The 72,089-nt window shown below is 35.9% G+C and overlaps 1 pseudogene; it reads right to left on the bottom strand.

Moving 5' to 3' along the window:
• Positions 1 to 22,384: 22,384 nt before the first annotated feature.
• Positions 22,385 to 23,400, bottom strand: LOC112268217 (histone H1, gonadal-like; annotated as a pseudogene).
• Between the last annotated feature and the right edge of the window lie 48,689 nt (positions 23,401 to 72,089).

The following is a 72,089-nucleotide window of genomic DNA, read 5'->3' as shown; positions in this document are numbered from 1 at the left end:
AACACTATGTGGAATAGGAGTGGTGAGAGAGGGCATCCCTGTCTTGTGCCAGTTTTCAAAGGGAATGCTTCCAGTTTTTGCCCATTCAGTATGATATTGGCTGTGGGTTTGTCATAGATAGCTCTTATTATTTTGAAATACATCCCATCAATACCTAATTTATTGAGAGTTTTTAGCATGAAGGGTTGTTGAATTTTGTCAAAGGCTTTTTCTGCATCTATTGAGATAATCATGTGGTTTTTGTCTTTGGCTCTGTTTATATGCTGGATTACATTTATTGATTTGCGTATATTGAACCAGCCTTGCATCCCAGGGATGAAGCCCACTTGATCATAGTGGATAAGCTTTTTGATGTGCTGCTGGATTTGATTTGCCAGTATTTTATTGAGGATTTTTGCATCAATGTTCATCAAGGGTATTGGTCTAAAATTCTCTTTTTTGGTTGTGTCTCTGCTTGGCTTTGGTATCAGAATGATGCTGGCCTTGTAAAAAGAGTTAGGGAGGATTCCCTCTTTTTCTATTGATTGGAATAGTTTCAGAAGGAATGGTACCAGTTCCTCCTTGTACCTCTGGTGGAATTCGGCTGTGAATCCATTTGGTCCTGCACTCTTTTTGGTTGGTAAGCTATTGATTATTCCCACAATTTCAGATCCTGTTATTCGTCTATTCAGAGATTCAACTTCTTCCTGGTTTAGTCTTGGGAGAGTGTATGTGTCGAGGGATTTATCCATTTCTTCTAGATTTTCTAGTTTATTGGCGTAGAGGTGTTTGTAGTATTCTCTGATGGTAGTTTGTATTTCTGAGGGATGGGTGGTGATAACCCCTTTATCATTTTTTATTGCGTCTATTTGATTCTTCTCTCTTTTTTTCTTTATTAGTCTTGCTAGCGGTCTATCAATTTTGTTGATCCTTTCAAAAAATCAGCTCCTGGATTCATTAATTTTTTGAAGGGTTTTTTGTGTCTCTATTTCCTTCAGTTCTGCTCTGATTTTAGTTATTTCTTGCCCTCTGCTAGCTTTTGAATGTGTTTGTTCTTGCTTTTCTAGTTCTTTTAATTGTGATGTTAGGGTGTCAATTTTGGATCTTTCCTGCTTTCTCTTGTGGGCATTTAGTGCTATAAATTTCCCTCTACACACTGCTTTGAATGCATCCCAGAGATTCTGGTATGTTGTGTCTTTGTTCTCATTGGTTTCAAAGAACATCTTTATTTCTGCCTTCATTTCGTTATGTACCCAGTAGTCATTCAGGAGCAGGTTGTTCAGTTTCCATGTAGTTGAGCAGTTTTGAGTGAGATTCTTAATCCTGAATTCCAGTTTGATTGCACTGTGGTCTGAGAGATAGTTTGTTATAATTTCTTTTCTTTTACATTTGCTGAGGAGAGCTTTACTTCCAACTATGTGGTCAATTTTGGAATAGGTGTGGTGTGGTGCTGAAAAAAATGTATAAACTCTTGATTCGGGGTGGAGAGTTCTGTAGATGTCTATTAGGTCCCCTTGGTGCAGAGCTGAGTTCAATTCCTGGGTATCCTTGTTGACTTTCTGTCTCGTTGATCTCTCTAACATTGACAGTGGGGTGTTAAAGTCTCCCATTATTAATGTGTGGGAGTCTAAGTCTCTTTGTAGGTCACTCAGGACTTGCTTTATGAATCTTGGTGCTCCTGTATTGGGTGCATATATATTTAGGATAAGTCAAATTGTCCCTGTTTGCAGACGACATGATTGTATATCTAGAAAACCCCATTGTCTCAGCCCAAAATCTCCTTAAGCTGATAAGCAACTTCAGCAAAGTCTCAGGATACAAAATCAATGTCCAAAAATCACAAGCATTCTTATACACCAACAACAGACAAACAGAGAGCCAAATCATGAGTGAACTCTCATTCACAATTGCTTCAAAGAGAATAAAATACCTAGGAATCCAACTTACAAGGGATGTGAAGGACCTCTTCAAGGAGAATTACAAACCACTGCTCAAGGAAATAAAAGAGGATACAAACAAATGGAAGAACATTCCATGCTCATGGGTAGGAAGAATCAATATCGTGAAAATGGCCACAATGCCCAAGGTAATTTATAGATTCAATGCCATCCCCATCAAGCTACCAGTGACTTTCCTCACAGAATTGGAAAAAACTACTTTAAAGTTCATATGGAACCAAAAAAGAGCCCCCATTGCCAAGTCAATCCTAAGCCAAAAGAACAATGCTGGAGGCATCACACTACCTGACTTCAAACTATACTACAAGGCTACAGTAATCAAAACAGCATGGTACTGCTACCAAAACAGAGATATAGATCAATGGAACAGAACAGAGGCCTCAGAAATAATGCCGCATATCTACAACTATCTGATCTTTGACAAACCTGAGAAAAACAAGCAATGGGGAAAGGATGCCCTATTTAATAAATGGTGCTGGGAAAACTGGCTAGCCATATGTAGAAAGCTGAAACTGGATCCCTTCCTTACACCTTATACAAAAATCAATTCAAGATCAATTAAAGACTTAAACGTTAGACCTAAAACCATAAAAACCCTAGAAGAAAACCAAGGCATTACCATTCAGGACATAGGCATGGGCAAGGACTTCATGTCTAAAACACCAAAAGCAATGGCAACAAAAGACAAAATTGACAAATAGGATCTAATTAAACTAAAAAGCTTCCGCACAGCAAAAGAAACTACCATCAGAGTGAACAAGCAACCTACAAAATGGGAGAAAATTTTCGCAACCTACTCATCTGACAAAGGGCTGATATCCAGAATCCACAATGAACTCAAACAAATTTACAAGAAAAAAACAAACAACCCCATCAGAAAGTGGGCAAAGGACATGGACAGACACTTCTCAAAAGAAGACATTTATGCAGCCAAAAAACACATGATAAAATGCTCATCATCACTGGCCATCAGAGAAATGCAAATCAAAACCACAATGAGATACCATCTCACACCAGTTAGAATGGCAATCATTAAAAAGTCAGGAAACAACAGGTGCTGGAGAGGATGTGGAGAAATAGGAACACTTTGACACTGTTGGTGGGACTGTAAACTAGTTCAACCATTGTGGAAGTCAGTGTGGTGATTCCTCAGGGATCTAGAACTGGAAATACCATTTGACCCAGCCATCCCATTACTGGGTATATACCCAAAGGACTATAAATCATGCTGCTATAAAGACACATGTGCATGTATGTTTATTGTGGCATTATTCACAATAGCAAAGACTTGGAACCAACCCAAATGTCCAACAATGATAGACTGGATTAAGAAAATGTGACACATATACACCATGGAATACTATGCAGCCATAAAAAATGATGAGTTCATGTCCTTTGTAGGGACATGGATGAAATTGGAAATCATCATTCTCAGTAAACTATCACAAGAACAAAAAACCAAACACCGCATATTCTCACTCATAGGTGGGAATTGAACAATGAGATCACATGGACACAGGAAGGGGAATATCACACTCTGGGGACTGTATTGGGGTGGGGGTATGGGGGAAGGATAGCATTGGGAGATATACCTAATGCTAGATGACAAGTCAGTGGGTGCAGCACACCAGCATGGCACATGTATACATATGTAACTAACCTGCACAATGTGCACATGTACCCTAAAACTTCAAGTATAATAAAAAAATTAAAAATAAAAAAATAAAAATAAAAATAAAGAATCAAAATAAGATGTTACAGAATGTTTAGTGACTAGAAATACAATGATAATGTCCAATAAATAAATATATTTTACAAAAAGTAAAATAAAATAAAATACATTTTTAAACTTAGTAACTAAAACTGAGCAGTACTGATTTGGAGTAATGGAATTTAGGTATATGGGATCTCAAAAGCATAGAGCTCAAAGGAGACCCCTGTATGCATGAGAGCTTAGGATGTGCTTTAGAAGGCATTACCAAACCACGGGCAAAGTTACTTTGGTTTCTTAGTCTTACTAGGTTTGAAAAGCCAGAGAAAAGACTCAAGGCCACCATATAAGAGCAAAACAAAAGGACAGGGAGAGAATGTGAAGATACTGAAACATTTTACATAAAGTTGTATAAAACATACTTTAAAGAAAATGTAAAGTTTAGGATATACATCAAAATCAGCAGAACCACTAAATAAATAAATAGGAATTGTAAAAAAGCAAGAGAAAATTTAAATGGATTTCTAAAAAATATTGACACCTATGATTTTTAAAATATATTTAAGATATCCCATATTTCACAGGGCAGCCTTTCACAACATAGATATATTAGGACATAAAGGTCCTTCTGTTTTTAATTTACTAGTGTTTATAGGGTTACAAATGTCTTCTACCTTTGTCTTTTGTTTGATGGTGCAAAAAATTTTCATAAGCATGTACTTTTGAATGCCTGATGGATTGACATATATAATATGCTGCTAGTATTAAAATATATGACGGAAAACGCATCCAATCTTCTCACTGTTTACATAAATTCTAGGTTTCTCCTATTTACCTCAAGCACGTATGGAGTGAATTCTTACCTTTTAATATTGCCATGGTATTCACATTGAACGTAAGTTGAACTCTCTCATATGGTAGCTGGGTTCAGATTCCCTTGACAATTTCCAGTTCTTTTTTTTTTTTTTCAATTTCTTGCCACTTTATTTATATGCTAATACACATATGCACATTCTCATTTGCAGTCAGTGATAGATGGTATTTTGAGTTCAATTTTTTCTTTTATCTTGATACATTGAAATGTGCATAAAATACAATCTTCATACTTGTCATTTTGAATCACAGCTTTGTTATACATTGCCAGATTGTTTGCTAGAATTGAGTCAATTTTCAGTGCTGCCAAAAGAATGAATATATTGGATTCCCAATAATGTTGTAAACATTTAGCTGTTGTTATTTATTTTTGCTACTTTAACGGGCATTTCACCACTCTTCTAAAGCATATTAATTACTTATATTAAGTATACATATATTTGTCTGCTAGCAAAATTAATTTTAGGAAAAAGGCAGTTTGGCCACTGAGGAGTGGAACTATGGAGAACAAAAAGCAGAAGGAATTCATCCACATCTTTGAAATACAATCGTATTTGAACTAAAATTACAGCTTCTTTTAGGTTTCACTGCTTTATCAGTGACACACAGCACACCTATTTTATTTTATTTTTTTTATTATTATTTTTTTTATTTTTTATTTTGTATTTTTTATTATACTTTAAGTTTTAGGGTACATGTGCACATTGTGCAGGTTAGTTACATATGTATACATGTGCCATGCTGGTGTGCTGCACCCACTAACGTGTCATCTATCATTAGGTATATCTCCCAATGCTATCCCTCCCCCCTCCCCCGACCCCACAACAGTCCCCAGAGTGTGATATTCCCCTTCCTGTGTCCATGTGATCTCATTGTTCAATTCCCACCTATGAGTGAGAATATGCGGTGTTTGGTTTTTTGTTCTTGCGATAGTTTACTGAGAATGATGGTTTCCAATTTCATCCATGTCCCTACAAAGGACATGAACTCATCATTTTTTATGGCTGCATAGTATTCCATGGTGTATATGTGCCACATTTTCTTAATCCAGACTATCATTGTTGGACATTTGGGTTGGTTCCAAGTCTTTGCTATTGTGAATAATGCCGCAATAAACATACGTGTTCATGTGTCTTTATAGCAGCATGATTTACAGTCATTTGGGTATATACCCAGTAATGGGATGGCTGGGTCAAATGGTATTTCTAGTACTAGATCCCTGAGGAATCGCCACAATGACTTCCACGATGGTTGAACTAGTTTACAGTCCCACCAACAGTGTAAAAGTGTTCCTATTTCTCCACAACCTCTCCAGCACCTGTTGTTTCCTGACTTTTTAATGATTGCCATTCTAACTGGTGTGAGATGATATCTCATAGTGGTTTTGATTTGCATTTCTCTGATGGCCAAAATACTGGCAAACCGAATCCAGCAGCACATCAAAAAGCTTATCCACCATGATCAAGTGGGCTTCATCCCTGGGATGCAAGACTGGTTCAATATACGCAAATCAATAAATGTAATCCAGCATATAAACAGAGCCAAAGACAAAAACCACATGATTATCTCAATAGATGCAGAAAAGGCCTTTGACAAAATTCAACAACCCTTCATGCTAAAAACTCTCAATAAATTAGGTATTGATGGGATGTATTTCAAAATAATAAGAGCTATCTATGACAAACCCACAGCCAATATCATACTGAATGGGCAAAAACTGGAAGCATTCCCTTTGAAAACTGGCACAAGACAGGGATGCCCTCTCTCACCGCTCCTATTCAACATAGTGTTGGAAGTTCTGGCCAGGGCAATAAGGCAGGAGAAGGAAATAAAGGGTATTCAATTAGGAAAAGAGGAAGTCAAATTGTCCCTGTTTGCAGATGACATGATTGTTTATCTAGAAAACCCCATCATCTCAGCCCAAAATCTCCTTAAGCTGATAAGCAACTTTAGCAAAGTCTCAGGATACAAAATCAATGTACAAAAATCACAAGCATTCTTATACACCAACAACAGACAAACAGAGAGGCAAATCATGAGTGAACTCCCATTCACAATTGCTTCAAAGAGAATAAAATACCTAGGAATCCAACTTACAAGGGATGTGAAGGACCTCTTCAAGGAGAACTACAAACCACTGCTCAAGGAAATAAAAGAGGACACAAACAAATGGAAGAACATTCCATGCTCATGGGTAGGAAGAATCAATATCGTGAAAATGGCCATACTGCCCAAGGTAATTTACAGATTCAATGCCATCCCCATCAAGCTACCAATGACTTTCTTCACAGAATTGGAAAAAACTACTTTAAAGTTCATATGGAACCAAAAAAGAGCCCGCATCGCCAAGTCAATCCTAAGCCAAAAGAACAAAGCTGGAGGCATCACACTACCTGACTTCAAACTATACTACAAGGCTACAGTAACCAAAACAGCATGGTACTGGTACCAAAACAGAGATATAGATCAATGGAACAGAACAGAACCCTCAGAAATAATGCCGCATATCTACAACTATCTGATCTTTGACAAACCTGAGAAAAACAAGCAATGGGGAAAGGATTCCCTATTTAATAAATGGTGCTGGGAAAACTGGCTAGCCATATGTAGAAAGCTGAAACTGGATCCCTTCCTTACACCTTATACAAAAATCAATTCAAGATGGATTAAAGATTTAAACGTTAGACCTAAAACCATAAAAACCCTAGAAGAAAACCTAGGCATTACCATTCAGGACATAGGCATGGGCAAGGACTTCATGTCCAAAACACCAAAAGCAATGGCAACAAAAGCCAAAATTGACAAATGGGATCTAATTAAACTAAAGAGCTTCTGCACAGCAAAAGAAACTACCATCAGAGTGAACAGGCAACCTACAACATGGGAGAAAATTTTCGCAACCTACTCATCTGACAAAGGGCTAATATCCAGAATCTACAATGAACTCAAACAAATTTACAAGAAAAAAACAAACAACCCCATCAAAAAGTGGGCGAAGGACATGAACAGACACTTCTCAAAAGAAGACATTTATGCAGCCAAAAAACACATGAAAAAATGCTCATCATCACTGGCCATCAGACAATTTCCAGTTCTAACCCTCACAGTTCCTCAGTGTGGCTGGCCCAGATATTGACTCTACACAGCTGCCTCCTCCTGGTGACTAGCCGCTGTGGAACCATTGGATACAACCTACCTGACTCACCCCACAGACCTCACAGCCCACATGGACAGCCCCCACACGCCAGAGTGACCTGCTCAGTTGCAGCTGCAGCCAAGAAATGTGCCTGCTGGCACTCACCCCACTGACCAGAGCCCCATGGAAAACTTATTTGGGTAATGTTCTGGGCCCAATAAAGGCTGGAGTCTCACAGACCCCTTTTCTCTTTCTTGCTCCCCACTCATCTTCCACATTTTGTTCAGCCCTATGAGGAGTGCTACTGTATTAGTCCATTTTCACACTGCCGGTAAAGACAAGCCCAAGACTGGGTAATTTCCAGAACAAAGAGGTTTAATAGACGCACAGTTCTACATGGCTGGGTAGGCCTCACAATCATGGTGGAAGGTGAAAGGCACGTTTCACGTGGCAGCAGACAAGACAAGAGAGCTTGTGCAGGGAAACTCCCCTTTATAAAACCATCAGATCTTGTGAGACTTATTCACTATCAAAAGAACAGCATGGGAAAGACCTGCCCCCATGATTCAATTTCCTCCCACCTGTTCCCTCCCACAACATGTGGGAATTCAAGATGAGATTTTGCTGGGGACACAGCTAAACCCTCTTCTCAGCTACTCTCTTCTCTCTGGATCTGTGAGTAATAAAACTAATTCTGTGATTTCCCATGTTTGGTCCTGTGGCCTCCATGTGTCTGATCTGACCTACACTGGAACCTAACTCTCCTCCTGGCCAGGGTCTCTAAGAGTGGCTCTTGTCAGAAATACACAGGACACAGGTCAGGCAACAGCCACCAGGCATCTCCTAGTCTCAACAGATGTTCTGTGAGAGGGAGGCCTGGTCGTGGGATGCACACCTGGCCACTGCTGGGGTAAGGAAGTGCCTTGTGAAAGGCACATGTTAAGCATCCACAATCCCCTGCTCAGAACCCGAGAAAGGCAGGGCTCCAATTGACAGTCACTCTCCAGAGACAAACCTCAAGCCCTAACTGGAGGAAAATAAAACAATGTAAAAATTTGAATTTATCTTACTATTTCAATGATCCAGTAAGGACATTCTATGCCTGTACACCACATATTTTCTTTGATTGTGGATATATTTTAGGTAGAATTTTATGTCTGGCTTTCACTTTAGCCTGGTCCCTACCTCAAGCATAAGGTAAAGATTTTCCATGGTTTCTTTTCTGGTACTACTGCCTGCCAGTGTGGGGTCATGTCCTAGTCTATCTTGAGGGAACCCCCCTATTCATTATTGTCAGAGTGAGACTGTTAAGTCTTGATTTCCCTGGACAACTTCATTGCATGACTTTTAATATGATTTTTAAATATACCCTTTACTGGGCAATAAATTATATAGTTATCTGAGTAAGAGATATGATCAGGAAGAGGCATTGCCTCATTCAGCTTTTCTGTTTGGTGAACTCACATATGTTCTCCTCACCCACCAGTCACCTCTAAACCATATTGTTCCAAGACAACAAACAGAACTCCAGTGTGTATCTTTCACCACTGGATTTGTCTTTGCTCCATAAAGCTTAATGCTTAATAGGGTTTCTGTTAGCATTTTCTCTATTTATTTTCCCATAAAACATCACAGGCCTTCTTCATATGGAATTATGGGTGATTTCCTTCAATCTGCATCATATCAAGTTGAGGTTCATGTTGATGGAAAGTAAAACATACGTTTAAAATATCAGTAATGATGTTTTCCCCTCCTTTTTGGCACATGTGCTTGTGAGAGTCATTGTAATACAATTCTAGTCTCATGCTTTGATCAATCCTAAGATGAAAATAATATTTTTAGATAAAATATCTGAGTTTTATGAGGCCTTTAGTATATGATGTAATAGAATATCAGAAGACCATACTTTTTTCTAGTTTTCCATGTAATTCTTTCATTGTTTCACCTTTACTCCTACGACAGTAATTTTCCAAAACAGATATCTTGTCATTCCTCCTGTTGTTATCAGTAAATAAGTGAAACGAAAAGCTAGATTATGTAATTTATCTAGAACAAGAAAGTAGAATTGAATCTATATTCATTAATGAGACTAACCAGTCAATTACACAGATAAGCATTTTACATTTTGAAGATCATATGGACCCATTGTCAGATATATTATTATTTATGTCTATATGGACATCACCTGTGCCTATTTATGTAGAACTCAATGACAGCTGATTTTTATTTTTATTATATATATTTTTTGAGATAGGGTCTTGCTTTGTTGCCCAGGCTGGAGTGCAGTGGTGCAATCACTGCTCACTGCAGCCTCAACCTCCCAAGCTCAAGCAATCCTTCCACCTTGGCCTCCCAAATAGCTAGGACAACAGGTGCACATCACCATGCCCACCTTTTTTTTTTTTTAACTTTTGATAGAGGCTGGGTCTTGCTATGTTGCCCAGGTTGCTCTTGAACTACTGGGCTCAAAGAATCCTCTCATTTCAGCCTCTTCAATGGCTGGTATTACAAGCATGAGCCACCATATGGGCTGGAAGCTGATTTTTAAAATACTGAGATCATATAGATAACAGCACCTGAAAAATAGACAACACCAAGCTTTATGTTAAAAAGTGTGAGGGTATCAATATTGTTGTGGCTATTGGGGAGGAAAACATTCGTAAAACCAGTGAGTTAAAGCTGTTGCTTTAAACTTTGGCTTTAGTTTAACAAATGTTCTCTGGGGTGACAGTATGTATGTAACCATGCTATGCCCATTCACAGATGCAGTAGAGGGAAGAATTTCTCAAAGACAACTGTTCTAAGATTGAAATTAAACCGCATTGGGTATGAAAAGAGAAAGTCCAGGAATTAGCAAATATTTTAGATATCAGATAAAAGAGAATGCCAGGTATGCGATGATAATCAGCAATGGTTGTTCACAGAATACATCAAATCAGTATTTGAATTAGCTTTTGAATTATAAGGACAAATGGATCAAGTGTTGACTCTTTAGTAGATAAATGTTATTAGGCTGAGATGTGTTTTCCCCTGTTTTTCCACAAGGAGATTACAAATTTGCAAACCTCAGCTGCTCTCATTTTATGCTCTCACCAAGCCGAAAGCTGAAGTTCATCAATCAGTGTGTCTAAGTGTTCACTAGTTATATACCATTTTGTAGTTTAAGCTATCTTTCCAACTTCGTAAATCATCACCTTTATTTGACCTTGTTTTTTTCCACTATCACTTCTTTATTGACCACATAAAGAATATAAGTAAGTTCTTATTTTGTTATTGTTCATTTTAGTCTAATTTCATCAAAATATCATAATCCTTTAATTTCCTTTTAATTTCAAAGATTAAGTGAAACCTACATAGAAATGAGTGTAAGATTTGCATTTGCGTTATTTTGGTATTAATTTGCTATCCTCCCTCATACACAGTGATCATTTCCATGTACGTGATTTCAAACATCCAAGTGCAGTATTAAAAGCAGTTGTAAATTATGGTTCTGATTTTCATGATACAATTACTATATAAACTTCCTCTTGCTGCTGTAACCAATTACCACAAACTTCATATCTTACAATAAAGTGACTGGTAATCCTACAGTACTGGAGCTCAGAAGCCTTAAATGAGACTCACAGGGCTAACATCAAGTTTTGGGCAGGGCTGCAGTCTTTCTGAGGGCTCTGTGGCAGAATCTATGTACTTGATTTTTTTCAGCATCCAGAGGCCACCTTTATTCCTTGGAACATGACCTCATTCTTATATCTTTTTTTTTTTTTTTTTTTTTTGAGATGGAGTCTCCTTCTGTCGCCCAGGCTGGAGTGCAGTGGCATGATCTCAGCTCACTGCAACCTCTGCCTCCCGGGTTCAAGCGATTCTCCTGCCTCAGCTTCCTGAGTAGCTTGGACTACAGGCATGTGCCACCATGCCCAGTTAATTTTTTGTATTTTTAGTAGGGATGGGGTTTCACCATGTTAGCCAGGGTGGTCTCGATCTCCTGACCTCGTGATCCACCCACCCCGGCCTCCCAAAGTGCTGGGATTAGGCGTGAGCCACCGTGCTGGGTCCTCATTCTTGTATCTTAAAAGTCAGTGATGTTGAGTAATTTCTCATGCCACCACCTCCATGGTTGCCTTTCTTCTGCCTTCTTCTTTCACTTATAAGGAAGCTTGTGATTTCATTGATCCCACCCAATTAAGATAATCTCTCCATCATTTTATTGCAAACTTAATTTCACTTGAAATCTAATTTCCCACTGCCATGCAACCTAACATATTTGTATGTTAGACTCTGGGAATTAGGACATGAACATTTTTGGGAGGCCATTCTTTTGTCTACACCAGACATAATCTATTTACCTGCAGATTAAAGTGTTCTTTATTTTTCTGCCTCCCTCTCTTAATTTTTTAAAATAATATGAATTGTAAAGAGAAAGAAAGAAAAGAAAAGAAAGAAAAAAGAAGCAAGGAAAGAAGGAAGGAAGGAAAGAAAGAAAGAAGAAAGAAAAGAAGGAGGAAATGAGAGAAGGAAGGGAGGGAGGGAGGAAGGGAGAAAGGCAGGAAGGGAGAAAAAAGAAAGCAAGAACACAAGAAAGAAAGAAAGAAAGAAAGAAAGAGAGAAAAAGAAAGGAGGAAGGGAGGAAGGAAAGGAGGAAGAAAGAATGGTAAAAGGGAGGAAGGCAAAGAAACAAAGAAAATAAAGAGGAAAAGGAAGGAAGTAAGGAAGAAAGGAAAAAGGAGGAAAGGAAGGGAGGGAGGAAGGAAGAAAAGGAGGGAGGAAGGGAGAAAAAAAGAAAGAAAGCAAGAAAGTGAGAAAGAAAGAATAAGAGAAAAGAAGGAAGAAAAGAAGGGAGGGAGAAAGGAAGGGAGGGAGGAGGGAAGGAAGACTAAGAGGAAAGAAAGAAGGAAGGAAAGAAGAAAGGAAGGAGAAAAAAGAAAGAAAAGAAAGGAAAAGAGAAAAGAAAAGAGGAAAAGAAGAAAGGAAGGAAGAAGGCAAGGGAAGGGAAGAGAAGAGAAAGGAAGATGGAAAGAAGGAAGGAAGACGGCAAATATTAGAAATTCTGGGTTTGTTAGAGAATTTGCCATACTGTTTTTTTTTTCACTTGAAAGGAAAGAGTATCTGCCATTGAAGATTGGATGTCTTGTTGGTGATATTTTTGTTCTTATCTTCCATATGATTATTGAGTTTGTGCCTAGTCTGTCCATTACTAAGACAAAAGTGTTGAAGTCTGCAAATATAATTTTGGATTTTTCTAGTTCACCTTCGATTTCTTTCCTGTTTTACCTCATGTATTTGGAGGATCTATTGTTAGCTGCATACCCTAATTAGTAGGATGTTTACATCTTCTTGAGAATTGATTATTATATTATCTATTATCTCTCATTTCTGATACTATTTCTTGTTCTGAACTCTGTTGTGTCTAATATCAATGTAGTCCTTCCACAGCTTTATTTTAGTGTTTCCATGATATGGCTTTCTCCATATCTTGATGATAACCTATTTATATCTCTATATATTTGGAGCAAGATATAAAATTTAGAGTTGATTTTTTAAAGATTTTTCAAGATTTAATTCTTATTTATTTTTGTTCTATTTGACATTCTCTGAGTTTCCTATATCTGAAGTTTGATTTTCTGTCACTTCTTTTAGAATATTTTTGGCAGTTATTTCGAAAAATATTTCTTTTGCTCCATTATTTTTTCCTCTTTTCTTTTTGGGATTTCAGTTATAACTAGCGTAGGTAATTTCATCTCAATCTTATGCAGGTACTTTTTCTCAGGGTCTCAGGAATGTAGCCTTCTCACACTTCTGTTCTTTTCCTGGCTGTGTTGGTGAGCTCAGTGATATTCCTCCTTCACCTTCAAGAGCAGTTTTGTTTTGTTTTTCCTGTTTTCATACTTCCAGCATCAGGAGTATTCTAAGTGTGGCAGTTTTGGTTGCCTTCCCCTACATATTAAGTGGAATATCTTGGTCTATTTGGACTCTTATAACAAAATAACATAAACCGGGTGACTAAAAAACAACACATATTTCTTTTTTCACACTTCTTGAGGCTGTAAGATCTCAGGTCAAGTTGCTCACAAATTCAGTGTTGATGAGAGCCCATTTCATGGTTCATAGATGGTGCCTTCTTTCTATGTCCTCACATAGTGGAAGGCACACAAGAACTCCATTGAGCTTCTTTTATAAAGGCACTAATCCCATTCATAAGGGCTCGGCCCCCAAGACCTGGTCACCTCCCAAGTGTTCTGCTCTCCCTGATCTGTATCATATACAGACTCTCTTGGATTCCTTACCAATTGCTTGAGAGATCACAGTGGATTTGTGGGGAAAAAGTTTTCAAGATGATGGATCTTTCCCAACTTCTGCAGCTGTCAGCCATCTCCCAATGCCACCAGCCCCACTTTGTCTTTAGGAATTTATTGATCATTCCAGTTTTACTTGTCATAGTGGTGTCTATTTGCATCTGTCCTATGTAAGTGCATCTGTCCTCTTTCTCCTTGCAGGTGCTTGCTTTCCCTCACATTTTGATTCAGTTCTTGGCAACCTGGTTGCTATAAAAATAAAGTCATGACTTTGAAGTTAGTTTGGTTCTTTCATTGTTGTAAGGTTAGGAGCCCTATTCCATCCCAGCTCTCCAAAACCCAGAATTTTTTGGGGGTTGAAATTTTAGGCTTTCTCTTTGAATTGTAGTTTTACCTTATTTTAATTACAATTTGCATTTTCATAGTGATTAATGAGACTAAGCTTTTTTTGTGTAGTTGACTGTACCTTTGGATTTTTTTCCCCAAATTCCTTTTCATGTCTTATTTTCTTTATGGTTTTAGAAAATGTAGTTTACATAATTGCAGCTTGATTTTTTAATCAGTTAATGGTATGCTTAATGGAGAGAAAAAATATTAAGTATATTTCCCTTTTTAATTACCGTGCTTTTTTCTTTTTTAAGAAAATATTTCATTATGTTAAATTTTAGTGTTATTCTACTTAGCTATTCCTTAAATATAGTATTTTGGATTTCACATATAAATTTGTGACACATCTTGAGTTTATTATGTATAGAGTAAGGCTATTTTCTCTTTTTTGTTTTTTAAGGTAAAAATCACATAATATAAAATTAATAACAACCATTTTAAAGCAAAGAATGCAGTTGTTTTTAGTATATTCACGATGTTCCAGGACAATTTCATCATGTCCCTTCTAAAAACCCATTATGCATAAAGTCGTTACACCCTATTCTGCTTCCCTGATCCCTAATGACCACTAATCTGAATTATATCCCAATTGATTTGCCAATTCCTGATGTTTCATGCGAATAAAATCAAGTAATATTTGTCCTTTTGTGCATTTAACATAATGCTTTCAAATTTCACCCATATTATACTATGTATAAGTACTTCATTCTTTGTTATAGCTGAATATTGGGTGTTCATTTATGAGTCAACAAGCATATGGATTGTTTCCACTTTTTGACTGTATGAATATTACTGCTGTAAATATTCATGCACATGTTTATTTTTTGAGCACCTATGTTTTGTAAGATTAACAGCTGACTTAACAGAAACAATGGAAGGCAAGAGACAGTAGAATAATATATTCAAAAGATGCAAGGAAAAAAAGCTGTCAGCCACCAATTCCTTAATGAGCAATTATTTTTCAAAAATGAAGATAACACAAAGACTTACCCAGATAAACAGAAATATTAACTGAAGTTGTTGCTGGCAGACCTACCATACAAAAAAAAAAAAAACACTAAAATAAATTCCTAAGGCTAAAAGCAAGTTACCCAAGTCAGTCATTTGAATCCACATTTTTAAAAAAGCACTGGTATAGGTAACATTAACATTATAAAACACAGTAGAAATGTGTGTTTTCTCTTTATCATAAATTGTTTTTAAAATATGTGTATAATGGCCGGGTATGATGGCTCACGCCTGAAATCTCAGCATTCTGGGAGGCTGAGGCGGGTGTATTATGAGGCCAGAAGATCGAGACCATCCTGACTAACACAATGAAACCCGTCTCTACTAAAAATACAAAAAATTAGCTGGACGTGATGGCGGGCGCCTGTAGTCCCAGCTACTCGGGAGGCTGAAGCAGAAGAATGGCATGAAGCCGGGAGATGGAGCTTGCAGTGAGTGGAGATTGTGCCACTGCACTCCAGCCTGGGCGACAGAGGGAGACTCCGTCTCAATGATAATAATAATATGTGCATAATGTATTGCTGAGTATTTGACATGTAGAAATGTAATACGTCTATAACATATTTTCCAGTAACATCAAAAAGGAGGTAGTTGGAAGAAAAATATATTGTGATAAGGTAATCATTCTAGATGGTAAAGTAATAATTACTAAAATGTATTGTTGGCTTTGTAACTTTAATAGATGTAATGTGTAAAGGGATAATACTTTAAAATGGAGGAAATAAAAAAGATTTGTATAAGAATGATATTTCTATGTATTACTAAAAGTTTACTAGTATAAATTGGAAGACAATTGGAATAATTAATTTTCCATATACCTATATGGTAAACTTACAAAAACAACAAAAATTCTCAAAAATATATAGTAAAATAATTCATTAGTAATCTAAAGTTCCCTATTTTAGAAAATATTCATTCATTGCCAAATAAAGCAATAAAGAAAAATATTTGAGAAATATACAAAACAAACGGCAAAATGGTAGACATAAATAGAATTATACCAATTATAATATTAAATGTGAGCAGATTAAAATCTAATCAAGAGGCAGAGATTGTCAGACTGGATTAAAACAAGTGATCCCAATATACGCTGAGATGCAAGGATACTAATGGATTGAAAGTAAAAAGATGACAAAAAATATCATGCAAAAGCAATCATAAGAACACTGAACCCATTATACTCATAAAACACGATAGAGACTATTAAAAATGTGAATAGGATTTTAAAAATTTATACAGTAGTAACAAGGGGGTCAACGCTTTTGGAAGACATAGCTATTACAATCATGTATGCACAGATATGAGCTAAATTGTTTCCTCTATATAGATGCTGAAATCTTAACCACTGAATATGATCTCATTAGGAAAAAGGTTCTTTGCAGGTGATCAAGTTAAGATAAAATCAGATGAGCCTGAATTCAATATGACTGATGTCCTTATAAAAAAAAGAAATTTGAGTAGAGGGAGACATACACACAGGGAGAGTACCATGTGATTATGAGGGAAGAGAGTAGCCAAGGAATGCCAAAGACTGCCACTAAACCACCAGAAGCTAGAAACAAGGCACAGAACAGACTTTCTCTCATAGCCCTTGAAGGGACCATCCCTGCTGACACCTCAATCTCAGACTTTGAGCTTCCAGGACTATAAGACTATAAATGTATGTTGTTCAAGGCACCCAGTTTGTGTTACTTTGTTATGGCAGCCCTAGAAAACTAATACATGAACTAATAACAAAGCATAATAACATGAAGCAAAAATTGACAAAAGAGGAGCATCAGCAAAATGGCAGTGGAGACAGCTGCAATCTTTCATTTCCCCACAGAAACATCACACAACAAAGAGAAACTGTCCGAATAAACTTTGCTAAAACTCTGGAAAATGGTCAAAAGATTACAACAACCAAGTGAAAGCAGATTCAAGAAAAAGACAACTTGAAAACTTTATGACATTTTTAACTTGCCTTTGCCCCAGCAAATTGGCAGTTTTGAAGTGTCAGAAGCCCACGTTCCCAGTGAGGAACCCTGGTCCATGGTCCAAAGGAAAAAGAGAAGATCTTACCCGCAAATTATTATGTGTCTGTTCTGACTGGTCTGGGGCATACCTAAAGGACTAATGAAAGGCTTTTCTTTTTCTGTGTTGCTAGAATACAGAACAGATAAGGAATGGATATTATCAAGAAACTCTGCAAGGAGACCTAACAAACCACAGATGCTTAGGGCAAAAATTAGAGTTTACACATATAATAGATCACCTTCAGCACAGGAAGAAAAGTTGGAGAAGAGTATTTGGAAAACTAAGACATTCAAAGTCATTCACGTACATGGGAGAGTCTAGAATGTCACATGTATGCATAGGTTAAGCCACATGCTGACAAATGTCATAAGAAGACCCTGCACTTTTACCTTGGCTGATCCCTCCCCTCAGTGCAAGGTCTGTGCAAGAGTGAACTTGAACTTCACTCAGTGCAAGAGTGAACACACACTTTGTGCCGGCTTTAAGGAACCCAGCACAAAGCCAGTCTGCATGGCCTAGAGACATATTTTGCTGGATAATGATTACTTGTTTTTCTTTTTCTTTTTGTTGTATTTTTCTGTTTGCTTAGTTCCTGATATACAAGAAAATCACTGTCAAAACATTAGCTTAACATCTGTTAAGGAAATAAAAAGACTTCAGACCACACCTTATAAAGCAAACAGTTTTGTAAATCACTTTGGAAAAATTCACTAAAAATAAAAACCTTAACAATATAATAAGTAAAGCAAATTTAAAGCCACAAAACATTAGTGTGTTTGAAGGGGAGAGGGTCTGATTTACAGAGTAACCACATAGTAATTATAATTACTATAATGTCCAGTTTTCAAAAAATGTTACAAGGCATACAAAGAACGGGAAAGTATGGCTCATTGAAAGGAACAAAATAAATTGACAGAAAATATCTCTAAGGAAACCCAGACATCAAACTTACTAGGCAAAGACTTTAAAACAACTCTCTTAATTATACTCAAATGTCAAAAGGAAAACATAAACAAAGAAATAAAGGAATCAGAAAAAATATTAAAAAGTAGGAATATCAACAAAGAGATAACAGAAATTCTGGAGTGGAAAACTACAATGATAAAAATTAAAAAATCACTGGAGGGATTTAAGAGTATATTTGCACACACAGAAGTCATGAGCTTGAAGATAAGATAATGGAAAATATTGACTCTGAGAAACAGATAAAAAATGAACAGCGACTAAGGAATCTGTGGGACATCATCAAGTAGACCAACATTCATATTCTATAAGGATAAATTATGTTGTTAAAAACTTTACCATTCTTTCTTTTCACCTTTCTTTCTTCCTCCCTCCCCCTCCTCTTTACTTTTCTTCCTCTTCCTTTCTCTTCTTCTTTCTCTCCTTCATTATCCCTTTCGCTCTGTTTCTCTTTCTCCCTTTCTCTTTTTTCTTTTCTTTCAATTTTCTCAATTACTAAGAGATGTTTAAATACCCTTACCATGTGAGTAGATATGGTTATTTCTCCCTTTAGTTCTCTTTTGAGATTTATAGTCACTCTAAGTAAAGAGATAACCCAAACATAAGCCTCACAAACAGGCTTCCATACCATTCTTAACTTGGTCCTGTAATTCTTCATTGCTTTATTAACTTTCTGATGCTTTTAAGGATGTTTTATAACAAATTGTTTAGTTTTTTCCAATGGAATATTTATTCTGAATTATCTAATTCATATTGTAAGTATATAGGGAGTTTAATATAAAATTATTAAACTAATATTTGTGAAAGAATGCATTTGTGCATTTAACAAATATGTTAATCCTCAAACTGCTATTGGGCAGCTGAGCATACAGCAATAAAAATAACATAATTTTTATGTGTACAATATTTATGGAATACGTTACTGGAACAGATAAATAATTTAGTTAATAACATGACAAAGAACAGAAATTGTATACACTATACAGCATAGTAATAGAATAATGAATGATTAAAGTTATTAATATTAGGTAGAAAATGAAGGGTATCTTTGAGAGCAGAACTCAAGGAAGCAAGCAATTTGCCTTATGAGGAAAGAGTTACCTGTGGATAAAGGAGAAACTGAAAAATTTACAAGTCAAGACTTTTTGAGCAAAAACAAAAATATGACTATGAGTCACCAATTCAGTACAGTGAAAAAAAAGTTGAAGAGATATCTTGGAAGTAAACCATGTTGTGGAAGAGCAGGGTTTTGATAATCATGGGATTATTCTGAATGAATTTTAAATGCGATAGGAATATATGAGATAATTTCACCAGAGAATAATATGATCATGTTTGCATTTCAAAGGGGTGTATCTGGTGCACTGTGTAGAATAAATAGGTTATGTGAGCAAGTAAATTGGGAGGCTATTGTAATCCAGAGAAAAAAGGTAGTGACTTAGGTGAGAATGCTGTTAGTATGAGTGGTATTAGTGGTGAGAAGTCATTAGGCCATGGATGTATTTCATAGGATTGGCCAAGAGAACTGCAGCTAAATTGGAGTGTAGGGAGTGAAATGGAGAACTCAAAGATGACTCTCAGCACTGGGAGGTGACAGCTGTCACTGAAGCATGCTGATGCCTCTTATTAAGAGAGTTACTTGGGAATGGCAAGATCAAAACTTCTCACTTTCAAATTTATGAAAAATATTGTTTTCAGAACGAATGACTTTGGGATCAGAAAGCCATCATTCTAATTGATGGTTCCATGACTACACAGGCTCACACTCCCAAGAGCAAAAGTAAATCATCACAAAGGTGCTTCCTGATAATTCTAGAGAATGGAGAATTACTGTAACATCTTTCTGATTTTAGGAGAGGTAGCAGTTCCCTTTTTAGCCTAAACGCTATTTTTTTTTTAAAGCTCAGCCAAGAGACTCCATTATAATTTTCAAATGTGTAACTTAAATTCTCATATTAAATACCACTATGCTTAAATTAGTCAAAACATTTTCCCCATCTACAACTCTATCTTTTCATTGCAATCATTTTCACAAAAGTGACCGCAGCTAACAGACTCTAAAAGGGGAAAATCTAGGGTAGGTTATCTGATCTAGTTAGTTTTGAAGACAGGATCTAGAGATTATTTAATATGAAATAGGTCACCTGAAATGAAGTGTTTAGTGAAAATATCTTGGATCAGCCCAGTTTTCTACCACTGAACCATGCATTTTGTTTAAAAAACACAACAACTCTGGGGAATATTGGCTGCTTCCAACTGTGTTGAAGATGTTAAAGAAAAGAGCATAAAATTATAAATGATCATCTGAGGCCTTTATAGTCTCTGCTCAAGAGACTAGAGTCTTCCATTCTTAATGAAACACCCAAATATCTTAATAATTGGGCAAAATCTAAATATCAGAGAGATAATTTTATCTTGAAGATTGTTAAATTATAATGGTGATTCACTACCTTGCCACGTCTCTGAGTCAAAAATTAGATCTTTGTTTAGGAATCAATGGTACTCTGCAACTTGGAAATGGGAAGATTTTAGAAGACTCAAACTTTGACTTTCTTGTGTGCAAAAAAAAAAAGACGTGTTGACATACGACAAGTCTTTCCTTGCAAGGATATCTCTAATGCTCATACACCACCTCTCCTAACGTTAATATAGCTTCCAGGTCACTAACCAGTGTCAGAGAGCAGCCTATGCAACTACAAATTCAAAAGATGTCGAACACAGGGTCAAGCCTAGAATAAGAAGTCTTAGCTAATTAAGTATGCTTTTTTCCCCAAATTCATATTAACAAAAACTTGGATATGTCAGAGAATGCATTCTAAGTTCACTCAATCTAGGAGGGAGAAACATAATTTTAAATTAAGAGCTGAAGCATTCTTGTCCTAACAAAAAGCAAGGAAAACAAAATATCACACCACAGGAGGGATTTCACAAATTAGTGTCAACATCAAAATCTTAAAATAGCAAGGAAAATGCAGATTCACAATTAACTCTTCTACTTGTTTTGTTCAGAGAAGAGATGGTTCTGAGAGAATGACAGTGAATTAACCCCAGCTGGTTTAGTTGGTGCTTTCAATTGCTGCTTCTGATAAACTCCTTTAGCTAGAATAAATTGATGAGGATTTTGGCATGTGGTATTAGAGATGGTTAATTTTTTCCTCTTATTTGCATTGTTCAATGTAGTAAATACTAGCTGTATATGGCTACTTTAATTCAAATTAATTACAATGAAATATACTTAAATATTGAATTTTTTAGTCACTGTTGGTTCATTATTGAATATCTTCAGCTAAGATTTCCCATCTAAATACATTAAGAGGTGGCTTAATTAACTGGTCATTCACAAATATTGACGCTGATGTTAACTCCTGATATATTCTCTGCAAATAGAATATTCATGAGCCTCCTCCTGAAACCAGCAGCCTAGAGATAATTTTATAAATTGGATACAAGTTGGAAATCTATAAGTTTTTGAAATATTAGCTTCCCAGGGAAGAAAATCAAATTCATAACATGTTAGCACAATTTAACTCAAGATGTTCAAAACTGAAATGACATATTCTACAATATGTGATAAAACCACCCGCTAACAACTTAAAGCAAAACACGGATTGACCTTAAAGACCTGCCTTTTCCTCATCCCCCAGCCAATCAGTTTTCAAACCTTGCATTTTATTTTGAAAGGTCCTTATACCCCTAGTCTCTTGTTTCTAGACTTGGCACATATTTAACTTTGTTACCTCTATCTACTGACTTTCCTCTCTTCAAACAGTATCTATGCCTGCCAAATGTGAACATACAAAAAACAAATCAGAATGTGCCATTCTGATTTAAACTGCTTATTAGTTAATACCCTCAAGATAACATCTGGGTTCTTAGCTGCACTGAGTCAAGCCTACTTACATCTTTTTTTTTTTTGTCTTCAGCTTCACTGTTCCTATCACATCACACCCCAGCAATGCCAAGCTGTGCGGGCCTTCTACCCCATTTCCACTATTTTGCCCCCGCCGCCGCGGCTTTTTGCTCCCCGCCGCCGCGGCTTTTTGCTCCACGCCGCCGCGGCTTATCGCCCGCGCCTCCGCGGCTTTTTGCAGCTTTTTACCCCCGCTGCCGCTGCTTTTTGCGGCTTTTTGTCAGCGCCACCGCTGCTTTTTGCCCCCGCCGCCCCGGCTTTTTGCCCCCGCCGCCGCGGCTTTTTGCTCCCAGCCGTCACGGCTTTTTGCCGCCGCGGCTTTTTGCGTCTTTTCGCCCCCTACTCTGCGGCTTTTTGCCGCCGCGACTTTTTCCACGGCCGCCGCGGCTTCTTCCCCCGCCGCCGCTCCTTTTTGCCCCCGCCGCCGCACCTTTTTCCCGCCGCGGCTTTTTGCCCCCGCCGCCCAGGATTTTTGTCCCCGCCGCCGCGGCTCTGAGGGCGGGAGCGGCAGACTCGGCTGCCAGCTCTACTGGCGTCCTGGCAAGGGCCCCTGGTCCAGCTCTCCTGGCTCAGGGGTTCCTTGCCTAGGCGCCTGCGCCCCGGGCTCCCTGCCTAGGCCGCTGTGGCCTGCATAGAGTGGCGCTGCGCGCGGAGGCGATGGGAGAGAAGAAGGAGGGCGGTGGTGGGGGTGATGCGGGAGCTGCGGAGGGTGGCTCAGGGGTCGCTCCCAGCCGGGTGCTGCAGCAGTGCGGGCAGCTCCAGAAGCTCATTGTCATCTTCATTGGCAGCCTGTGCGGGCTGTGCACCAAGTGCGCTGTGTCCAATGACCTCACCCAGCAGGAGATACGGACCCTGGAGGTAAGGGGTTCGGGGACCCAGGCTGGGCTCCAGGAGTGGCCTGGACACCTCCCTCAGGGCCCCAGTTCACTCCTGGCTGAGTTGCATCCTTGAGCCCGCGTCACCCCCTTGGAGGCTTCCCCTCCCTCCTGCACTCGCTGATGCAGCAGCCAGAGGACCCAGGACCAGCCCTCACCTTGGGCAGGATTTGTGGGGCGGGTGCGTGGTGGGAACTGGGATGGAGGCTCCAGGGTCCCGTGGGGGCGGGGGTGGGCTGCGCGCGGATATCCCCTTACCCCCTGAATTTCCATCTGATCCAGCCCTCTCATCTTGTAAGGTGAGGAAACTGAAGGCCTGAGGGAGAACTGACTTGCCAGGAACCCCTGTTAAGGAGAATTAACAAAGTGTGGTTATTAAAGAAGAACTGAGTTGGGAGTCAGACCTGGAGGCCCGCACCCTTGGTTAAGACATTATACCACCGTGAGTATGGCCTGTTGACTGAGGGTGAGCCACTCCATCCTCGTCTGATTGTGGGGTCTTGACCTCAAGGGGTTCCCTGCAGGAAGAAGCAAATGGGTTTGCTTTCCTAGCTCTGTCCAGTACCTTAGGGACCCTGAGGACTGAAGAGATTCTTGGAGAGCCATCTGGTGTATGTCATGGGTGGGCCTTTTTTGAAGGTCAGTCTGCCCAGTGGGCTGGCTCAGCCCAAATGAACTGTCTTGAATCTTTGCAGTTGTCTGTGTACTTTTAAGGGCTTCTCAGCCTTGCACCAAAAGATCCCCCTGGAAATTAGGTGGGAAAAACCTTAATTTTTGTGGGGCCTTGTGTTTGTCTTAAAAGTTCATGCACATGGCCAGGTGTGGTGGCTCCCACCTGTTATCCTATCCTGGATCCCTTGAGTCAAGGAGTTTGAGACCAACCTGGACAATATAGTGAGACCCCATCTCTACAAAAAATAAAATATTAGCCAGGGGTGGTTGTGCGCATCTGTAGTCCCAGCTACTACTGTGGCTGAGGTGGGAGGAGCACTTGAGCCTGCACTGAGCTGTGTGATCTCACCAGTGTACTCCAGCCTGGGCCACAGAGCAAGACCTTGACTCAAAAAAAAAACCAACAAGAAAAATTCTTGAAGATTTTGCATTCTGTCCCACTATCCATTGGTTTTCATGTCAAGATAATGTCAGAAATTCTTTACAGTTGCTTCCAGAAGGAGTAGCCTTTTGATCTAGTGCACAGGTGTCCAGTCTTTTGGCTTCTCAGGGCCACATTGGAAGAAGAATGCTCCTGGCCTACACATAAAATACACTAATGCTAACAACAGCTGATGAGCTTAAAAAAAAAAAAAAGTTTGTGCATAATTTTCATGATACCCACCACCACAGATAGGCGGAAAAGTCCTTGTAGTCAAAGGGTTGGACACGGCTGATCTAGTGTCTTGTCATCCGTTTTGGCTTTCTCCCTGATTCCAGAATGCAGGTAGAGATGTAAAGACATGCTCTCAGGACAGCTGTTGAGATAAAAAAATTCGTTGTCATTTATTCCCAAGCACAGCTGTTTCTCATTGCATTGAAAAAGTCTCCATTCAAACTGCTGTCACATATAAAATCTATTTATATAAGTCTGTATTTTTCTGTTGTCTTGGCCTTTGTGGGCAGTAGTGTGTTTTAACTGAGCAAACTGTCCTTCCAGATAATGAAGCCGAAGTCAGCCTACCTGCTTGCCATTTTTCTTCCCCTTCCATTTTTCTAACCTCAGAATAATTGTAAGAATGAATTAAGATTTGTGTTTAAGGCCAGGCACAGTGTATCAGGCCTGTAATCTCAGCACTTTGGGAGGTGGAGACGGATGTATCCCTTGAGCTCAGGAGTTGAAGACCAGCCTGGGCAACATACTGAGACTCCGTCTTGTATAATTGAATTAAAATTTAACAAAAGAAGAGTAAAAGACCTGTGCTTAAAATTTAAAAAAAGGGGGGAAAGTGTAATGCAAAATGTGGACTATGCCAGCTATGACTGGGAAAACTAATTTTTCATACAGCATTATCTGTAGACTTGTATTAGCAGCATACTGGTCATAAGTGTTTTGCTTTCCTCAAATATGATGAGGTAAGCTACTTTAAAGTGTGCTGGGGCTTTCTGCCACGTGGCTCCTGGAGGTGTTGAGTCCCAATTTAGCCAATTACTTTGGGTTTAGTTTTGATATGGATAAGGGAGACCAGCTTCATTCATGGTGCACACACAGTTTTGCCAATAAAGAAAAAAAAAAAAGCCACCCGAATGTTCCTACTCATTAGATGCTATCTGGAGAGCTCCTACCCACCCCCACCAAGGCCCGAGCCATTAAAAAGACTCAATGCAGCCTTTCTGTATCTCATACTGTATTCTGCAAGATACTTCTGTGAAAGAAAGTTGTGCTGCATCAGCCATCTCCCTCCTGAAGATCCCTGCGGATGAGGATTTGTGTTTTAAATGTTCTGAGAATTCCTGTAACAACAGTTCTCAAACTTATTTGTCCAGGGGATCTTTTCTTCCACTGAACGTAGTTGGGGAGACACGGCCTTAAGCCTTGAGCAGAGAAAGAGGCAAGAAACTTGGCTCACTTACAACCAAGTGTTGTGTTTATGTTTTAGGTTTTTATGAAACTGAGGTGCTGTTTGAGGTTCTAAATGAAATTGGGTGGTTGAAGAGAGGCTGGTATCCCTGTAGACTTAGCCAGCCATGAGAGGTTGCCTTTTGTTGAAGGAGGTGTTTTACAAAGGGAAATAGGGTGTCTCCTGGGCACCGCATTAGCACTTAAATACATGTATCACTGAAATGAAATGAAATGAAATGATGAAGTGAATGAAATGATGAAATGAAGAAATGAAATGATGAAATGAAATGAGATGAAATGATGAAATGATGAGATGAAATGATGAAAGGATGAAATGAAATGAAATGATGAAATGATGACATGAAATGGTGAAATGAAATGAAATAATGAAATGATGAAGTGAAATGATGAAATGAAATGATGAAATGAAAAGATGAAATGATGAATTAAGGAAATGATATGAAATGATGAAATGAAATGATGAAATGAAGTGAAATGATGAAATTATGAAATAATGAAATGAAATGATGAAGTGATGAAATGATGAAATGAAATGAGATGAAAAGGTGAAATGAAACGAAATGATTAAATGAAATGAGGAGATGAAAAGATGAAATGATGAAATGAAATGATGAGATGAAATGATGAAATGGTGAGATGAAGTGAAATGATGAGATGAAATGAAATGAAATAATGCAATGAAAGATGAAATGATGAGATGAAGTGAAATGAAGAAATGTAATGAAATGATGAAATGGAATGATGAAATGGTGAAATGAAATGAGGGAATGAAATGAAATGATGAAATGAAATGATGAAGTGAAATGATGAAATGAAATGAAAAGATCAAATGGTGAAATGAAGAAATGATATGAAATGATGAAATGATAAAAAGTGAAATGATTAAATGATGAAATAATGAAATGAAATGACGAAATGATGAATTGATGAAATGATCAAATGAAATGAAATGAGATGAAAAGATGAAATGAAATGATATGACGAGATGAAAAGATGAAATGATATGAAATGAAATCATGAGATGATGAAATGATGAGATGAAGTGAAATGATGAAATGATGAAATGACGAAATGCAATGATGAGAAGAAATGATGAAATGAAATAATGAAATGAAAGGATGAAATGATGAGATGAAATGATGAAAGGATGAAATGAAATGAAATGATGAAATGAAGAAATGAAATGAAATGAAGTGAAATGATGATGGAATGAAAAGATGAAATGATGAAATGATATGAAATGATGAAATGAAATGATGAAATGAAGTCAAATGATGAAATGATGAAATGAAATGATGAAATGATGAAATAAATGAAATGAAATGAAATGAAATAAGATGAAAAGATGAAATGATGAGATGAAAAGATGAAATGAAATGAGATGAAATCATGAGATGAAATGATGAAATGAGATGAAATGATGAAATGAGATGAAGTGAAATGATGAAATGAAATGTTGAGATGAAGTGATGAAATGAAATGATGAAATGAAATGAAACAATGAAATGAAATGATGAGATGAAATGATGAATTGATGAAATGAAATGAGATGAAAAGATGAAATGAAATGATGAAATGAAATGACGAGATGAAAAGATGAAATGAAATGAGATGAAATGAAATCATGAGATGAAATGATGAAATGAGATGAAGTGAAATGATGAAATGATGAAATGAAATGAAAGAATGAAATGAAATGATGAAATGAGATGAAATGAAATCATGAGATGAAATGATGAAATAATGAGATGAAGTGAAATGATGAAATGAAATGTTGAGATGAAATAATGAAATGAAAGAATGAAATGAAATGAAATGATGAAATAATGAGATGAAATAATGAAAAGATGAAATGAAATGATAAAATGAGGAAATGAAATGATGAAATGAAATGAAATGATGAAATAGATGAACCCAAAATACGTATTCATTTTTTTTCTTGGCATCCTTCTAAGAGTATTTTAGTGAGGTTAATTTCTAAAAATAAATTGCTATTCAATGGCTATACAGTTGACCTTTGCACCCCAGGGGTTTGAACTGTGCAGGTCCACTTAGCAAAACCAACAATTCTACATCCTTCTCCACACCCTGCCCATGAAAAGGATGAGGATGAAGACCTGTTTGATCATCTACTTCCATTTAATAACTAGTAAATATATTTTCCTTATGATTTTCTTTTTCTTTTCACTGACATGTTAAGAATATAGTATATAAGACATATAACATATTAAATATGTGTTTATTTCTGCTTGTGTTATTTGTAAAGCTTACAGTAGGCTATTAGTAGTTAAGTTTTGGGGGAGTCACAGTTACTGTGGATTTTCTACTGTGCAGGGGGGCCAGCACCCCAACCTCCATGTTGCTTAAGGGTCAACTGTACATGTTATTTCCTTTCCTGTAAGAGAAAAATGATGAGAAGATCTTTTCTCCAATAAGTGTATTCAAAATGTAGCAGATTTGAAATGTGTTGGCGCCACCATTTTGCATCTCACTTTGAAAACTTATTATTAAAAATAGTACTAAAGCCTACCTTACTTTTCCAAACTTAGAAAAAATGTTACAAAGAAAAGGGGTGAAACCATGCTAGTTTGCCCTGAAATTTGAAATTATCTTTTAAAAATATATTTTTACATTAATTACTTCCAAAATAGAGATCAGTTGCATACAAATGGCAGGTCACCCTAATCCACCCTATGACAGCACTTAGATTCATGAGGAATTGTGCCATCTAGAAAGGGCAGAGAAGAGGAATAGAGTGCTCTGCGTCTTGAAATATAAACATGCACATAGCCACATGCTTTGATTCTGTTGTCACTGTGTACTTACTGCTAGGAAGAGGGCATGTTTGTGTATTTTTATGCTAATTATTATCCAAGTTGTTAATGATTTAGGCTTTCAGAACCATATAAAGATTTTTTTCTTTTCAGATATAAACTATCTTGCATTGTTCTTCTGATCATATGAGGGATAAATTTGCCTAAATATTCTTCAGACCATAATATTATGTCCATAAAAATGCCAGTAGCAAGAGTAGAATCAACCACAACTGCCTTTGTAATTATTTAAAGCATGTGTGCCTATAAGTAATTGGCATTTTATATAATCAAGAATCTTTGATATAATAATCTCTCAACTATTTGAAACATGGCTCACATGTATTAAATTTTTATGCAAATATATATATAATATCACTATATGAAACTAAATTTTGGAATTTAGAACAGCTTCTTAGAATCCTGACTTAAATGTCTACAGTAATAGTTTTTTGTTTTCTTTTGTTTTGTTTTAATATTTATTATTATAATTTAAGTTTTAGGGTACATGTGCTCAATGTGCAGGTTAGTTACATATGTATACATGTGTCATGCTGGTGTGCTGCATGGTGTGCAGTAACTCGTCATCTAGCAGGTATATCTCCCAATGCTATCCCTCCCCCTCCCCCCACCCCACAACAGTCCCCAGAGTGTGATGTTCCCCTTCCTGTGTCCATGTGATCTCATTGTTCAGTTCCCACCTATGAGTGAGAATATGCGGTGTTCGGTTTTCTGTTATTGCGATAGTTTACTGACAATGATGATTTCCAATTTCATCCATGTCACTACAAAGGACATGAACTCATCATTTTTTATGGCTGCATAGTATTCCATGGTGTATATGTGCCACATTTTCTTAATCCAGTCTATCATTGTTGGACATTTGGGTTGGTTCCAAGTCTTTGCTATTGTGAATAATGTGGCAATAAACATACATGTGCATGTGTCTTTAAAGCAGCATGATTTATAGTCCTTTGGGTATATATCCAGTAATGGGATGGCTGGGTCAAATGGTATTTCCAGTTCTAGATCCCTGAGGAATCGCCACACTGACTTCCACAATGGTTGAACTAGTTTACAGTCCCAACAACAGTGTAAAAGTGTTCCTATTTCTCCACATCCTCTCCAGCACTTGTTGTTTCCAGACTTTTTAATGATCGCCATTCTAACTGGTGTGAGATGGTATCTCATTGTGGTTTTGATTTGCATTTCTCTGATGGCCAGTGATGGTGAGCATTTTTCTCATGTGTTTTTTGGCTGCATAAATGTCTTCTTTTGAGAAGTGTCTGTCCATGTCCTTTGCCCACTTTTTGATGTGGTTGTTTGTTTTTTTCTTGTAAATTTGTTTGAGTTCATTGTAGATTCTGGATATCAGCCCTTTGTCAGATGAGTAGGTTGCGAACATTTTCTCCCATTTTGTAGGTTGCCTGTTCACTCTGATGGTAGTTTCTTTTGCTGTGCAGAAGCTCTTGAGTTTAATTAGATCCCATTTGTCAATTTTGTCTTTTGTTGCCATTGCTTTTGGTGTTTTAGACATGAAGCCCTTGCCCATGCCTATGTCCTGAATGGTAATGCCTAGGTTTTCTTCTAGGGTTTTTATGGTTTTAAGTCTAACGTTTAAGTCTTTAATCCATCTTGAATTGATTTCTGTATAAGGTGTAAGGAAGGGATCCAGTTTCAGCTTTCTACATATGGCTAGCCAGTTTTCCCAGCACCATTCATTAAATAGGGAATCATTTCCCCATTGCTTGTTTTTCTCAGGTTTGTCAAAGATCAGATAGTTGTAGATATGCGGCGTTATTTCTGAGGGCTCTGTTCTTTTCTGTTCCATTAATCTATATCTCTGTTTTGGTAGCAGTACCATGCTGTTTTGATTACTGTAGCCTTGTAGTATAGTTTGAAGTCAGGTAGTGTGATGCCTCCAGCATTGTTCTTTTGGCTTAGGATTGACTTGGTGATGCGGGCTCTTTTTTGGTTCCACATGAACTTTAAAGTAGTTTTTTCCAATTCTGTGAAGAAAGTCATTGGTAGCTTGATGGGGATGGCATTGAATCTCTAAATTAGCTTGGGTAGTATGGCCATTTTCACGATATTGATTCTTCCTACCCATGAGCATGGAATGTTCTTCCATTTGTTTGTATCCTCTTTTATTTCCTTGAGCAGTGGTTTGTAGTTCTCCTTGAAGAGGTCCTTCACATCCCTTGTAAGTTGGATTCCTAGGTATTTTATTCTCTTTGAAGCAATTGTGAATGGGCGTTCACTCATGATTTGGCTCTCTGTTTGTCTGTTGTTGGTATATAAGAATGCTTGTGATTTTTGTACATTAATTTTTGTATCCTGAGACTTTGCTGAAGTTGCTTATCAGCTTAAGGAGATTTTGGGCTGAGACAATGGGGTTTTCTAGATATACAATCATGTCATCTGCAAACAGGGACAATTTGACTTCCTCTTTTCCTTATTGAATACCCTTTATTTCCTTCTCCTTCCTAATTGCCCTGGCCAGAACTTCCAACACTATGTTGAATAGGAGTGGTGAGAGAGGGCATCCCTGTCTTGTGCCAGTTTTCAAAGGGAATGCTTCCAGTTTTTGCCCATTCAGTATGATATTGGCTGTGGGTTTGTCATAGATAGCTCTTATTATTTTGAAATACGTCCCATCAATACCTAATTTATTGAGAGTTTTTAGCATGAAGGGTTGTTGAATTTTGTCAAAGGCTTTTTCTGCATCTATTGAGATAATCATGTGGTTTTTGTCCTTGGTTCTGTTTATATGCTGTATTACATTTATTAATTTGCGTATATTGAACCAGCCTTGCATCCCAGGGATGAAGCCCACTTGATCATGGTGGATAAGCTTTTTGATGTGCTGCTGGATTCGTTTTGCCAGTATTTTATTGAGGATTTTTGCATCAATGTTCATCAAGGGTATTGGTCTAAAATTCTCTTTTTTTTGTTGTGTCTCTGCCTGGCTTTGGTATCAGGATGATGCTGGCCTCATAAAATGAGTTAGGGAGGATTCTCTCTTTTTCCATTGATTGGAGTAGTTTCAGAAGGAATGGTACCAGTTCCTCCTTGTACCTCTGGTGGAATTCAGCTGTGAATCCATCTGGTCCTGGACTCTTTTTGGTTGGTAAGCTATTGATTATTGCCACAATTTCAGATCCTGTTACTGGTCTATTCAGAGATTCAACTTCTTCCTGGTTCAGTCTTGGGAGAGTGTACATGTTGAGGAATTTATCAATTTCTTCTAGATTTTCTAATTTATTGGCGTAGAGGTGTTTGTAGTATTCTCTGATGGTAGTTTGTGTTTCTGTGGGATCAGTGGTGATATACCTTTATCATTTTTTATTGCGTCTCTTTGATTCTTCTCTCTCATTTTCTTTATTAGTCTTGCTAGCGGTCTATCAATTTTGTTGATCCTTTCAAAAACCCAGCTCCTGGATTCATTAATTTTTTGAAGGGCTTTTTGTGTCTCTATTTCCTTCAGTTCTGCTCTGATTTTAGTTATTTCTTGCCTTCTGCTTGCTTTTGAATGTGTTTGCTCTTGCTTTTCTAGTTCTTTTAATTGTGATGTTAGGGTGTCAATTTTAGATCTTTCCTGCTTCCTCTTGTGGGCATTTAGTGCTATAAATTTCCCTCTACACACTGCTTTGTATGTGTCCCACTACGTCTGATTGGTCTACCTGAAAGTGACGGGGAGAATGGAACCAAGTTGGAAAACACTCTGCAGGATATTATCCAGGAGAACCTCCCCAGTCTAGCAAGTCAGGCCAACATTCAGATTTAGGAAATACAGAGAATGCCACAAAGATACTCCTCGAGAAGAGCAACTCCAACACACGTAATTGCAAGATTCACCAAAGTTGAAATGAAGGAAAAAATGTTAAGGGCAGCCAGAGAGAAAGGTCAGGTTACCCTCAAAGGGAAGCCCATCAGACTAACAGCGGATCTTTTGGCAGAAACTGTATAAGCCAGAAGAGAGTGGGGGCCAATATTCAACATTCTCAAAGAAACCAATTTTCAACCCAGAATTTCATATCCAGCCAAACTAAGCTTCATAAGTGAAGGAGAAATAAAATACTTTACAGACAAGCAAATGCTGAGAGATTTTGTCACCACCAGGCCTGCCCTAAAAGAGCTCCTGAAGGAAGCACTAAACATGGAAAGGAACAACCAGTACCAGCCGCTGCAAAATCATGCCAAAATGTAAAGACCATCGTGACTAGGAATAAACTGCATTAACTAACAAGCAAAATAACCAGCTAACATCGTAATGACAGCATCAAATTCACACATAACCATATTAACTTTAAATTTAAATGGACTGAATGCTCCAATTAAAAGACACAGACTGGCAAATTGGATAAAGAGTCAAGACCCATCAGTGTGCTGTATTCAGGAAACCCATCTCATGTGCAGAGACACATATAGGCTCAAAATAAAAGGATGGAGGAAGATCTACCAAGCAAGTGGAAAACAAAAAAAGGCAGGGGTTCCAATCCTAGTCTCTGATAAAACAGACTTTAAACCAACAAAGATCAAAAGAGACAAAGAAGGCCATTACATAATGGTAAAGGGATCAATTCAACAAGAAGAGCTAACTATCCTAAATATATATGCACCCAATACAGGAGCACCCAGATTCATAAAGCAAGTCCTGAGTGACCTGCAAAGAGACTTAGACTCCCAGACAATAATAGTGGGAGACTTTAACACCCCACTGTCAACATTAGACAGATCAGTGAGTCAGAAAATCAACAAAGATACCCAGGAATTGAACTCAGCTCTTCACCAAGCGGACCTAATAGACATCTACAGAACTCTCCACCCCAAATCAACAGAATATACATTTTTTTTCAGCACCACACCACACCTATTCCAAAATTGACCACATAGTTGGAAGTAAAGCTCTCCTCAGCAAATGTGAAAGAACAGAAATTATAACAAACTATCTCTCAGACCACAGTGCAATCAAACTAGAACTCAGGATTAAGAATCTCACTCAAAACCGCTCAACTACATGGAAACTGAACAACCTGCTCCTGAATGACTACTGGGTACATAACGAAATGAAGGCAGAAATAAAGACGTTCTTTGAAACCAACGAGAACAAAGTAATAGTTGACTTAAAAAATTTTAGCACACTGTCACTATGATGAAAAAAAAAATACTATAAAATTATTTAAAAAATTTTTCCACCTTAACATTTAGAATATTCTCACATTTGTGGTTAAAAACTATTGTGATTGTTCTTAGAATTTAGATAAAAAATATTCCAGAAAGTTTGAAGAGAAGCACTTTAGTCAATTTTTAGTTGTTGAAGCATGAAGAAATGGCATTTCATTGACATTTTAAAAATATTCAGATTCTCTCTTTGAATTCAAGTGTTTCAAAGATATCTTATTTTAAAACACCAAAATAGGAATAGAATATGAAGGGCTGGTTATGAGTAATATGACACACATTTATGAGAAGATGAGATTACAATAACAATACCTCCTCTCATAGAATAGCCAGCAAGTCTCCACTAAATAACAGTGCCTTGATTTTATAGATGCTTAATAATGGATATTGAGTTAATATGAACCATTTGTAGACACAGGAGTTTATTAAAGCATTATATAATATCTTTCAAATATTTAGAATAGTGTTGAAATTAAGCCTGCATCCCCACGATTTTCAGAGGTGCTGATGCCTAATAAACTCAACCCCTTGCATGCCAAAATTGGCTTAAAGCCCACCTGTTACCCAAGCTACACTTCAGGCATCAAGGTTCAAAAATGTGATTTTAAATATGCAAGAGTTTGAGGAATTCACTACTCACACTTTCTTGAACAGTCTATCCAAGTGCATCAAGCAAAATATGAGTAAAGAAATTTTGACCAAAGGATTGATAGTAATGTTGAATACATTTAATTGTAGATCTAAGATTAAAAGGTGAGAGTGAGGGTGAGAAGAGTGTATGAATGCTTTGTATTCTGACAAAGAGAATGTAGCACCCATGTCCTACCTGCTTGGTTGCATTGCCAGTGCCCACGGTAGGCCATTTTATCCAGGTTATTAGGTTTTGTTTTGTTTTCTTCTTTTCAGGAGAGTTAGTCCAAGACCAATAACTACATAACTGGTAGAATTGGAAGACTTTAATAGTGCTTAACATTTTGTACTTAGCTTTATAATGGTTTTCTTTTTCTTTTTTTCTGAGAGATTCTTTTCAATATACCCCATCATGGTTCAACTCAAAAGTCATTGCTTATTTAAAATCTACAACTGCTGACGTTTTGTAACCTTCGCATTCCAGGTAATTGGTTTTTTGTGCATTTTCTGTATTTTTCTCCATCAGTCTACCTAGATATTTGTTAGATTTAATATTTTAGTGGTTTTCTGAAAAAGTGAGCTTTGCATTTTTAAATATATACTCAGTTGCTTTAATTCTGCTTTTTATGTACTATTTCCTCGTTTGTTTGTTTTTTTTTTTTTTTTTTTTTTGACACGGAGTCTTGCTCTGTTGCCCAAGCTGGAGTGCAGTCGCGTGATCTCTACTCACTGCAACCTCCACCCCCCACATTCAAGCAATTCTCCCACCTCAGCCTCCTGAGTAGCTGGGATTACAGGTGCATACCACCATGCCAGGCTAATTTTTGTATATTTAGTAGAGAGTGGGTTTCACCATGTTGGACCAGGCTGGTCTCAAACTCCTGACCTCAGGTGATCCACCTGCCTCGGCCTCCCAAAGTGCTGGGATTACAGGCATGAACCATGGTGCCTGGCTATCTCCTTCATTCTTTATGTTTATTTTACTGGTTTTATCTCTCTCTCTCTCTCACTGTTTCCTTCTCACATTCACTTTGCAGTTATCAAATAGCCCAGGTGATGTTACAGATTTACTCCTTATAAAAGGAGGCATTATGCATTACACATGCATCTTAGTGGCCTTACAAAAGTGTTTGGTTCATTTGTATTGACTATTCACCTTTAAAATATTTCAATATTCATTAAAGTAGCTTCCAACCAGTATTATTAGACTTATGTTTCTAGCTTTCTTTTTTGTATTGATATCTACCTTCATTGCTGTTTGTTTATGAAATATATTCTGTGTCACCTTATTTCCGTGAAAATTGTTTGAATTTGTGATATGGTCTAGAAAATGTTAATTTTTGTAAGTATTCTGTATGAACATGAAAATAACATGAATTATAATATTCATGTTCCTTATATAATATTTGCCCTTTTTAAAATCCACTAGCTTCTTTTAAAACTTACTCTTTTAATTTTTTCTTTTATCTATTACTGAAAGATATGTGTTTGAAATGTCTATAATGATTTGGGGGCTTATCCATTTCTACTTACTTTCTGATATTTTTGCTTTATATAATTTGACTCTCTCTCTAAATATGTGTGTGTGTGAGAGAGAGAGTGTGTGGTGTGTGTGTATATATGTATATATGTATCAGGCTAATGCACACTTAAGTCATCACATCTTAATAACTTAAAACTTTTATCACACTGGTTAGACTAACTTATTTTAATAAATGTTTCTAACTTACATTCTATTTTGTCTACATAGCAACTTTTTAAAAAATTATATTCATGTATATTTGTATGTATATCATATATACACAGTATCTGTATTGTTTGAACTTCAAAGTTTCTGTAAATTTATATATTAGTTGCCTCTCGTAACTATGATAGAGACGGATTTTTTTAATTTGCCAATCTTTGTATTTTAACAAAAACATTCTCTACTTAGGTTTAAGTTAATCTTTGATCATTTATACTTAATTTGTTTTATTAATTTGTTGTATATATATATATATACATATATATATATCATGTCTCATTTTCTCCTATCAGTTTCTGTCTTCTTGTTTTTAATTTATGACTTTTATTTTTACCGTTTTCATAGATACAACAGAGAAATGCATAATGTCCAGTCAATTTATTAAAGTTCCAAAGTCGGTCGCGCGCAGTGGCTCACGCCTGTAATCTCAACACTTCGGGAGGCCGAGGCGTGTGGATCACGAGGTCAGGAGTTGGAGACTAGCCTGACCAACATGGTGAAACCCCGTCTCTACTAAAAATACAAAAATTAGCCCAGGCATGGTGGCACGCGGCTGTGATCCCCGCTACTCAGGCGGCTGAGGCAGGAGAATTGCTTGAACCTGGGAGGCAGAGGTTGCAGTGAGCAGAGATGGCGCCACCGCACTCCAGCCTGGGAGAAAGAGTGAGTGAGACTCCTTCTCAAAAAAAAAAAAAAAAAAAAGAGTTGCAAAGTCATACTCACCTTTCAGCTCTTGTCGGACAATTAAGGGGTCTTTGCATACTTCAGCCCTAATAATTTGCTTCCTAACATACATATTGCAGTGGTTATCTAATTTTAAATATCTTTTTGTTTCAACACCTAATTTTTTATTTAGATCTATCTGTATGTTTACAGTATATTTTGCTCTATGTTCATTCTTTGATTTCAGAACTTCAACCTTTCTGAAGCATGTTTTCAGGGTTTCTTTTTAGTTTCTTTGGTGGAATTCTGCTGGTGGTATTTTGTTTTTTGTCTCTAAATATGTTATTTAGCCATAGGTTGATGAATATTTTTCTTGGTTGAGAATTTCAGAATGGCATTATTATTCTTAACAAATAATATTGTTTATTTTACTTTTCATTCTTTCAGATTTCAATATGATTAAAGGTAATTTGATTTTTCTAGTGCTAATTGAAATATTTTTCCCTTCCTGATTCTTTATTATTTCTCTAGGAGATACGTAGATGTAGGTTTATCTCCATTATAGCTTGCTTAGCATGCATGGAATTTTTGAATATGCGGATTAGTGTCTTACAAAAGTCTAGAGAACTTTCAGCCAAAATACCATCACATATTGTCCCTTCCCAGTTCCCTTCTTCTATGAGAACACTCACTAAACACATGCTGCACTTTCTCACTGTATATTCCATGTCTCTTCATGATTCTGTCCACATTGTGCATTTTTTAAAAATTTTCTGTAATGCACTCTGAAATATTTATGAACTCTCACCATGGCCATGTCTAATCTGATGAGTTCATTTTTGAGTTTTTAATTTAAAATACTATGTTTTTATACAAACTACTTTTCAAATTTGCTACATCAATTTTTTAGTCTCCTAAAAATATATTCATTTTTTTTAAAATTTTTTGAAAGCAAATGTACTTTATAATCTAACAGTGATATTTCTACTAATGAACCTTTGTGGATCTGTTTGTACTCTTTTTCTGCTTTCCTTTCAAATGGTGGAATATCATTTCCTTGTGTACTTAGATGCCTTTGAATGACAAATATTTATTTTTCTCTGAAAATTATTATGGTGCACTTTTGTGTATTAGTAAGAAGAAAATTTGCCAAAGAGAATTTGAATTTTTTTGTGAGTCTACTAAAGGCACCACCATTCTGGGACCACATTGTATTAATTCTTGGCCTAAAGGTGTTTGGACATGTTTGGACTGCACAGTTAAACAATTTTTAAATTAATTGCTGTAAATCATTAATGATTGAGTTTCTTTAAATCTGTCCAATCTCAAGCCATTTTTATTTGCCATTTCCAGGGAATGTGAAATGGGACTAATTTACCTCTGATTCTTCTTTATACTGAGGATATAAATTTTGGTCCTAGCTTTAGGGTAGAGCTCCTGTGTGATGCTCTATCTTGGAAAAACCTATGTATTTCTTTACTGTCCTATGTGATGTATGACAGTAGGAATCTGCACTCATTCATTTTGCTACATGTCCGTAGGGCAAAATTGGTTTCGGTGTTTAGGTATATTTTGTCTGCTCCCTGCATTCCCATGGTTTTGACCTTATATTTTACTTTTTTTGTGTGAACATACCAATGCTTCAATTTTTTTCCAGTAATATAATCAACTATACTATAAGAAAGAGAAAACTTTTGATAAAACACAAATTTCATGTTTTCCTACTCTAATTGGCTTTTACATAAAAATACAGGTAAAATTTATTTGTACTTTTTTGCTATTTCTGTTTTGCTATTCTCTGTTTGTCTATGTCTTCTCCACATAGACACAATTAGGGAATTTTGTACACTCTTGTGCCAACTGCTTTGATAGTAACAAAATGTATTTCTCAAACTCCTAGCTATAAAACTCAAGTATCCACAATTTAAATTCTTTTCCCCTCACTTCTATTATGTTTCCAGTCTCAATAGAAATCGATGCCAATCCAGAAATACAAGCATTATTCTAATACTTCTCATGCATTAGAGATATAGATTAAATTTTCTAGATCTCCTTAAATACTATCATTTTTCACTACTTGTATCTTAACTGTTAAGTTCAACATTTTCTATAATATTAATATGTTGTGAAAATTTCCTTACTTTCTTATTTGTCCCAGGTTCAATGTTTTGCAGTCTCTACCTCACCCTGTGAAGCATAAACATTGTACATGCTGTACAAATATTACATAGTTCATGTGTTTAGAGATTGCACAATTTTTATTTGGTTGACAATAGCTAATGTTTTCTTCTTCATTTTCTATTTCCTGATTTTTCTTTATTTAGTATATACTACATTATCATAAAAATAATAATGTTTTACAAACTAAAGCAAAAGCAACCCTAGGAATAAAATGCACAAATAAAATATATAAACATACATTTAGATGTACCATGTACCATTGTAATTTATTTAGACATTTAATTTTAGTACAATTTTAATTAAAGTGTGTATTATCTATCATCGTCTTAGTATTTTTTATATAACAAATTTTGTAAATCAAAAAGTCTCAATGTCATTATAAACTATCTTGGCAGAGGTTGATCTCCAAGGAATAATTTCTCTCCCAAATTATGCCAATCAGAATTTCACTCTACCATAATTCTTTTAATCAGTTTCAGAGGAATAATAAATTTCAAAATTGATCAAGGTACTTCTTGTAGTTCAAGTACCTTTTGACAGGTGTAAAACTGTAGACAGACTGATACATACATATTCTAATTGACTCAAAAGTATATGGGACCTATTTTAAAATCTAGATTTTAAAATGTCTTGTCAACATACACATGTTCTCCTTGTGAAATAATTGCTTTTTATTCTCTGGATAGAATAATTTAATCTTTAAACCTTCAAATCACTGTTAAAAACAAAATATTACATAAGGATATGCTTATACAAATAATTCCCAACTAGCTTTTCAATTCAGAAATATATGTGAAAAATCATCAAGCATCTAATGGATTTCAAGGAGAAATGGGTTAGTAATTTATTCCCTATATCTCAATTTTTCCTAGACTCAAGACTTCCTTTAAAATAATTGTAGGCATTTAAGAAACCATGTAAACTAAAAAGAAGAAATTATGACACTGCCGCTTAGGTTTTTTAAATTTTTGGACATGAATCAATATATTTTTTGAATTTTATCTTAATTAGACATTGTGAGTTCACCATCTTCCTTTCAGTATAGCATCCGAGCTGATTATCATAGATTACAAGTTCAACTATCAACTGTGTTCTGAGAGTCTAAAAAAATAAATGAATGTATTTGTTTGGGTATTCTTAAAGCAGGAGTGAGGACACAGCAAAAGTGAGACAAGGAAGAGAGAATAAAATAAAACAGGAAAGATAGAAAAGCCAATACCACATGTGTTAAGAGGCAAGTTCCTGTGTTAGATATCTGGGCTTAATTTTATGGGAAGCTATGTGGAACATGCCTCAGAATTACATCACTGAATCCAGGGAGATTCTTCTTAGTTACCCTCACCTCTTCTTCCCACTTCATGCCCAGTAACAAGCTCCCGTGCTGCTAGAGAAAGTCCTCAGCTAGAAACAGGTGCAAATTCTGGAGATGAGACCTTGTAGAGTGTTAAGAATGTTTTTCTTCCCAGCAGCTACAGGTAAGGAATAGGGGCTGGGCTATTAATACATCTGCTACAAATCAATAAAGCCCTTATGCTCCTTTTGGTGATCGACAACGTATTTAAAAATATTACATGATCAAGAAGGGCTGCAGAAAGGAGGAAACAGAAACAAACAGCACACCTCTTGGTTTATATTTATTCATTTCATCAGTTTCAAGGAAAATGTGTTGGGAGTTCCTGGCATAGAGAATGTCACAAAGACATGTTTTCAATAGTAGTGCTATCCCTAGGGCAGAGAAGACCCAGAGAAAGCCCAAGTGGCTGCTGGAACAAAGTCAGACACCGTGCAACCTGTCCACACTCCTTGGCTCTGCCATCATGCTGAAGATCGCTTTAAAGGACTGGCTTCCCTCACCCCAAAATTAAAAGAGCACAGACTGAGAAACTGAATGTAGGAGACAGCAGTGGATTATGCTGTTCTCAGGGGTCACCTCAGGTTTGGAAGCATTCTTTCAAATTAACCCATCTCAGGCCATCTGCAGAGAAGAAAGATGGTACCTAACTTTTTTTCTTGTCAGCATTTGGTAGGGGTGTTTTATTGACCAAATAGTTTTTTGTAACTAACTAAATATAGTAGATTTTTAAATTTTATCATCAAAATCTGTAGACAATTTTTGATTAAAATAGACTCCACATCTATGTTCTGCTTTTCTTCTTATTATTAATTACATTGCTGTATAAAAGAACAAGACTTCAGAATCAAGAATATCTTGTCTCTTGGCATTGAATTTATACAAGGTGCTCTTTCTTTAATGCTGTCTCAATGGACATATTTTTACTCATTAAAAAGGAAGATCGGAATCTAGTTGTATGCACTGCTCCAACATATTAATAATTAAAATTAGGAGGTAAATGTGGTCAAAGCTATAGAAAGACTTGAGATGTCATTTATATTGATTACTGTATAGCATTCTACAAACAGAAATTGTTAAATAATAGTTTATATAAATATTTTGTAGCATTTCAAATATTTGAGTGCCTGAAGTTTCTCCTCTTATATAGTTCAGATTATCAATTTGAAGACTTACTCCACTAGTTAATATGTTTTTAGTCTCGTTTGAGTATTATATAAAAGCAATTTTCAGTTAAATGTGTTCCACTTACATAAAACTTTACAAATTATTGAGGATTTAATTACATATTCATGTTCCTGTAATGTCTTTAGAAGATTTTCTTATTATTACCTATCAATATATGTATGCTTTGTCAAAGAAAAATCAAACATATATATCATTGAAATTGAAATATTTTAAAAGTACTTATTAATTCTATTGAAAAGCCACATCCATAGGAACAATTACAATATAATATTGTGAACATGTAAATATATACCCTATGTCTATTTTATGATAAGTATATATGATTAAAACTATAGTTAAGAATTTTTAAACCTAGTATTATAAAGTAAAAATTAGTTAACTTCTGATGATTATTTGTTAATTAAGATAAAATTATTTTGATTTGGGTGATTTTAAATAAAGAAAAATATTAAATTACATCACAAAAATTCTTTATAAAATGTTTATGATTTTTACATTGGTTTTATCACTTTATTCCACTATTTTATTTTAAGATGACCTGCCTTGTTTAAAACACTGTATTCATCTTAATTAAATTAAATTCCATTTGTAAAAAAATTAACAAATGATTTGCTCTATTGTACAGTGCGTTTATAAACTGAGTCAGTATCTCAAGATTTGATCCCCATTATCGTCATCTGTGGCCCTATTTGTTTTACAAATGTATTGTCTTTTTCCATGCCTGTCACATCTCTATTGCTCTTTCATTTTTCTCTTTGTTCCTTATAGGGAGCATTGCCTATCTCTAGATTAAGCAAAAGTTGCATCTTAAAAAAGCACAATAACCTGCTCAATCTTTCTCACACAGAGAAATGTTTGTTAAGTAATTAAAGTGTAGATGATGCTACAAAGAGCTTGATTAAATTAGATGCCAAAATACCCTTGTGATTCAGAATATGAATGTTATTTAATTTCTTCGAAATCAATAATTGCTGAGTGACATTAATTAATGCCAATATTCCAGAAGTTGTTCTAGTTAATGAAATGTATACAACATGCAAAAGATTCAGAACTCTGAAGGGCAACATTATTCTATAATTAAGATTTAAGAATTCACATTAATTATTGGGGAGAAATAATTATTAAGAATTAATGACTGAGAAAATGTTTTTATTTTTTATTTAGAAAATTATTTTGTGCATGAGCATTACTGCAAGTTTTGCAAGAAACATAAATGTAAAGAAACAATTATGTGCACAAGATGAATTTAATAACATCTTGATATTTTCCACGATTACAGTTTTATTTGGTAAATCTTTAAATGCACATCATCTAAAGATAATAAATGCATCTTGGAAATCTTGTAGGTAAGGGTAAATATTAGGATGCATCCAGTTACATTTACACACACATACAGTTACATTTACACACACATACATACACACACACTGATACACATGTGTGTATATATATATATGAATTTACTAATTGATTTTAACTAATATTTATAAGAGCCAGTTGGATTGATATATATTGTTGAACCTGAAAAATATTTATTTTATACATGTTTAAGATACACAAAGAAATAAATAGTAATTGCACTAGGCATTTGAAACTGTACTAAAATATAAGCTGTGAACACTTTTTGATCATTACAAATTCTTACACTGAATAAATATTTTTATTTTTATAATAATATGTTTGATACATGTGTACATTTTTTACAATGTGTTATTTTATTTTTGTCATAGGGTCATGTCATGCATAATAACATTTCAGTCAAAGATGGATTACATATACAAAAGTGGTCCTATGAGATTATAATACATATTTTTACATACTTTTCTACATTTAAGTATGTTTAGATACATAAACTCTTACCACTGTGTTCTTATTGCCTGCAGTATTCAGTAAAGTAATGTAGTACACAGGTTTGTAGCCTAGGAGAGAGAGGCTATACCATATATTCCAGACGTGGTAGGCTGTACAATCTATGTGTTTGTAATATTCTCTCTGACATTTGCAAAATGAAATTGCCTATGGATGCATCTGTTAGAACATATCCCTATCATTCAGTGATGTGTGACTGTACTAAAATGCTCAATCTAAGTTTCAATGCCCTCCATAAAATTGTTGTACTGTGAAATACAAATCTCTCACCCATGGCCTGAATATGTTTGCAAACTAAGCAGATTATGGGAAGGAGATTGTGCTGGCATCGCTGGGATGATTTTCTCACACTACATGAATAATATCTCCAGACTTCGAGAATATGAGCCACTTGCATAGAGTTAAAGTAGGCATCTCTTTGCTGGGAAATTTATCAAATGGGAATATGAAGTGTTTTTAAAAGATACTTGTTTGTTTGTAGCCGGTAGGCCTACAGTGGCTCATGGCAATGGTTGAGGTTGCTAAGATTTGGTGGAAGGAGGCAAAATGGCCACTTACATGGTATATGGTATATGGATCACTTGTTTCTGTTGAGTTACAGATTCAGCTGTCTATTTCTCCCAATGTTAGCTATTTGGAGAAAAAAAACATGATGGTAATTTTGGGGTAACAAATACAATATTTGATGAAAGCAAATTTATTGAGGGTTAGACAAACTACAAGATACTTTAGGCTGCAAAGTCAACACGAGACTTCTGGCCCAAATTGTGCAGAGTTTGGGTCCAGCTGCAAAGTTCAAAGGAAGAGGCCATATAAGACGATTCTCACTTCTGACACCAACTGCCAGTCCAGGGGTTTCCCCTGAACACCCTCAGTTTCAAGAATTTACTAGAAAGACTCACAGAACTCACTGAATGCCATTGTATTCATGGTTTATAATACAGAAAGGGTAGAAATTAGGACCAATTAAAGGAAGAGACATATCATATAAGGTGGAATCTAGGAGGATTTTGAATGTTAAGTTTCCATTGTCTTCAGGACATATTACCTGTCATTGTTGTACAGCAGTAAACATGGAGTACTACCAACCTGGGGAGCTCACCTGATGCTAAAAAGACACTATTTAGAAAATGAAAAGACAAGTGAAAGGATGAGATAAGATGACCTTCCACATTAAGGCACTGGAAAAAATAGCAAACTAAACCTAAAGCAAGCAGAAGGAAGAAAATAAAAATTAGAGAAATTAATAATTTATAACAATAATATTTGTTAGTATTGAATAATTAATATTAATTCTTGACTAGCTTTTTTAAAAAAGAGAAATATTCACTTCCCAATTTATTCTGTGGGGCCAGTGTTACCTTGATACAAAAATTAGTCCAAATAGCCTAGAAAAATAAAACTACTATAAGTATAAATGCAAAATTCCTTAAAAAATACTAACAAATCAGATCTAGCAACATATAAAAGAATTATACACTATGACAAAGTGAAATTTATACAAGTAATCCCAGGTTGGTTAAACAGCCCAAAATCCATTAAGGTAATGCATCTTATCCATAGAATAAGAAACGAGAATTGCATGATCAACTCGATAGATTCAGAAAAGACATTTAACAAAATCCAAATGCTTTAATGATTAAAAATAAAAATAAAAACTCAAAGAACGAGGATTAGAGAACTTTCTACACCAGATACATGGCACCTGTGAAAAGCCAACAGCAAACATGCAACTTAATGGTAAAAGAAATGATACTTTCCCGCTATGGTCAGAGATAAGAATAGGATATATACTTTGACCTCTTCTAGTCAACACTGTACTAAAGATTTTATGCATGGCAAATCGGCAACTAAAGAAATGAGTCAGCCATATTGAACAGGAAGAAATAAAACTTTATTTGCAAATAACATTCTTGTATATAGAAAATTTTAAGGAATCCACTGAACGACAGAACTAGTAAATTATTTCAGCAATATTACAGCATACAAGATAAATATACAAAAATCAATTGCACACATCTACAATGAAAACCCCAAAATGAAATTAAGAAAACACTTCAATTTACAATAGCATCAAAAAAGAAATAATAATTAATTTGGAAAATGTGATACAATATTTTACTCTGAAAATTAAAAATTATTGTTTAAAGAACATCTAAATAATTAGCAAACATCTTACAGCCATGAATTGGAAGATTTAATATTGTAGTACTTTACAATTTGAACTACAGATTTGATGAAATCCCTACAAGTATCCCAACAGACTTCTGTCTAGAAACTGACAAGCTGATTCTAAAATACACATGGAATCGTAAGGGACTTAAAATAGCCAAAATAACCTTGAAAAAAGAAAACATAATAGGATAATTCACACCCCCGTGCTGCAAACCTTACTGCAAAGCATCAGTAATCAAGACAACACAATACTGATGAAGGAAAAATATATAGATTGATGGAAGAGAATTGAGAGTCCATATATAAAACTATGTATCTATAGTCAATGGATTCTTACAGTGGTGCCATGTGCAATTCAATGAGGAAGAGACAGTCTTGAACAAGCTGGGTCAACAACGTACACATGGATCAGCACTTGCAAAATAATAAATTCGAACCCTTACCCCAAAGCATACAAAAATATTAACTCAAATGAATTAAAGACATACATGCAAGAGCTAGAATAAAGCATATGGGAAAATCTTCAGGATTTTGGATCTAGCAAAGAAATAGCTGTAACACCAAAAACGTGAGCAACAAAATAAAAATTAGATATTTAAAATTTCTTAAAAATTAAAGACATTGATGTTTCAAAGGACAACCAAGCAAGTCAAAAGGTAGCTCAAAAATTGTGAGAAGATATTTGAAAAACACGTGTCTATATGTCTGTATATATATGTATCTTGAATATAGAAAAATTGTTTTAACTCAGTAACAAATATCCCAACTCAAAACTGATAAATGATAGGAATAGATGTGTTTCCCAAGAAGATACACGAACGGTCAATAATCCCATAAAAAGATACTCAATAGCATCACTCATCAGGCAACTACAAATCAAAACCACAGTTAGATACTCTATGGCTAGAACTGGCCACTTTGGAAAATAGTTTGATGGCTTCTAAATATATTAAACATAGAATTGTCATATGACCAAGAAATTTATTCCTAGGTATACACCCAGATTATTGGAAAGAGGTGTTCAAACACAAATTGTACACAAGTATTTTTAGCAGCAGTATTTAAAATAGCCAAAGGCTGAACACAACTCAAATGTCAATAAAAATATTATTGGATAAACAAAATGTTATATCCATGAAATTGAATGTTCTACAGTTATAAAAAGAAATAAAGTACCAATACGTATATGAACCTTGATAGCATTATGCCAACTGAAAGAAGCCAGGCACAAAAGGCCACCTATTGTATGATTCTATTTAGATGAAAATAGAATAGGAAAATCTATAGAGACAGAAAACAGATTTGTGGTTGCTTAGGATTGAGTAGGGGATGGGTGCATAGGAGGTTAACAGCTAAAGAAGGTGGGGTTTCTTTTTGAAGTGATGAAAATGCTCTAATACTCATTGTGATGATGTCTCCACTTATCTGTGCATATACTAAAAGCCACTGACTTGTAGACATTAATGTGTGCACTCTACACTATGTAAATTATATCTCACTAAATCCTTTCAAAAATACACAGAAGAGTAAGGGGTTTGGGAATGTTACAGCTGGGAGGCAGTTTGAAATACTGAATAGGTCTCATCGAGAATGTGAGGTTTCAGTAAAGACTTGAGGAAGTTGAACGAGCTGATCAATGGATATATGGAGGGCTATCTTTCCAAGCCAAGAAATTAACTAGAGTCTTGGTCATAAGACAGCAGCAAACATGCATGTCCAGAGGACAGTGAGGTGGCCAGGACCACTGGTAAGATCAAGGGTGAAGATATAAAAGAATTTTGGTGGTTAACATGCAGCAGATCATGACGGGCTTGCAGACCATTGTAAGAATTGTGGCTTTTAGTGTACATGAAATGGAGAGACAAATCATTATCCCATTACCAATATTTTAATAAATTGGATCCATGAACCAAATCCAATGATATTAAATCAATTAGTAATAATATGCAAATTTGTATTAAAATTACAAGAATTACTTGCACATTTGAGAACAGGAGAGTCATGATTGTTTATCAGCAATAATAAACATTAATTTTAATTGTGATCAGCTAATTGAGATTAATTGCAATACATCATGCTTTATAATGTGACTGTCAAAAGGAAAATATGATTGTAATCTTATACTACATCTATCAATGTCTTTGATTCATAAGACTATGGAGTAAGCCCCTAGTTTTCAAAGCCAACTTATGAGGTAGTGATATCTTATGCAAGTTTGCTGCTTTCTGCCACAGTGGTCCTTGGTCAGCTGGCACAAATTGTTTTACAAATGCCCCTAGGTCTAAAAATAGTTTGGATCACAATGAACACAGAAACACTTTCATCCCTTCAGAAATACCTATCAATTACTTCTAATACAGAATGAAAAATTGACAAAGGAAATATGTGGATTGTAAAAATGCCAGTTAGCTTGCATCTACATGAAAGAAAAATGCCATTTTTATTACATTAGATCATCGTTTTACATGAGTTTTGGTATAGCACAATGTTGAACCAAGGGCAAAGAGAGATGAAATAATGAAGTCTTAAGATATCAAGAATTTGAAAGAAAAGGCAGGTCATCTTTGAAGGTTAGTGACATAGCATTCATCTTCTGTTGTCACCTTTTCCGTCATTCCCTGTATGCCTGATGGACAGCTTTCACTCAGGTTCAGAGAACAGCATGCAAAGATTAGCTACCAATTAATCTTTATGAAGTGAGCTCCATTTCTAGCCAGACTGAGCTTATGTTTTAGCAGAAAGCATTTTTGGGAAATGTTTATGTTAGAGTTTGCCCTTCTTGACAAGGTGAGACATAAATGTCTACTTCATAGACATGAATTAAGATGGGAAGATATTTGGGGGAAACATTTACTTAAACGCTAAATAATAAAGGTACACAAAGGGCAAATTATACTAGATTTCTTTCCCACTTGTTTTCTATGTCTCATGCAATTCACCTTGATTCCCTTCAGTTTCTGTTTAATGTAGAAAGTGGCATTTTCATTATTTTAAGCTTCTAGCACAATGAAAGAATTTCTCTTTTTCATGAACTGGATCATAAATGAAAGGGAGGAAGAGTGTCCTATATCATATTTATTGTTCAACAAAACACTGCTCCACGGCTTAAATTCAGTTTAAAAAAGAGAATTTATTGAACATCTAACACATACATAAAAGGCAGTAAAGACAAATGAGAAGAGGGCAGGATATTGAAGTATACAGACTTTAATGCTGAGTTTTGTATCTTAGTAAGTTACTCCACCTTACAGAGGCTCAATTTCCCCTGATTTAGGAAGGCGATGCTAATGGGTATTGCCTAGGTGTAAGTATAAAAATGTTGTATTTAAGAGAATCCCACAAGCTTGGTATAAGGCAGAAAATAAATAGATGCGACATGAATAAGTAGTTTATTACATTTGTATGCTACCTGCAGACTAGATGAAGCAAGAAACACAGCCACTATGTTTGATGACCATTATATTCTAATTTGGAATATAAATAGAAAAGAGAAAAATAGAAAGCTATGCATAAACACACGCATTAAAATGAATGTTATGTGGACTCTTTCAGGAAAATGTTCCTAAGGTATTTTATTTTTTTATTGTGGTAAAATACACATAACATAAAATGTACTCTGTTAACCATTTTAAGTGTACAGTTCAGTGGTACTAAATATAGTCATAACATTGTGCAGCCGTCCCTACCATCCATCTCCATAACTCGTTTCATCTTGTAGAACTGAAACTGTATACCCATTAAACAATACTTCCCCATTTCTTCCTCCCCCCAGCTTCTGGCAACCATCATTGTACTATCTCTATGATTCTGTCCACTTTAATACAAATGGAATTATACTGTATTTGTCCTTCACTGACTAACTTATTTCACTTGGCATAATATCCTCAAGTTTCATCCAAGCTGCAACATATGTCAGAATATTTCCCTCATGTTTAAGGCTGAATAATATTCCATTGTGTGTATATTTAATATTGTACTTATCCATTCATCTGTTGTTGGACACTTCAATTGCTTCTAAGTTTTAGCTATTGCCAATAACGCTGCTGCAAACATGGATGTGCAAATATTTTTTCAAGACTCTGCTTTCAATTCTTTTGCTATCCTGAGATGTGGCGCTGCTGAATCATATGGCAATACCATTTTGATGTTTTGAGGAACTACCATACTCTTTTCCACAGCAAACATAGCGTTTGGCATTCCCTCCAATACTGCAAAAGGAATCGCCACATCCTTGCCTGTGGTTTTTATTCACAAATCCGGTGGCTCTCTCTACATCCCAGCCACCATGTGTTATTTCCTGCTATGTATATGACATCAAAGGTGCAGGAAGTAATGAACTAAATTGGAAGGATAAACATGTAGAAAAATAGAGGTAAATACTGACTACATAAAACCATAAGAATAAGAATTTTGGATGATCAATCTATTATATACCTATTTATCTAACACCTATCTGTTCTTCCATCTGTAATTAAAATATATTACAGTTAGAGAGCAGAGGAAAAAGTAGGAATACATGAATTTAAATTTTAATTCTTCTTAGATTGTCTCACAGCATCATTATATGAAAGAAAATTTATAGGTCATTATCTGTTAACTATAAATGTAACATTCTTAAAGAATTCAAATACATTGAATTACAGCATGAATAATATGTTACAATCCATTCAAGTTTATTTTATTCCAGGAACACAAAAATACAAATTTCATTTGCAATTCAAAAAAAACAGAAATTGATACATATGATTGATGTATATACACATTTAATGTATTTTTAAATATACATTTTTTAAAAATAGAAATTTTTCTAGGACAAATACTTAAAATATCACTGAAAATAGTGTTATTAGCTAATACCTTCCTAATCACTCTGGTATTACATAAGAAACCAAAATTAAAATTTCAGGTAAACTTAGAAACTAAAAATTTTAAAAATATTATTCTGTTCTCCATATGTTCATATTTAGTATTACTTCTTGTTTTCATTCTTATTCAGTGTTGCTCTACAAAAATATAACATACAATACTAACTTTTGATTTCTGTTCTTATTACTCCGAATTGTATACATTTTCTCATGCTCTTAATTTAGTTATGCTACTTTTCTGTACTCTTGGAATTTTCACATTTGTGTTCACTCTTTTGAGTTCCCATAGTATCAAATGAGCTTTTTTCCCTCTTTCTGACTTGAAGATTCATCTTCTCATAATTATTTTGTCCATTCAGTTTTTTTCATTCTCGGTTAAGTGCCTCTCCTCTGGCTTCTTTTCATTTATAAGGTTTCCTTTCATCTTAAGCCAGTCTTTCATTTATATTTTGATTATGTTTTGTGGAGGACATGCTTCCCTGAATTTTATGGAAGAGGCCAAAAGGGTTTTTCAAGTTTTTACCTGATACATTGGATTAAATTATCTAATGTACACACTCTTAATTTAAGTCTAGGGGCGACTGTCTACTCTTGATTTTGTATAGTATTATTTTTCTTAACATCCAAGCCCATCTTCATCTATTTGTATATGATCAATAAAAATACATCTGTCCAGAACCCTGCTTTGGTGGAGTTACTTCTTTCTAAGTAGTAGAGGTAGCAGTTGAGACATGAGCTGGGTTCTGTGTCAGTGTAGAGGGCTGGGCGACATTCCTCCTTCTGGTCTGTATGACTGAATGAATGCAGTTCTTGCTGTCTCGCTCCTCTCCTTAACACATTGAGCCATTGCAGCAGATGAGAAGGAATAATCTTGATCTGCCATTCAGGTGGAACACATGTTCTCTCCAGCCACACCCATAGGTTGTACTCACACTTGGCCAGAAGGTATCCTGTCAATGATATGGAGATGTATCTATCTATCTAGATAGATATCTACTTTGGTTTATGCTCTTCGGTTGCCCGTAAATTATCTCCTTAAAGTGAATATCAAAAGAGAGCTTGGTGATGGCAGTGTTATAAAATCCTCAAAATGCAGCACCCACACCCAGAGGAATTTGTAGATTCTGGGATTCTAATTCAGATACCAAATTATATAAAAGGGGAACTGGTCATTGAGGGTTGCTAGGCTCTTTGTTGAGCATATTTGCTCTTTTCATGACTTTGAAATTATTTTAAAAATCTAACCTTTTTCTCAGTGTGCTGCAAGATGATTTGATTTTAATGCATAAGCACTAATTCTCCCCTAAGTTTTGTACAATATATTTGCTCTGACAAGCCATAGCCAGCAACTCACTTCACAGCAATTTATAGCATTTCCAAGATAAGTTGAATTATTTTTAACTAGACTCTCTTTGCCTTAATAAAAATATGAAGAAGCAATATACTTGTTCTAATTAGGTTCAAAAGTTGGCAGTCTCTCTCCTGGAAAGAATAGTAAAACTTTTCAGCGGCCTAATATGCATCTATAAACACACAAACACACACACACACACACACACACACACACACACGCAAGCACTATTCATAATATTTAAAGCACATTCTGTTCTATGACTTCATTTGTCTAGCACAAAATAAAACGATCTCAGCATATGTCAAGTACCAATTTTTTCGTATGGCCAATTATAGGTATTTTATTTTTTAAAGATTAGAGTGTTCTTGAAGCTCTTTATTTTTGTCAATGAACTAAACATTGGCAAATATGTAGGGTTTCCCACATAAGAACATTATTAACATCAAAATAGAAAGCTGGTGGTAGCAATAATGATTGAGAACACAGAGTCTCTACTCAACGTTCTAGTTCTGCCATACCATAACTTTGTGATCTCAGGAAATCTCTCTCCATGTTATCATCTCTATGTATAGTTCTGTCATTTTTCAATAAGTGCTTTTGGCTTAATTATGAAGTACTAGTTACTATAACCATTATTTTGAGTTTCATGTAAATCAAGAACACATGGACTCCACTTGCAAAACATTGAAAATGTAGTTAGGGATTGGGGGCATAAAGCAACATTTTAAAATGTGTAAAGACAATGAGTAAGCAACAAAGTGTCCAATTTTTTAGGGGAAAGTTGCATACGTTAGGAAAAGGCAGGATTAAGTAACAGAGAATTTGAATGATAACTGGCCAATTGGTGTCATTTACAATTGCAAGTCATACAAATGAAGTTTCCTTTTTTAAAGAGGAAAGGAGTTATTTAGAATGGGTCAACCTATTGGGGAAGCAATGTAGTTAGAGACAATGCCCAAAACCATGTGAGCCAATGCTCTGTAGAGCATACCCCTGCAATGCTGCCATTGTGAGGCCAAGTCTCTCCTTGTCTTGGTACTGAGCCCTCCATTCTGCCTCCATCATTGCCACTGTAGCTGCCACAAAATGATCCCTCAACCACCGCTGCCCAGGAACAAAGAAAGATTTCTGTCTTTCCGCGCTCTCAGATCAATTTCCAACATCAGGTGAGCCTTTGATGGGCACTATTCAGTTCCCATATCCATGAAATAGATGCAGTAAAAACATAGAAATTGCCTATATGTTTCCCAATAAGACACACATGGAAGCCTGTTTTCCCACAACAAGAAGGGGTTTGCACGATGGGTGTTCAAAGGAACAATATTCCCTGTAAACCATACTTTGCCCATATGAAGAAAAGCAATAAGGATTATTTAGTAAATAGACATGGAAACTCATCCAGGGTTGGCTGATGAGAAGCTGGTTAGCAAGGGGGTCTACCTTCAGTTAGGACAAGGTCTGTGCTTCCCATGGGTTCTCTCCACAGCAGGAGGGATGCAAACTTCCCTTTCCTCCCCTGCACCTACCCTCAAATGGCCCAGAGGTCTTCAGGTGCTAGAATTTCTCAATTAATGCTGCACAAAGTAACAGACAACCTTGACTGTCACAGTCTGTTCTCATGAAGCTAGTCTCTGCTCACTACATAAAACAGGAGAGTAAGAACAAGGGTGTTTAATGCTACCCTAGCTCAAACATGTTTCTCTCTGTAGGATGCCAAGAACCTGGGAACCAGTGCATCTGCTGCTTTCCCTTCTAGGATTCTAGCCCAGACAAAAGAGGCAAGGGGCATTTCTTCAGAGGCCTTGAGCTTCACTACACAATGACCCAGGCTCTACATGCACCCCCTTTATATATTTCTACCTTGAAAAAAAATTTTTATATAATATTAATAATATATATTTTTATATAATAAACATGTTTATTTCATAGATAGATATAGATATGCATAGATAAAGATCTCTAGTCAGCCTTTTTTAAGGCTGGGCTGATCGTGGTGCCTCAAAACTATAATCCCAGCACTTTAGGAGGCCAAGGTGGCCAGATCTTTTGAGTCCAGGAGTTGGAGATCAGACAGGGCAACATGGTGAAACCCCATCTTTACAAAAATTAGCTAGTATGGTGTCATGCACCTGCAGTCCCTGCTACTCAGGAGGCTGAGGTGGGAGAATCGCTTGAGCACAGTATGTGAAGGCTTCAGTGAGCTCTGATCACATGACTGCACTCCATCTTGTGTGACAAAGTGAGACTCTCTGAAAAATAAAATAAAATAAAATAAAAAGGCTACCACCATACTCACAAATAAGTGTGTCAGGTATATTTGCAGCTATATTTCCTATATTCTATTTGGTGAAAAAAAAAATTGCAAAGAACTCTTCTCATTCTAGATTTTTGTATTAATTAGACATTTGAAGTTTACAGCAGAGAGCTGTAATCATGTTTGGTATGTGTACTCTATAGACCAGATAATGCAAGCAGATATCAATGCTTTTTAAAAGTATATAAGGTTCTTAGAAATATTTTAAACTACCTATAGGTATATATGTATGTAATTGAACTATCAAATGCAAGTAAGATCATTTCCTTAGCGTGTGAAATCCACTCAATTTATTAAAATATTTTCTAATATCTATTACAATAATATTTCTTAATTAGCTAACATAAGAGGAGTTTTAAGACATTTATTTATATGTACTTACTAGATTCAAACTCGATTCCACTATTTTCAGAAATCACACTCTGAGACAAGTCCTTTTTTAATCTAACTATGTTTCTGCCTATACTAAAAGACAGATATGTCAATTTTGCTAATCATGCAGTTCCAAACCTCTCCATCCTGATTATTTTTCGGTTTGTTCTAGCAGTCATTCAGAGACTTACTTACATTCAAATTTCTCTCTAGGTTTAACATTCGTGTATGTCTTCTTGTGGTTTTGTCTATTTTTGCTGTATATAATTTAAGACATTTTATTGACATATATCATACATGCAGAAAAGTACAATGATTAAATATGGATAGCTTAATGAAACACATGTATTTGCTTATAACCATGTATGAAAATAGAACATTACTAAAAATAGTGATACTTCTCCTGCCCCTTTCCAAACACTAACCCTCATCCTCAATAGTAACAGATTTTTTTTATCATAATTTGGTCTACTTTCAAATTTTTATTAAATAAATCAGAGTATCTACTCTAAGTCTAAGTTTGTTTCATTGTTGTTATTTTACTTATTTATCTGCTAATGGACATGGTAGATTAAAGATGGCTAAATACACATTTTTTAAATTAACAGATTTTTTGAGCACTTTGTGGCTCATGCCTCTAATCCCATCACTTTGGGAGGCTGAGGTGCGTGGATCATGAGGTCAGGAGATCGAGACCATCCTGGCCAACGTGGTAAAACCCCTTCTCTACTAAAATACAAAAAATTAGCTGATAGATAACATCAAGATAACATCTGGGTTCTTAGCTGCACTGAGTCAAGCCTACTTACATCTTTGTTTGTCTTCCGCTGCACTTTTCCTTCCACATCACACTCCAGGAATGCCAAGCTGTGCTGGTCTTCTACCCCATTTCCACTATTTTGCTCCCGCGGATGCAACTTTTTGCTGCCGCCGCCGCGGGTTTTTGCCTCCGCTGCTTTTTGCCCCCGCCGCCGCGGCTTTCTGCCCCCGGCCCCGCGGATTTTTGCGCCCGCCGCCACGGCTTTTTGGGGCTCTTTGCCCCCGCCGCCGCGGCTTTTTGCGGCTTTTTGCCCTTGCCACGGTGGCTTTTTGCCCCCGCCCCCGCGCCTTTTTCCTGCCATGGCTTTTTGCCCCCGCCGCCTTTGCAACCTTAATTTCATTTGAAATCTAATTTCCCACTGCCATGCAACCTAACATATTTGTATGTTAGACTCCGGGAATTAGAACATGAACATTTTGGGGAGGCCATTATTTTGTCTACAGCAGACGTAATCTATTTACCTGCAGATTAAAATGTTCTTTATTTTTCTGCCTCCCTCTCTTAATTTTTTTTAAATAATATGAATTGTAGTAAAGAGAAAGAAAAGAAAGAAAAAAGAAGGAAAGAAAGAAAGAAAAGGAGGAAATGAGAGGGAGGGAGGAAGGAAGAAAGGCAGGAAGGGAGAAAAAGAAAGCAAGAACTCAAGAAAGAAAGAGAGAAAGAAAGTGAGAAAGGAAGGAGGAAGGGAGGAAGGAAAGGAGGAAGAGAGAATGGTAAAAGGGAGGAAGGCAAAGAAACAAAGAAAAACAGAAGGAAAAAAGGAAGGGAGGGAGGAAGGAAGAAAAGTAGGGAGGAAGGGAGAAAAAAAGGAAAGAAAGTGCGAAAGAAAGAATAAGAGAAAAGAAGGAAGAAAAGAAGGGAGGGAGAAAGGAAGGGAGGGAGGAGGGAAGGAAGAATAAGGGGAAGGAAGGAGAAAAAAAGAAAGGAAAAGAAAGAAAAAGGAAAAGGAAGGAAGTAGGCAAGGGAAGAGAAGAGAAAGGAAGATGGAAAGAAGGAAGGAAGACCGCAAATATTAGAAATTCTGGGTTTGTTGGAGAATATGCCATACTGTTTTTTTTTTCACTTGAAAGAGTATCTGCCATTGAAGATTGGATATCTTGTTGGTAATGTTGTTGTTCTTATCTTCCATATGATTACTGAGTTTGTGCCTAGTCTGTCCATTACTAAGACAAAAGTGTTGAAGTCTGCAAATATAATTTTGGATTTTTCTAGTTCACCTTTGATTTCTTTCCTGTTTTACCTCATGTATTTGGAGGATCTATTGTTAGCTGCATACCCTAATTAGTAGGATGTTTACATCTTCTTGAGAATTATTATATTATCTATTATCTCTCATTTCTGATACTATTTCTTGTTCTGAACTCTGTTGTGTCTAATATCAATGTAGTCCTTCCACAGCTTTATTTTAGTGTTTCCATGATATGGCTTTCTCCATATCTTGATGATAACCTATTTATATCTCTATATATTTGGAGCAAGATATAAAATTTAGAGTTGATTTTTTAAAGATTTTTCAAGATTTAATTCTTATTTATTTTTGTTCTATTTGACATTCTCTGAGTTTCCTATATCTGAAGTTTGATTTTCTGTCACTTCTTTTAGAATATTTTTGGCAGTTATTTTGAAAAATATTTCTTTTGCTCCATTATTTTTTCCTCTTTTCTTTTTGGGATTTCAATTATAACTAGGGTAGGTAATTTCATCTCAGTCTTATGCAGGTACTTTTTCTCAGGGTCTCAGGAATGTAGCCTTCTCACACTTCTGTTCTTTTCCTGGCTGTGTTGGTGAGCTCAGTGATATTCCTCCTTCACCTTCAAGAGCAGTTTTGTTTTGTTTTTCCTGTTTTCATACTTCCAGCATCAGGAGTATTCTAAGTGTGGCAGTTTTTGTTGCCTTCCCCTACATATTAAGTGGAATATCTTGGTCTATTTGGACTCTTATAACAAAATAACATAAACCGGGTGACTAAAAAACAACAGATATTTCTTTTTTCACACTTCTTGAGGCTGTAAGATCTCAGGTCAAGATGCTCACAAATTCAGTGTTGATGAGAGCCCATTTCATGGTTCATAGATGGTGTCTTCTTTCTATGTCCTCACATAGTGGAAGGCACACAAGAATTCCATTGAGCTTCTTTTATAAAGGCACTAATCCCATTCATAAGGGCTCAGCCCCCAAGACCTGGTCACCTCCCAAGTGTTCTGCTCTCCCTGATCTGTATCATATACAGACTCTCTTGGATTCCTTACCAATTGCTTGAGAGATCACAGTGGGTTTGTGGGGAAAAAGTTTTCAAGATGATGGATCTTTCCCAACTTCTGCAGCTGTCAGCAGTCTCCCAATCTGAGCAGCCCCACTTTGTCTTTAGGAATTTATTGATTATTCCAGCTTAACTTGTCATAGTGGTGTCTATTTGCATCTGTCCTATGTAAGTGCATCTGTCCTCTTTCTCCTTGCAGGTGCAAGTACTCAGGAGTACACTGTTGTTACTAATTACTCAGTCTTGGTTGGTACATTGTCAAAGATCAAAAAACATTTTTAAAGATAAAAAAAAATTCTTGGAAGGTGTGTAATGAAGGGTTAATTCTGCAGACATGGCTTTCCAAAACCTTGTGCATTCCAAAGGTCTTCAGGACTGGCCCTCGACAAGCTCCTGGGAGATGATAACCTATGAGCCCTTGGTATATGCTGCCTGATGAGAGTCTTTGTATACCTGAAAACGTAGGTCCTACCAAATAGCTGATGCTAACAACGTGATTTCTTGTGAGCACCTGTTTCTGTATGCGTATGACTTTGTGTAATGCCATATTAATATGACCTCTCTTAGGGCATAGGGAGGTTGGGAACTAAGTAGCTAAGTTCAGTCACAGGACGCTCGATGCATATGTGGTGGAATCCTAATGAAAACCCTGGACTCAAGACTGACTGAGCTTCCCTAGTTGGCAACAAGTTCACACATGTTGTCTCACACCATTGTAAAGAAAATTAGTCAGTGTGAAGTCCCCACTATGAAAGGACACCTGTAAGCTCACATCTGGTTTGTCCTGGACTCAACTTTATGTGCTTTTATGCTTCTGATTATTTTAATCTTGTTTCTTTCACTGTTAGAAACTATAACCACAAAAAAAAATCAGCTTTCTTGAGTTATGTGAATCATTAAACCAAAGGGGGACTTGGGGACCCCCAATAAAAAGTATATATATTCTTAAAAAGAAAAAGATAACTGGCCATAGCAGATATTGTTGATGACTTGTCTTCTATCTCCTGGACTCAATGTGTTCACCTGAAATTCACCTGTTTCCAGCTAACTGAGAGCTCCCCACATCATGCCTGTCTTTCTGATTTTTGGGCCTGCCTGCAAGCTTCTTGAGGCTAACCAGTGCTTCTCAACCACACATAGGAAAAAAGAAGGAGTTAGGGGTGGAGAGTTAATGATTCTAAGGCAATCCTTAAGCAATAAGAGATGGGGATTCCAGCATTCCCATCTCTCTGTAAAGTTATTTTGAGACAATCTCCATACCTCCATCATTACTGAGCACATAGCAGTAACTACTCATTCACACTGGCTCCGTGTTCTGTTTCATTTTCTCCACTTCTGTGCTTTCTCACTCGATTTCTGATTAAAGTATCTGACCCCAGATATTTGTTTCATCATCTATTTTTGAGGGAATCCAGAGCCAAGACAATAACAATGGGAGCTTTGTAATGAGGGAGGGTTAGTATAATCATCAGAAGAGTACCTACCTCACTGGGAACATGAAGGCCTGGAGAGCTTGCTGTTTCAATGAGAGAAACATGTTGAATCTCAGTTGAATACCTATATATATATGGGCAATAAGTCGTGCCCTTTACTTATATCAAAGGAAAGTGCTCTTTACCTCTCTTTGTTGTTGTGTTTTTATCACTATTGCCTACACAAGCAGAATATCATACCCAGGATTTAAAGCCCTGTCTGCAGGATTTTCAAGCTCATGTTTTTATCATAAGTCACTGTGCTTCCATGTGTTTTAAATCTAATCCTCATTCCTCTGCTTTTACACCAGAGAATTCATCACTGACTTATTTTTGACTGACCTTATAGAGCTGTCAAGTACACAATTTCTGCTGTGACCTTTCTCTTAGAGTTCAGTCATATAGCCTCTCCCTAGATATCATCTCCTCTTATCTTTCCTAATAATGAATTGTCAGTTAAAACTCAACATTTTTAAGATTGAGCTTACCATCTGCACACACACACACACACACACGATTATTGGTGTATTCTCATAGCCTTGAAACACTAATGTCACGTTGATGTCTGCCTTTCTTTCTCTGCTACCTCATCCCTCATCCTTAGATTATTCTAAAAGATTCAATTAGATCAAGTTGGCTAATTATATTTTTAAGATCCTCTCTACCCTTACCAATTTTTTGTTTAACAAATTTTAAAAATTTCTGGCAGGAGACTGTTGAAATCCCCATGGATGACTGTGGTTTTACTATTTTACCTTTCAGTTTTAATAGGTTTTATATTATGTATTTTGAAGTAATGCTATTGTGTGCATACATATTTATTATTTACATGTCTTCTTGGAGTATTTTCCCCTTTGTCATTATGAAATGTTATTCTTCATCCCCAGTGATATTTCCTGTTCTGATGTCTACTTTGCTCATCACAGTTTTAGTGGGTTTTGGTTTGTTTGTTTTTCTTTTTTTTTTTTTTGGTTCAAGTAAGTTTCTTATAAAGAGCATATAGTTGAGTCAGTGTTTTTAATCCTGTCTTATGATCTCTGCCTTTTAATAAGAATATTTTGTCAATTTAATGTAATTATCAATATGATTGGATGTATAACTACTCTCTTGCTATATGTTTTCTAAATATCTCATCATTTCTGTTCATTTTCCCCCTTTTTCTGCCTTCTTTTGAATTGAGAATTTAGTTTTTAAGATCCGCTTTTATCTCCACTATTAACTTTTAACCATTCCATTTTGTTTTAATTTTAATGATTGATATAGGGCTCATAAAATAGACAGTTCTTGTTTCCCTTAGTTTTGATATGCAAAGGCTTTAGTTATCATGCTTTAGTTACATAGCACAAGCCCCAAAACAAAACAGTTTAGGTACAGCAGTGTATTAATTGGGACTAACGGATTGAAGTACAATTTTTTTCTGTTAACTCTTCAGTCCATAAAACTATTAGGTAAATATCAGATTTGCATCAAGATCCATGATCAGTCACGTCACTTTTCTCAATATCTATTAATAATCAATTACTATGTATCTGTTTTGTATTCATACAGAGACAGGAAAGCATCCAGTAGTGTTGCTTCTTTGTCTTTCAGTGATAAAGGCATGACATTATACAAAAATTGATAAACGACAGAAAATCGGCCAACAAAAATGAAAGTGTGGAAAATAAATGAAAGTGTCAACACCGAAAGTGAAATTCAGATTGGATCTTGATGGATTGATAGAAGAAATAGTTAATTGCGAGAATGCTGACACAACTACCATCCAAGAGATTTCATATGTGCAGTCAGGGGAACTTACGGAAGACATATTTACAACTTAAATGAAGAAGCTGATTGCAGGGAAAAGACGAATGTTTTCCCAGAAGATGTGATGCTGAGAAAAAAAATTACATTGAAGAAATTCTCCAAGATGTTTAAAGACAATGAACGCACAAACAATAAAATGTTGGACAAATAATCGAATTTATAAAGAAGTATGGCAATTCACCAAAGCATAAAAAATATTGAGAATCACATGATGAGAAGTTGTGCAAATACTGTACAAACTACTCTGAATACATTTCAAAGAAATATATAAAACATGTATTTTAATTATCAATGTTTTAAATTATAGTGTACTATATAAATACTAGTTTTAGGGTTGTTTTTTGGTTTTTACTTTTCTATGCATATATAACCAACAGTAAGACATTTTTAATATTTTGACAAATGTGTTTATTTATTTATTCTTTTATTTAGAGACAAGATCTCACTCTGTTGTCCAGGCTGGAGTGCAGTGGTATCAAAAAGGCTCACTGTAGCCTCGACCACCAGGCTGAGGTGATCCTCCCACCTCAGCTTCCTGGATAGCTGGGACTATATGTACGTATCACCACTCCTGGCTAATTTTTTGTAGTTTTTGTAGAGACAGGGTTCCGTCATGTTGCCCAAACTGGTCTCAAACTCCTGGGCTCAAGTGATCTGCCCACCTTGGCCTCCCAAAGTGCTGGAATTACCGGTGTGAGCCACTGCACCTGACTGACAAGTGTTTTTAATGATTGCAGGAACAAGTTTATGTTTTTCCATTAATTATTAAGATAACTTTGCCCAGTTTCAACTTGCACAGTGGTTACTAAGGCCCCGCACTGATGTGCATAAAGAGTACCATCTGTACATTTTTTTAACTTAAAACACTCAACCTTCAAATAATATTTATAATACCTGCTATATAGTTTTAAAATATTGCAATTCTGAAGCCAGCATTACCATGATACTAAAACCCAGCAACCTATAATCCTGAAATGTAAGACCTCAAACTATAAGAATCCTAGAAGTAATGCTAGGAAACACCATTCAGAAAATCAGCCTTGGGAAAGAATTTATGACTAAGTCCTCAAAAGCAATTTCAACAAAACAAAAATTGACACGTGGGACCTAATTAAACTAAAGAGCTTCTGCACAGTAAAAGAAACTATCAACAGCATAAGCAAACACCCCACAGCATGGGCGAAAATATTCACAAACAATGTGTTCAATAAAAGTCTCATATCTTGAATCTATAAGGAACTTAAACAATTAAACAAGCAAAAAAACAAATAACTTAATTTTAAAAGTGAGCAAAACCATGAACAGATACTTCTCAAAAGAAGGCATACAAGTGGCTAATAAACATGAAAAAAATGCTCGTAATCACTAATCTCAGAGAAATGTAAATCAAAACCAAGATGAGATATCATCTCACACTAGCCAGAATGGCTATTAATAAAAATTCCAAAAACGTTTAATAATATCTTTTATTGAAAAGTTCCTGCCAAGGCTATAGAAGGGGAAGGTTTATACACTGTTGATGGGAAGGTAAATTAGTTCAGCCAATGGGGAAAGTAGTTTGGAGATTTCTCAAAGAGCTTAAAACAGAACGACCATTTGACTTAATAATCCCATTTCTGGTTATATATCCATAAGAAAATAAACTATTCTACCAAAAAGACACATGCACTTGTATGTTCACTGTAGCACTGTTCCCAATAGCAAAGATATGGAATCAACCTAAGTGCCCATCAGCAGTGGATTGGATAAAGAGAATATGGTACATATACACTATGGAATACTACACAGCCATAATAAAGAAAAAAACCATCTATTTGCAGCAACATGGATGCAACTTGCGGCCATTATCTTAAGTGAATTAATGCAGAAACAGAAAATCAAATACCACATGTTCTCACGTGTAAATGGGAGTTAAACACGGGGTACTCATGGACATAAAAATGGCAACAATAGAAACTGGACACTGCTAGAGGGAGAGGAAGGCAGGGAGGGAGGCTGGGGTTGAAAAACTGTCTGTTAGGTACTATGCTCAGTACCTGGGAGATGGTCTCAACCGTACCACCAACCTCAGCATCACGCAATATATCCATGTAACAAACCTGTACATGTGTTCCATAAATTTAAAATAAATGTTCAAATAAAAAAACAAATATTATAACTGTCTATCCATTTTCTCTCTACAGTTCTTTGCCCTACTGTCATAGGGTTTTCCTCCTTTCTTTATATATATTTTGAATACCACAGAAATAATTGTTATTTTGGTTTTAAATAATCCATTACCTTTAACATTACTTAAAACATGAAAAAACGTCTTTTGTATGTATTGTTTCTTTTTCCTTTTTTTTTTTTTTTTTTTTTTTTGAGACGGAGCCTCACTCTGTCGCCCAGGCTGGAGTGCAGTTGTGTGATCATGGCTCACTGCAACCTCCACTTCCTGGGTTCAAGTGATTCTCCTGCCTCAGCCTCCCGAGTAGCTGGGATTAGAGGCGCACGCCACCACACCCAGCTAATTTTGGTATTTTAGTAGAGACAGGGTTTGACCATGTTGGTCAGGCTGGTCTCCAACTCCTGACCTTGTGATCCGCCCAACTTGGACTCCCAAAGTGCTGAAATTACAGGTGTGAGCCACCATGCACAGCCCTATGTATTATTTCTAACATGAGTCATTTCTTTTTAAAAATGTAAATTATCCCAGCACCATTTATTAAATAGGAATCCTTTCCCCCATGTCCAACAATGATAGAACGGATTAAGAAAATGTGACACATAGGCACCATGGAATACTATGCAGCCATAAAAAATGATGAGTTCATGTCCTTTATAGGGACATGGATGAAGCAGGAAACCATCATTCTCAGCAAACTATCACAAGGACAAAAAACCAAACACTGCATGTTCTCATTCATAGGTGGGAATTGAACAATGAGAACACATGTACACAGGAAGGGGAACATCACACACCGGGGCCTGTTGTGGGGTGGGGGGAGGGGGGAGGGATAGCATTAGGAGATATACCTAATGTTAAATGACGAGTTAATGGGTGCAGCAGAGCAACATGGCACATGTATACATATGTAACAAATCTGCAAGTTGTGCACATGTACCCTAAAACTTAAAGTATAATAATAAAAAAAGTAAATTATCATCCTGTTACTTTCTTTTTGTCTACCATTTCTTTCAGTACCAGTATGCTGTTGATAAAATCTATCAGCTACTTATTGTCAAAATAGCTTTATTTGCTTTCATTTTTGTAAATTTCTTGATTTTTTTAGAATTTTCACATGAATGAATTTCCAGGTTGACTTGTTTCTCTTGCTTTAAGTAATAGAATGTTGCGCTACTGTCTTCTGATATACATGCTTATCATAAAAAGTAGTTATTACATTGGTTCCATTGTCAATAATACATCTCTTTTTCTCCAACTGTTTTTAAGTTTTCTTTTTAAAAACAACTTTCTTCAACTTAATCCTTTTATTCATTTTGCTTTGATTCCACTGCACTTCTTTTACCTGTTGGTTTATAGTTTTACCAAGTTTTAAAAATATCTCAACCACTGCCTTTACAAATAGTTTTTGCCCTCCCCCAATTTCCTGGGATTTCAATTATGTGTGTTGTTAAGCTGCTTAATATTTTCTAATCCCATAATTTCTGTCTTTTCTTGGTCTGTTTCTGTTAATTTTTTGTCTTGTTTTGGATGAATTTTTTTGTTTATATGCCTTTCTGTTATTTTTTTAATGTCTAAGGGAAATTCTGAATTCTACATTGTTAGGATCTGGATTTTGTTTTATTTAAAGAGAGATGAACTTTGTTTTCAAATGCAGTTATCTGAGATCAGTGGTGATATTGTTTACTTTTAAATGTGATTATAATGGCTTCAAAGCCTTGACTCTAGAGCTGATTCACCCCCTACTAAGGTGTGATTATTCTGAGAACTCTATCTGATGTTATAAGTTTCTCACTCTGGCTGGAGCACATACTGTTTCTTCTAAGGCCCATATGACCTCCAGGAATTTCTCTGGCCCATTGCTAATGAAGACTCATTTTTCTATCTCATGGAGTTTTACTTTATGTAGGCACAGTTCAGTTCTCACTCAAGGACTCCAGAGAACCTCTACGTAAATCTCCACAGTTCTCTCTCTGTGCAGCCCTCTTCTCTCTGTCAGTCTGCCTTGATGATTCTAGTCACCTTGGCCTCCATAAACTTTGATATCTTGCTCTTAAATTCAGCAAATCATGATATTCTCTCTCAGATTGTCTCATACCATGCTGGAGGCTGGAAATCACTTTCAGTAAGTATGCTGGCACTATAAAGGGTATATATTGTTTTCTTTCTCTCAGAAATCACAGTTTTGTGCTGCCTATTTTTTTCATGCAATAAAAACAGTTTATATACTTGTTCTGGATTTCTAAACGTTTACAAAAGTTGCATAATTCTGGTAATCATTAATTCTTCATCAGCAACAGTTGAATTCTCAGAGACTTGTTTAACTGCCCAGATGACAATTATCCTATTGCTTTATTCTTCAAATCTAGTAAGTGAATCAAAGTCAGTCTTAGTGATGATCAGTATCTCTATATTTTTGTCTAAAAAACAGAATGCTATTTTAATCTATAGATTCAAGTGTCATTTTATCTCTTTGAAGTTTTCAACAAGTAATGTTTCCAATGTTAATGTTCTTTCTTATTCTTCAAAACATCAAGTAGGCAGAGGTTGAGTCTCCATTGTCATGCATCTATATTTACCAACACCATATTAAGGATTTTTATTATGCCTTTGTCTTTTCATATAATTTACTTTTGTGTGGTTTCTTCTAGATATTCACTATTTTTCTGGATGTAATTGCTGATGTATAGTGCCTATGTATTTCTTTCTTACATAATTCCTTAGTTGTTCACTTCAATTTCTAAATTGAGATTAAGGTAACTTCAATTTGTTCTCTGATTACTTTGGTAATTCTACTTGTGATGTAGTTTTAGTAACTGCATCTTGTTTATGCTTTTTGTTCATTTTCATATTTAGAAAATAGAACACCAGGCATATATATTTTACTGATTTTTTTCTCTCTGCATTCCTCGTAGAACAGATCCAGGTATTAGCTAAGGGATCCTCTGGGGCAGGAGTGGGGTGGCATTGCAATTTGTATCTTTTTTTAAATCCATGTTTTTGTAATGGAATACCGTCACACTATTTTCTTACTCCCTAAGTACTGGATAATTGTTTCTCCTCCTATCAGCATTCACTTTTCTAAAGGTAATGTGGCTCAGATTTAGATTCCTAGGTTTCTAAATCTACATTTCTAATCTCTATATTATCACATGCTGGTTAATTCTTTTCTCTTTTGCTCCTTTCCACTTCTGTGAGCTTCATTCTGTTTGGAACTCAGAGTATATGAAATGAACAGAGTACATCAGCCTGAATTCTCTCACAACTTCAAATACTTTCCATTTTATGGTTAGACAACACTGAGTTACTCTATAGTGACTTTCCTACTTTTATTAATATCATGGTCACATTATTCCATAAAATCTAACAATTTTAAGAAAAATAGTTTTTGAGTTACATCTCCCAGAGTAGCGGCAATGATATCTGGAAAAAATGACCATCCTGAACACGTACTGATTATACATGTGAAAGCACTCACTCTGATCACTCCTTGTTTTAGTTGAAATATAACAGTATTTGGAAGGTTTGCTTCTCAGTTTTTGGTTTCGGGCTATAGTTGTTTCTCTGAAGATGCTTATCTTCTTATTTTTTCTTGTTTTCTTTTTGTTCTCAATGAAATGAATTTTAATAGAAGAATGAAATGTAAAATATTCAAATTCAGGGTCGTACAGTGTCTATAGTTTTGGGCACTCATTTTAAAACTGAATAATAATTTTCAATGCATATGACTCATTCTCTACCCTCCTTTCTTCCATTCTTCTGAATGTGTGACAAACAAGTATAGATGCTCTGAATGGTAATAAATTAAAAAAATCATTTCATGATGGTCCTATTCCTGTAATTCTATTTTCCAATTGACCTCCACTTCCTATCTTAACTGCATAAAAGTGAAATAAATTAGTGACTGTTTAATTTTAAAAATAAGTGGTCTGAATGATTTTGCTGGGATAAGTAATAAAAAATGTTGAAATCTTTGAGGTTTTCAATTTGCTTAAAAAGAAAAAAGTTTCAGGCTTTGGCAAAGCAAACATGCATTTTGCTAAGTAATATTCCCCCTTAATTTTGAGATTTATTTTGGCTTCATACATTTCTTTCTTATATGAATACCATTAAAGTAAAAGTTATTTCAGAGTTACCAGGTGGAAGACTTTTATAGATGTATGTGCATGCATATTTTTTTTCTTGAAAATATAGTTGTTTTAGTTTGGGCTGCCAGAGCAAAGTACCATAGACTAGGCACTTTGTAAGCTGGATGGGTTTATAAACAACAGAGATTTATTTCTCACAGATCTTGAGTTCAGAACTATGAGATTAGAGTGCCAGCATGGATGAATTCTTGTGAGGACCCTCTTCTGACTTGCAGACTGCCGTCTTTTCTTTACATCCTCACACAATAGATAAAGAGCAAGAGAGTTCTCTGGGGTCTTTTTTATAAGGGTGCTAATCTCATTCACATGGGCTCCAGTCTCATGATGTAATTAGCTCCCAAAGACCCCACCTCCTAGTACCATACATTGTGGGTTAGGATTTTGACATATGAATTTGGGTGGGGGGAGAAAAACAACCATTTAATCCATTGCAATAGTGAAGGTGGAGGAGATACAAAATGAAATAAGTAAATCTTCCATAAATCTTTCATAAATCATAGTATAAGAAAATATCATGAATGGTTCAAATTTGTGATTTTTATCACTACAAAAGAGATTATGGGACTGTGATATGGTCTGGCTGTTTCCCCTCCCAAAGCTCACCTTGAATTGTAATAATCCCAATATGTCAAGGGCAGGGCCGGGTGGAGATAATTGAATCATGGGGGCGGTCTCCCCCATACTGTTCTCATGTTAATGAATAAGTCTCTGTTGGTTTCATAATGGGAGTTCTCCTGCACAAGCTCTTTTGCCTGCTGCCATCTAAGACATGCCTTTGCTCCTCCTTTGCTTTCTGCCATGATTGTGAGGCCTCCCCAGCCATGTGAAACTGTGAGTCCACTAAATCACTTGTTCTTTATAAATGACCCAGTCAAGTATGTCTTTATTTGCATGAAAACAGACTAACACAGACTGATTCATCCGGCTCAGAAATATTTGAATACGATTTCTAAAAAGGGCCTTGCAAAGTATGTATTATGCGTATTGATGAAGATGGATGGAGTTTTCATGAAAGTTACATGTAAATACACAGACCAGCCAAGGTGAATAAAGAAAGAAAGAAAATGTGCAGAGATGGACAGAATATAAGCCAAACACGACTCATTTATTTACTTCTCTTTAAAGTGCCAAAGCACATATTAAATTTTTTTTTTTTTTAACTGGAGTCTCACTCTGTCACCCAGGCTGCAGTGCAGTGGTGCAACCTAGGCTCACTGCAACCTCCACCTCCCCAGTTCAAGCAATTCTCCTGCCTCAGCCTCCCAAGTAGCTGGCACCAGCCACCACACCTGGTTACATTTTTTTGTATTTTTAGTAAAGACGGGGTTTTACCATATTGGCCATGCTGGTCTTGAACTCGTGACCTTATGATCTGCCTGCCTTGGCCTCCCAAAGTGTTGGAATTACAGGCATGAGCCACCATGCCCAGCCACATAATTAATTTTTATCACAGATTTCACAGATTTTAAACTCCTCAAGTTACATTTCTCAAGTAGTAAAATCACTTATTTCTGAGTGCATTTAAGATGGACCTTGAGTTTATTTAAAATGCAGATTCCCAGGTCTGTTCTATGCCTGTTAATTCAGAATCTCTGGACTTGGAACTAACTGAGAAGTTTGCACTTTAAGCAAAAATCCTGGCGAATTCTACTGACTAAGGTTTTAAAGCCATTCATCTGACATGTGGAGTACAATCTCTTTAGTTATCTTTAGTGAATATCCTCTATAATATTCACAAAGATTGTAAGTAAATAGTTAAATGTATCAATGTTAAGACTTCAACAATTTAAGAAATGTTCCCAAATGCAGCTGGTTTTCTTACAAAATGGGAGGTATAGTTGAGTGTATGTATTGGAAAATAAGGACTAAAACTCTCTTTAAGGATAATACCAAAGGTAATTTTCTTAATCCCTACTTTTAAAAATATTACATTGGCTTTGGTCTTCTTGTTGAACGGTTAATAATTTGACCGATAAATCTATAAATTCTTGTTAAGAATTTACTATAATCTTAGCTACATAAAGGTGATACAAAAGGAAGGGAACTATATAGTGCATGAAATTTGACCTAAGAGTTATGAAGAGTTTGAGAAAACAAGAGAAAATATGAAAGATTATCATAGAACAGAAGGTAATTGCATGGTATTAATTTTAAATGCTGCCACTATTCACAGGCTAAGGAAGAACAAGAAGGTTTTTGTTGTAAAGTCAGGTTTCAGGAAGTGATTTGGCTAAGATGTGGACCTAAAAGCTGGGTAATATCACTTACAGAAAATACCATTACAGAAAATACCGAAATAGTCACTATCCACAATTTAGAAGAAAAAAACCTAAAGTTATCCTTTGTCCCATGATAATCAAGCAGTTGTCATTTAGCTCCTTTCAGGGTAAGAAGGGATTTCATAGAATATTATACTTCAATAGCACTTCATCAAAATTTCATTTACAGTAAATCTAATTATCTCATTTCTTTTTTTTTGAGACGGAGTCTCGCTCTTTCACCCAGGCCGGAATGCAGTGGCGCGATCTCCGCTCACTGCAAGCTCCGCCTCCCGGGTTCACGCCATTCTCCTGCCTCAGCCCCCCGAGTAGCTGGGACTACAGGATTATCTCATTTCTTACAAAAGTTACCCATGGTGCTGAGAAAACTAGAAACTGGACTGTAGATGATGCTTGGTATTGTTCCTATTTATTTTTAAAACTTGATATTTCTTCAGAGAGTAAACTTTGTTATATTATGACAACATGTCGGGTATCATCAATTTGAATTTTGTTAGATTCATTTTTTTTTAGAATCCCAAGATAAATTGCTCAGTTTTTATGCTTAGTTTAAATTTGAGAGCCTTAATATAAACTTGTACAATTTTGTTTCACTGTATGTTTTGTTATTATTTGGGAGGTGAGGAGAGTTCATTTGCAGTACAATTTTAGCATATTTTATAATATAGTCAGTCAAAAAAAGCCTCACATGTATATATTTCTTCTTTATTTTAGACTGTAGGTTATGTATTTTAAAACCAATTGTTAGATGTCCTGTTATACAGATTTACTTCTTCCTATTTGGTGATTTTTTGATGCATTAAAAAGAGAAAATTGTATAAACCTAATGACTATTGACAAGTGTTCAGAGAGATAAAAAAGATCTATAATTAGCACAATGGAAGGATTTCCAAATCCACACTGTTTTGACGTTTTCTCACCTGAAAAGTATTTATTGCAGTTTTACTGGTTGATTGGTTGTCATTTTTCTTTCAGTTGTGTTTCTACGCAGAAATTGCATGGAACTGAACATGAATTGCATTACAATTGAAACTGTTTCTAATATTATTCACTAATGGGCAAATCCATTACTTTAGGTCCATTTCTTATACAAGGAAATTCAGTTACTCCGAGGACAATTCAGGTAAATAACTACCGCAGCACGGACCCAAGGGTAGCAGTAGAAAGTGGTGCTGCTCTAAGTTTCTCCTCTAGTGGATGTCAAAAGAAAACATTCTTATCACTGTGTACGCGCTAGGCATAATTGTTTTGGTATGTGTTCAGCACAGGCTTAGGCAAAAGTCTTTCTATGTAAATCCAAACAGTAACTGTTGAATTACTCATTTAAACTTACGTGTTTCACAGCACAAGTTGTTAGTGAAAGGTTTCAACTTCTTATTTTAGACATTAAACAGATACCTCAAATGTTTGGGAATTCTTCTTTTACATCTCAGCAATGGAAATATTTAGCATTTTTTTTTTTTTTTTTTTTTTTTTAGCTAGCCAAGAGTCCCTGTACAGTGAGCAATCTTTTGGGGTCTTATCTTCTCATCACTGAAGAATTTCTATGTGGACACTAAAGTAATATTAAAACCACTCACTCTCACAGGTAATTTACAGAATACAGTTTTAATTAACAGCAATATCGACAACAATAGCAATGATGAAACCTCTGAGGTGAGAGAGAATGTTAATTTTAGCAAAGAGTGTCTTGTCATCTGGACAAGGCTTACCAGTTCCTAGCCTCTAGTTTGTATACACTTATGCAATCATTTTGAATATTTACTCCCTGTATGCTGGTAGAAAAATAAGTGTCAGGACATTACATGTGAAGGAATAATTCAACATTTAAGTTTTTAAGAGTATATTCTTTTCAGATCTTGTTCCCCAAAGTTAAACATTGTGGTAGATTGAGACTTTCATTATTAAATATCTTACAGAAAACAAAGGAAATTGTAACATCTTATTTACCATCATTAAGAGAAACCTGAAGGCCAATTACTTATTGAGTGGCAGGCAACTCAATTACATTATTGTATAGAATCCTCAGGACTGTATTAAAAAATTATGACAAGGAGTTTACACAGGTCAGCCTATAAAACTACTGCATAATTTCTATCTGTAAATTAAAATAGAAAAGAAATAAGATTGAAGTAAATATGATAATAGTAAATTTCATGTCTAAGTGTGCTAAACTAGCTGGCCTTTCCTATTCTTGAATAAAATTATTCTGGTTGCCATAATGCATCGCGAAGCTTACCTAGATGAGGAGAAATTCAAAGTATTCCAAAGTCTGCCCTCATGAATAGATCAAGCCTTGGGGGAAACCAGTGATCTCTTGGCAACAGGACCAGAAGGTACATAATCTCTTGTTTTGATTATATTTCATCTGCTGAAAAATTGCTTATCCCTCTGAGATTTATCTTAGAGATAACTGAAAGTAATTTTGTGACCTTCACATTGTCCGTATTTAAGTTAGATAATTGAAAATTTGGTGAGGATCCCAAAACCTCAAGTATGTATGGAGATTAAGATTTCCAACTCTGAAGAAAAACTGTCAGGTTCAAATCTTGGTCCTGTTCACCTCTGATGACTAACTCTGTGGTTACAAAACCCACTTGCCTCCCTTTATCCATCTGAAAAAAAAATTGGTATGACTACATAGTTTGGCAAGTGGGGGCTAACTGAGCTACTAGACAACTTACACCGTAAGTCGACACAAAGCTCATGCACAATAAGCATAATTAATATTACATTGTTTTATTTTGTATGAG

The sequence above is a fragment of the Homo sapiens genome, chromosome 18 (assembly GCF_000001405.40).
Source record: "Homo sapiens chromosome 18, GRCh38.p14 Primary Assembly".
In the NCBI taxonomy this organism is placed as follows: Eukaryota; Metazoa; Chordata; class Mammalia; order Primates; family Hominidae; genus Homo; species Homo sapiens.
The sequence above is the reverse complement of the archived record's forward strand: the minus strand, read 5'-3'. Positions and strand labels throughout refer to the sequence as shown.